General features: G+C 30.0%; 2 protein-coding genes across 2 annotated transcripts; one reads left to right on the top strand and one right to left on the bottom strand.

Moving 5' to 3' along the window:
- Positions 1-7,091: 7,091 nt before the first annotated feature.
- On the bottom strand, positions 7,092-16,553 carry LOC129964161 (uncharacterized). The gene is made up of 6 exons (XM_056078871.1): positions 16,415-16,553; positions 14,957-15,638; positions 13,139-13,275; positions 11,298-11,394; positions 9,441-9,503; positions 7,092-8,807 (listed from the first exon to the last, which is right to left on the bottom strand). Exons 2-6 carry the CDS (start codon positions 15,591-15,593, stop codon positions 8,572-8,574), a joined length of 1,170 nt encoding a protein of 389 aa, XP_055934846.1. The 5' UTR covers positions 15,594-15,638; positions 16,415-16,553; the 3' UTR covers positions 7,092-8,571.
- A 236-nt stretch (positions 16,554-16,789) lies between these two features.
- On the top strand, positions 16,790-31,389 carry LOC129964242 (uncharacterized). The gene is made up of 2 exons (XM_056078975.1): positions 16,790-17,605; positions 28,091-31,389. The coding sequence occupies exons 1-2, from the start codon at positions 16,851-16,853 to the stop codon at positions 28,554-28,556; spliced, it is 1,221 nt and encodes a 406-aa protein (XP_055934950.1). The 5' UTR covers positions 16,790-16,850; the 3' UTR covers positions 28,557-31,389.
- The last annotated feature ends 21,235 nt before the right edge of the window (positions 31,390-52,624 follow it).

Here is a 52,624-nt window from a genome sequence, read left to right as displayed (position 1 = left end):
ATTGAAGTCACTCGCAAGGTCCTCCATATCAAGTTATGATATTTCAAAATACATAAATCAGAAAAGTACATAGTTTTGAAATATCTACTTTAATAAGTGTATGTTGATTAATTAGCAATTAGATAATTATTAATTAATAAGTCAGATAGTTAAATAATTGAAAACCCATCATGCTGAAACCATATTTTTGACAAATCCCATTGTGAAATAGACTCCTCCAATAATTAAATAATAATTCAGATAAAATAATCTATACTTATTAGACATTAAAACATTACTGAAAAAATAATGACCAATTAAAGTATTCTGCAGTAATATATTCTCTTCTATATTCTGCAGTAAATATCAGTAATAGCAAAAAAGGGAGATCTAAAAATGAATGAAAGAAAAACATGTAAAAAGTATGAAATAAATAGTTTATGTACAGAAAAGTTAATTTTAGTATGTACAGAAATGTTAGTTATCAAAGCAACAGTTCAGTTAGATTTTTATTCATTTCAAAATATTTAAAAAATAAATCAACAGTATATGATTTTCTCAAAGGCACTTTAAGAAATGTATTGTCCAGAACAAATTTAAATGTATATAGGACAGCAAATTTAAGTAGAAAGTCAGTACTTTATTGTAAATATACCTAAATAATATACTTCAGTAAATATTTCTTCAATACTGGAATACCTTTGCAGAATATCTCAAATACATTAATGGCTCTTTTGGTTGTTGTTTTTTAATGACTTTTTATTGATATGACTCAACTAACGTTTCTTAGTTTGCTTTTGAGCATCAGTCACATTGGTACAACACGCAACTGCATTATGCATATAAGATTCAGATATGGAAGAAATTTTTGTGACCCGAGACCTCAATTTTTTGATAAATATTTCTCTACAATTTGACAGCTTCGCCAGATAGGGTGTGGATGGACATTCAGCAAGTAGGAAAGAACGTCTGCTTTCTCTCCGCGATAGAAAATGCCTTCTATGTGATAAATTGCAGGAAGAAAATTTTAAAAGCAGAAAAGGATAAGAAATCCCCCTCCCAAAAAAAGCAGAAAATCACATCCCTGAAATATTTACAGATCACCCCTCTTAGTACCTATTTGGTCGCACATTACGATTTACTAGTAAACAAATATATGCAATTGCTGTTTATCTTGAAATTTCAATTCATGAAGATAATTTTGGTTTAAAAAAAAAAGAGTTAATGTTATTTTCTTATATCTAAAATAATCTCGCACTGATTCTCAGAATTTCAAATGAAATATATTTAGATTCAATTTTAACTTCTGGTATTCATGCAATAGATTTTTGCTTTCAAATTAGAAATCTTTCTATTAATAATCTCACTCGGATTTTGACACCATTTTCTCTAAGTACAGGTACAGGTGATTATAATTAACCCTATTGCTCTCGAATCCGTTCTGCATTTCGGATTTTGATGAAACTTAGTATATATGTTATGCGGACCATGGGAAAAAGATTTCTGTAATAAAAAATAGTTCAAATTTTGACCAGAGGGAATTTTGGCGCCTAAAGAAGGGCAAAAAAAATGTCAGAATCATTAAAATTTATTCAGTTACAGAATGTGCTCCATTGACATTAATTATGCGTTGAAAGCGCATTATAGCTTGTTCAACGGTAGGGCGAAGAAACTGTCGAGGAATTTCATCAACATGGCATGTAATGCTGGCTTTCAACTCATGTAAAGTCCTAATTTATCCTCCATAAACACAGTCTTTTAGGGATCCTCATAACCAGAAATCACTGGTATTTAAGTCGGATGAACGAGGACGGCAGGCATCCGGTAAAGCTCTGAATATTACACGATTCTCGTCAATGGTTTGGCGTACAATGTGGGGTGTTGCTCCATCTTGCATGAAGACAGTGGTCTGCAAACATTGCCGTTCTTGTAAAGAAAGAATGACCTGCTGTCGAAGAAGTTCACGGTACGGTGCAATCGTGACACCGAGGATAAAATCAGCAGTAAATCTATACCATGCAGTCACATAATCAGAATACAGTGGTTGTTGCTGCAGGACATAAGGAGGTGAAGCCCCCATAAGCGGCAATTTTAATTATTAAAGAAAAGTGCGCCTCATCTGACCATAGAATATGCCAAGGCCACATGTCATCAACTTGCCGTTTTTTGGCGTCACTTTCATTCTCGCCAACCAAGCTCTTTCAACCACAACAGTAGCGACTTCGACAATTTCATTTGCAACCGGTTTCCGTCCTCTTCCTGGCAGCACCCAAGTTTCCAGTCTCTTCAAATTTCATAACCATCTTCTTCAAACCATTTTTCGGCATGAACCCTTTTCACAATTCCCGACGTTATTCACGCAGTGTAACTAAGCTATCGCTGCCATTTTGATAAAACAGTTTTACCAGTAAAGCTCATCTTTCTTCTGTAAAGGCATGATTAACAATGACAAAGGCTCGCAGAATGATTTTTTGGGCTCTGATTACAAGTCTCTTAATAGGTCAATAGTCAATTTGCGTAAGGAATTTTTAAAATATGACATCTTGTGTCAAAATTTGAACTATTTTTTTCATTGCAGACATTTTTTCCCCGTGGTCTATATAATATATATACCAAGTTTCATCAAAATCCGATACACAGAACGGGTTCTAGAGAAGTCTGAATAGGGTCACTTTAATTGTAATCACTTATACTGATGAAGTGCAGTTAATTTTCTAGTTTGCTCTCAAATAACTGAATGGATGCGATGCTATAAATTTAATTAACTTAGATTACAACAATTTTTTTGTGTGTGATATAATGATATGATATAAACTTTTATGTGGCCATCTTTTTATAGGTCAAACTGCATTCAAAATTTAATTTATGTTAGTTTTCCTGTTTTGTACTAAATGCCAGTAAATTGTTATAATTTGCCTAAAATTAAATGTTAATGCTTATTAATGAACATTTAAAGATATTCCCACTTTTACTATGCAGTAGTAAGTATATATATTGTTTCTAATTCTGCTCGAATTTTAACTGATAAATATATTTACTGCTCCTAATTTCATAAATCAACTATCAAAACGCTCATATCTTTTTTATTTTACAGAATCAATATAAAATGTAATTATTTACTTCAAGTAAAACATTTGTCAATGGAATTGTATGCTTTTGAGCAACAACAATTAAACTGATGTTTATATTGTTACGAAATTTCCGGGGTTCGTTTGGATAGGGGAAATTATATGGTGTGAAGAACGCTCAATCACCAGGCGGCAGTAGAAAATAAAACAACGACGTTTATTTACACGTAGACACACAGGACAGTACAAAGACGACAACTATATACAGCACAGAAGACGATTATCTTCAGCCGAGACGTGCAGCATACAACAGACTCTACTGCAGACAGTAGAACACAGTTTAGTTCAGCACTAGCTTCACTCCGTCGCTGCTCCGCTTATCTCTGGAAGGCCATCCTTTCCGACTACTCTTCGACTCCACTGGTTCGCAACCCAATTCACCACTGCCTGGCAGCTGCGGGTGCTTCCTTTTATAGGTCTCAGGAGGCGGGGCTGGAAGCCTCTCAACCAATCAGAAACGTTCGAGGTGTAACTCCGTTCCTACTGGACGAATCGGGAAAATTCGCGATGTTTCGGGTATAATCTATTTTGGCGCCAAAGTCACCAAATTCGTCGCCAAGTCGCCAAGCTCTGGGACCTCCTATGGAACCCCCTATGCTGGGAAGCAGCATCGCAGGTTCGTAACTATATATATATATATATATATATATATATATATATATATATATATATATATATATATATATATATATATATATATAATCCACAAATTTGTTTCCCAACACTGTCACTTGAAATGGGTTGATAGTGTAATCTCATATTAATTTTAAAATGGCAAAATGAATAAACAGAAGAAAAAAAAGACATATTCGTTCATCTTCAATCCTTTCCAATAATTTTCCCAATATTCATCCATAAAATTTATTCAAGCTCCTGTGTATAATGTACAGATTTTCATCTACACTTCAATTAAATGTTGCCAATAGATATTTAAAAAATTAATCTATAATCTATACTCTTCACTTAGTCATTAATTTAAATGAAACAGATAAATAACAAGATTGAATTTAAAGATTTTGTTGAATTTCCCCTACAACATGTCCTTATTTATATTTTATACATAAATGTCATTATATTTATTTACCACTAGTCGCCTTTGGCGATCAGCCGGTTCGCAGTATTAATGATCGATAAAATTTTCAATTAATGTAACTTGTTCACTTAGTAGCTTTTTCTGCAAAAGATTTTTGAACATATTTTGGTACTTATATGATTTAATCATACTTTTATGTAGGCCTTAAACAGTTCTGTTCATTATATTACTTATCACTTTCTCTAATGTTCTGTCAGCATCCATAAAATTTCTACTTTAAATTAAAGTGGAAATGTTTAACTGCAATCAATATAAAAGCTTTTTATATATGGTGGGGAAGCTTTTTATACCATGTCTTTTTTTTTTTTTTAATATGAAAATTGAAATCAGAGTCGTTCGGCAGTGAATTTATATGAGCACTGCAGAATAATTTATATAATATCTAAAAGAATTATTCAGGAATAATTTCTCTGATTCATCGTAAAATTAATTTTTTACTTTCAAAAGATTTAAATGATGCAAATTAAAATATTTTATTTTATTTCTGTCAATAAATGAACTTATGAAAAAATTACGAATTTTAAATTTTACACAGTCTTTTGGTCCCAAGGAGTCCTATTCTGCGAAATACTCTCGACACTTCAACTTTTAAATAAGTAAATAAACGTCCCTATCTTCTGCGATAAATCTGACCCATTTATAAAGTTTTTATGTATCAGTTTTAGAACATTCAACATTTTTATAATCACAGGCCAACCACTGTCGAGAAACCCTGGCAGATAAGCGTATCTTAATTGAGAGTGTCGGTGAAGTAGTCTAAAATCGTCAGTTTTTATAGAAGAACGATATTCAAATTTAATAAATTATTCAGTCTTAATGAATGATTTTGTTGATTGGAGTTCAACATTTTTTATTTAAAATATTGGTGTCTCAAGAATATTTTGTTAAATATGATTCAAAAGGCAGAGGACGTATGTAAAAATTTAAAATTCCTAATTCATTGGAGCATTTATTGACCAAAGTTACATTAAATATAATTATTCAGTTCCTTTAGACCATTTTGTTAACAAATATATGCCCCAAATTAGCTGATGGTCGCTGATTAGAATGATTATCCTAAGTATATTAAACCACGTTTGACTTAAATGAAATTGTTTTATTGAATTAGTAATATAAGTATTGTCAAAGCTCATAGAAAACTTTTCCTCCTTTTACTTTTCAGAAAATATCTTTATTTTTTTTTTATTATTATTATTATTTTCCATTTTATACAGACACCTGCCGAAAATTACAATTTTATTTATTAAATTTGCAATAATAGTTGATTTATCTTTTAATTTAAATTTCTATCAATGTGATAGCAACACGTTGATAAAAGCTTTTTTTTTTTTTTAATTTGACGTGCTCATGCAGATTAAACTTTATTTTTATTTTGAGTGAAATATATTTAAAAATATAGTTAAATATTTCTTTTAAAAATTCGTTAAAAATCTAAGCATAATTTATAAATTAAAACATTGTTATTAAAAAGAATTTTTTGAGCTTTAATTTGATACAAAAATCGATTTTGTGCTTTAATATGCTTTGAAGTTATAATGACAAAAAGCCGAAATTACACTTAATTTTTAATTATTTAAAATTCTAATTAAAAACTTAAGAAATAGCTTCAAGGTGCACGTTTCCGATCTCCAAGATATATATATATATATGCCAAATTTGATAATTGTATGTTAAACGGTTTGGACTGAAAAGCGCCAACACACACACCTTTATTTATAAGTACAGATTATCACATCGGACTTTGGCCAAGGATTCCCCACTTCGCGAAATGGCCAGCCAAAGTAGAATATACAATATTAATTGCAAGTACTTCGGACTTTGGCCGAACTTCAGGCTTTGGCCGTAACATATATATTAAGCAATGTTTGCCATAAATAAAACTAGAATTATTAATTAATAATATAGATGTTTTAAAAAGTCATAGAAAGCTTTCTCTTTCATTTATTTTATTTTTTTTTCGAATATATCAAATTTCATTTCATACAGACATGTACTGAAAACAACATTATTCTAGATTTAGTTTGCAGTAAAAGTTAGCTTGCTCTTTTAATTTCAGCTTTTGTCTACATAATGGCAACATGTTTTCAACATAAATTTTTTCCAACATACTCAAGTATTTAAATTTTTTTTTGAGTGAAATAAATTATTGGATATGTTTAAAATATATTTTTAAAATAGATTAAAAACTGAAACTTAATTTATATGTTAAAAAATTGGTATAATTCGAAAGAATTTTTTGAACTTTAAGATGATGTAAAAATTATTTTTACATTGTAATATTTTTGTAAGTTATTGTAAAAAAACACCATAAGTTAACTCCCAAATAAAAAAAAAAAAAAAAAAAATCTTTGCAAGGCAATTTTTTAGGTATTTATCTCTTTCTCTATTTCACGTGGGGGGGGGGGGGTATAGAAATGGACAATCATATAAAGAAGGGGGAGGGACACAAGATGGATAGAGATGCCTGGGATTATGAAGACAAAAAAATTAATCCATGTCTGTCATTTTTAAAACTGAAATTAATAAATCAAAATATGATGTCTTGAATACGATTTAAATAGAATAACCATTACTTATATTTTATATTAATCAATGGATAGATTTTTAAGTATTATCATCAAAAGCAGAATAAATATATTCATATAATTTACATTCAAAATATTAAAAAAAATATTTAAAGAATAAATTAGAAAAACATTTAAACTGTTTAATTCAGTTTTATAGTGTGTGTGTGCGTGTGCATGTGTGTGATTTCAAAGAAATGAAAAAATAATGGTAAATGGTCAAACTTTAATTCAAGAAATAAAGAGGAAACAAAAATCTTCACAAAAGATTTCTTTTTAGTCCGAACAAAGTTAAAATAGCTATTAAACAAAAAATAAACTGAAATGAACTCTTTTAAAATGATTTTATACTAAAAGGAATACAAACTTATACAGAAAAATAAAAGGAATAAACATTCCTAAATAAATGCATACAATGTGCATGCCCTATATTTAAATATGATTCAATAATAATTTGTAAACCACTATCTAGCTGCATTCTGCACAAGCTCTTACAATAGTAACTTATTAAGAGTAGTTCTTGTAACAGATGGTACAGGACATTTTATTTGCATAATCTAAGTAGAATTTAAATTTTACAAATACACATAAAAAAACTAGAAGTATTTATATATTTATTTACATTAACTTCACTGCAACTTTGTACTGAAAAGGGTTCTAACATGAACAACCATGTTCTATTTCTGAAATATTACTAAAGTGATCCATAGCAAAATCATATTCTTTGAAAAGCTAATTAAATTGCATGATTGCCCTAAGCTTTCCATTTAGAACGGATGGAGGATAAAAATGGGAAAAGTACGAATATAATGTCCATACAAGTCTTTATCTATAATTAGAAGCTTATGGCCAGCAACAGATAAAAATAAAAGTTATTTATATCTGGCTCGATTTCATTATAATCAAAACAACAATTATCAAATGATGTTTAGGAGCAAAAATCGCAGCTCTAATTGCAGTTCTTGATCCATTGCAGAAATTGATGCAATGAAATTATACTTTTAATTTCTGAAACATAACATTTAATTGATAATTTAGCTTTCATTCACAACAGCAAATATAAAAACATCATTATTTTCTTATTGCTTAACATTAATTTACAATCATTTTTATCCAAAAGTTTTTTAATTAAGATTATGTTATTTATAGAAGCAGTAATATAATTGAAAAATCAACAATCATTTCATAGAAATTTAAAGTTTAATATTGCAAACTGTTACTATAATTGCATAAATTGTCAAATTGAAATCATTCCAATCCATTGAACAACATACTATTTAAAATGCAATAAACACAGGTAACAGAATTATTTTTGCAATATTTTGTACAAACAAAGAATAACTTAAAACGAGTGTTCTGGATTTGCTTTCCAATTACATAAATGCATTCATATTTAGTTTATACTTGAATTTAACAATTATGTGCAAAGTATTGCAAGGTTACAAGAATATTTTTGCTCTAAGCTTAATAATTTATCAGAATTTTAATAATTATGTGAAATATTAATTACCATTTTAAAACTTTGAAGAATCCTTCCAAACAATGCACAAATCCAGCTGTATCATATCACATAACTTTTTACAAAAAATTACCAATCTGTTAATTTCATCACAACACTAGAAATCACTTTTTTTTTTTTAACCTGTCTACAGTATACTACTGTAGTAATAATAAATATCTACTTGAAAATATGGTACTTTACATGAACCACAAATAAGTTCTAAGATGGTGTTTTTACAGATCTAGAAGTTTGATGCACGTGGAGGGAATGTCTTAAGGTTAAGATATACCATAGAATGTAGAAGGATCATCTTGGTTCAGGTTTTTTGTCTGGGTGGCAGTAGCATGTCTCGGACTTTGACGACAGGAACAATGGGTTCTCTTTTTGTGGTCTTGGCAATTGACACATTTCGCAAAATCGAATGGCTGGGTGATTGGCAAAAGTACACTTGGGACATTCCCATTCATTGGATTCCTCTTGTTCATCAGTATCTACAGTTTGAGACTGAACTAAGCAATGGTCATGTATTTGACCTTGAGTTTCTGTAGGAAATTAATAATTATTTTTTTAAAATTAGAGCAAAAATTACCAATTACCAACAACTATATTAAAAAAACATAAATGATCTTCAAGTCATTCAAGCAGCTATATTACAATAAGGATTTGGATTATTTTGAATCATGTAATATGCATATCAAAAAGTTTTCTCAAAGATTTATACCATTCTTCAAGTCCTAATAAAAAAACTATTTGATGTTTCACAACTATAAGTATACTTAGTAAATTATATTAAGATAATTTAATAAATTCAACATTTGCATATAAGATTTGTTTTAATCCTCTTTATTACAATTCAGACTTATACTAAGCAATCAAAAAAATTTATAAAATAATAAGGTTAAAAAAATACAATTTGATAAAACAAAATATTTTCATTTTAAATATAAAAATAGTCTACTAAACATGAATGAGTAATTAAATTGGGACTGATATAATGTTAACTAATAATTCTATCAGAATTTTGTTAATAACTTAGGTATAACAAAAGTTTTCAACAACAGCATTTTATGGTCATATTTTAGCATATACTGCAACCATTAAAATCTGCAAAGATATAATTGATGTCATGATATTTTATTTCATTTTTAGAATAATTTCTTGGAATGCGTACATACCTTTTTGGCTAAATTGAGAAGAATTTTCCCCATAAAAGTTTTCATCTACTTCACCTAATGGAGCTGCAATTAAAAATAAAGTATCCAAATGTAACAACATATGTTTTTATACAGGACAGATATGCTTATAATATAACATGTAATCAAAATAACACTTGAAAAATTATAAAATATAGCTGAAATAAAAAGATATTCCCTAATTGAAAATAGCAATGCTAATTTAAAACAAAACTGGAATTTCGATTCATATTAGATGCAGTGGTATAGTATGGTCTTCAGTCACCTTGGGTATAAGTCAATTTTCCAAAAGTCCAAAAAAGTATTTAAATCCAAAAAGCTCCAAAATTTATAGAATTCTACAGAATTAATAAATTTCTCATTGTGTATTTGCATGATACAAATAAAGAAATTATGTACCTCTTTATGTATGTTTAATAATAGAATAAACACATTTATTATACATAAGTTCTTACATGTATGCCACTTAGTAATATATACACAATATTTATGATATATGTATTAAGACTATTTATTATCTAAAATTACACTAACTCATAACAGTGAATAGCATACAAAACTGAAATAAATTTCTAATTAAAACTAGAATTATATAGTTATAATATAAATTTTTAATGAAAAATTAATAGAATTAAAAATAAAATCTCTCTCTAACTAGAACTTTATTTATCTACTTTTTCTGAAAACAAAGTCTTTTATTGTATTATTTTGATCATAAAAAAGCATGAAATAACTATTTCCAAATTTTATTTCAGCAAATCAAATATTTCTTAAAGACGACTTGAGATTCTCTTATTTAACCACAGTAAAATTATCTGCAATTCATTTTTATAAAAAATTTAGGGTAATTAGCATTGTATTTAATATTTTTATAAATGAATTTAACAAAATAAGTATAGCACGAAAAAAAGATACGAGAGTTTAAAAAGGAGGAAATAATTTATGACAGTTAAAATAATTAACTACTGCATAATAATGCACAAGATGATAATTTTATTACTTTCAGAAAGTAATAAATAATATTTCACAATAAATATTTTAAAAAAATAACATCAAAATACAAATAATTATTAAAAATCAAGTCAATCTGATATCTAACTTAAATTATATTCAGTAAACAAAAATATTTACAGAATACCTTTTATATTTATTTCCATAGAAAGAGGTTACCCCTCCTGAACCATTCTTTTCTTTTAAAGTTTTTAAAGTTTTGTATACATGAAACTCAATAATATATATATATATATATATATATATATATATATATATATATATATATATATATTATTGCTATGCATTTTAATCTTTAAATGCAGCAATTTGCTGAAATACTAACGTAATAAACGGCAAAGATGAATAGTTTAACTCTCCTAGAATGAACTTTAATATTTTTTAATTTAAAATTTTTATACAAAATTCTAATTTTCTAACAGAAATTAATGCCAATTTTAAAAAACAATTCTCTATTGAAAATCACTTTACACATTTTTTTCCATCTAAATTCATTAGATACAAAAAAAAAAAAAAAAAAACTGTTACTTCCACAAAATTGGGAATAAATGCTAAAGTGCTGTTTAATACACAAACTAACAGTTAATACATAAACTCAATTTCATATTATTATTCCGAATATTTTGTTGAAATATTTGAAATTAAAATTCGTATCTTGCCTTAAATAATGAAAAAAGATGGTGCAATGACAGTTTTAACCATTCTAATATTTTTGCACTTGTCTTCATTTGGAATCATAATGCACAGTTTAAAAACTCTGCTCCATTACTATTCTTTTAATTTTACAAAAGAATAAAAACTAGTGTATTTTAAAAGCTAGTTAGTTACCTTGTCCTTTTAAATAATAATCAACTTCCATACATAAACACTGGCATTCTAAACGTAATCGAGCATTTTCTTCGCTCAGCCTTTTAATATCTTGACTCTATAAAGATAATTTAGTTATAAATATATAATATAAAAAAGAGAATATATTTATTATAATAGTTATTATTTAGAGTATATTTATGAATTAAATCATTATCAGTCACATAAGAAGCAACAATTAAATATAGATTGCATTAAATGATTTATATAATATAAGAATATCTAGCAAGAAGTAAAACAATAGAGTTACAATAGAAAAAATAGTAAATAAATCTTAAAATATTAATAATCAGCATAATGAATTCTCAATTAAAAGATTTTATTTTGATACATAAAAAAATATCGACTTGCTTAATTCATGATAAAAAGTTTCTCTTTAGAAATATTTGAGGGGAAAACATAGCTAAAAATTCTCATTAAAAAACTATTATGAAAAGAGTTAAATTTTTCAGCACTAGGAAAACTAAATTCTCTAAATTTCTAAATACGATTCACAATCAAATTAAGATTTTTTTAGATGTAAGTTTAACATCAAAAAAGCTTTTACACTTATTTACAAAGGAAAAAAAACTATTAATTTGGAAGCAGCAGTAGTGAAAAATTTTTTACTTTATAAAATTGTTAAAATTTCTAAACTATGATCATATTATTTCTCCATAATATACAAACCAAAACAATACAAATATTCAACTAAATTGCTTAAAAATTTGCAGCTTTCTTTTATTTAGTTTTCATCCATTCAATTCAACAGTAGTGCCTTTATTTTGATTATTTCAAGAATTCAAACAGAGGAGCTGCATTCCACAATTTTTTTTAAAAAATAAATACTATATCATTCAGTGGCACCATGTTGGTGTCATGCAAAAACTAACTCGACATTGTGGTGCTATAGGCAAATGCCAATAGCACCACAATGTCGAGCAAATTTTAAAAATTAATAATAATTAACTCATTTTTTTCAAAAAATGAAAATTAAGATCTTCTAAAAACTTCAAAAAACCATCAGCAATAGGAATTCTACCAGTACCAAGCAAAAGAATTCTGATCAAACATATATACAGCATTGTATTAATACTAGGGAAATAACTTTGGAACGCATCACATGTTTTTGTTGTAAAAAAGGAACAGTAATACATATTTTACCTTTAATCATCCAGATGACAATGCTTAATTTTTATTAAAAACCATTGAGTCGTGAAAACATTTCTTACACTAGTATGTGTGTTTCTAGTTATGAACAAATTGTAAGGTTTGCACTTTTTACAATAATTTTAATCAAATATTGGAAATACCTAAATAAAATTGCATTGAAATAAATAATAATCATGTTTTTCACATAAAAAAGTAAAGGGGAGAGCTAATATGATCCATTATTTAATTTAAAAACCTTCAGAGAAAAAAATAGAAATAATAAATTTATTTAAAAATTCTCTTCATTCATATAGAAAATGTGAAGTAAATTTTAAAAATTCATTATTAATGGGTCAATTCTACAACTCAGTTAATGTTTCAAAAGAGAGAGAGCTTATAAAAAGGTTTGCAAAACTAACTAAAAGCAACCATGTCAAAAAAAGTTAGTGTCACTGTTTTAAAATGCCATCTCAGTAATTTCCACAATCAAAACAAAGTAATAAATAGACGCTTTTAAGATAGCAAATTATAAGAATTAAAAAAAAAAATAATCTTGAAATAAAATTATTAGTATAAAAATCAGCAAATGCTTCTTAAAAACTCTTATTAAAATCTGATCTCAATATATCTAAGTGACTGCATTTTTTTTTATTAACATTTCTGAAACTTACATTCTGAAACATCTTTCTTTCTTCTAACTTATATGCCAAGTTATCTATTGCTTCTTTGAGTTCTGTTTTATTTCTCCTGGCATTCATGACTTCATATTTCACAGTATTTAACAAAGCTTTTTGAGAGCTCATATGACCTACATTAAGAGAAAGAAATGTATTAATAGTAATGTTTTATATGCTACGAGAGAATTTTTCATGAATTTTAAACTAGTATGTCTTCGCATTTTACATTTTCATAATGTCTTGAAATATATACAACTGTCTACATGCTATTTAAAATTAATATACAGTCACACACATATAATAATGCTTAAATGAATTAGTTCGGGGCAATTTTTTTGCCAAATGTAATCGTAACAATTTGCTATATAAAATGTAAAAGTTATTTATTACCACTTCTGGTATCCATCCAAGATGGCAGGTTTTTAGCAAGTTTTTGGACAATTATTATGATTTTGATGTGACCAGTGAGAAATCAAACACTAAAGTCTCAAAAAATTTTTAAGACTAAATAAATACAGTATTAATGACAGTTTTCATTTTTTAATAATTTGCATTTATTATGAAAGAAGAAAAACAATTGATATTACTTTTGTATATTTTAAACAGAAATTTTTTTTAATTTACTTTCTTTAAATGTTAACTAACTGTTCATATACAGGTATTATATGGTGAAATATTTAATGATATTTTACAAAAGAAGTTGTCTGTAGATACTAAATATCACAGTTCATTTCTCAAGTTACTGTAACTTTTTTTTGTTGTTGTTGTTAAATTATGTATTCTTTTTTATACATATATACCCACCTTTTCATGTAATTAATTAAACATATCCTAAAAATATGTTAAAAAGCATGGAACCTAAGATTTATCTTTAGCATTTCAAGCTGAAACTGACTAAATAAAAAAAAATAAAAAAATCCCAATAATTTCCCATTTACTATCAACCTGTAAAGAAATGACCAAATACACTACTGAAGAGCCTCTAGCAGAACTAATAGTAAATATAATGCTGCTGAACTTACAAAATACAAGATAAATTTTATGTATCTTAAATTTAAAATGGCTGAAAATTATTAACAATAAATAAATAGTCTTTTTTAATTTTAAAGGACTCCACAAAATGCCAATAATATATTCCTAGTATATATTGGATATAACCAAATTAAATTTTTACTATTACATTTTCATTGCATTTATTTTTACATTTAAAAGGACACAATTGATGATACTTTAAAATTCTAATTTTCCTACCCTTTTAGCCATACCTGTTCGTAAGTTTGAATTTCAAACAATAAATTTTAAGAGATATCCATGTCCCTAGAAGATAATTGTACTCAGATTGATATTGCAAACAAATGCACAGGCATTGAGCATACATGTTTCAAATCATCAAAGGGTTATGCTCATGAAATTAAGTAACAGATTAAAAGATGCTGAAACTAAATTACTTTTAAATACATAATGTTGAATTGGGTTTGTCTGTAAATCATTCAACATGAAAAAAATATTAAAATAGATTAAAAAAATGCAAGATAAATAGATTATAAATGATAACACTCAATTCAATTAAATTTTCACTTTTCTAAAAAGTAACATTAACTCTATGAGCCCTGACTGCCCGATATCACCTTGTTCGACAGGGACAGGCGCTTTTTAGGCATTTAAATGAATTTAAATTAAAATGAGCACTCATTAAGGAATACCTTTCACTCCTTAAAATCCTTTAACCACCTCAAAACGAACTAGTCAGGCCCCTGCTGAATGGGGCAATATAGGCGGTCAGGACTCATAGGGTTAAATTATTAATCTTACCTTGAATATCTATTTGAAAATTCTTTGGAAAGCCTGGATTGACTGATATTTGAATCTTATCCATATCATCAGATAGTTCATTTTGTACTGGTTTATTCCAAAGAGGAAGTTGAGGAATATTCAGATCTTGATTTTTTGAAGATGTCAAAAGGTTTGCAGTTGGGCTGATGTCGAACAATGGTTGAGGTAAAAAGATATCAGCACTCAAAGAATTTGTCATGTTTGGTCTCCAGCTATGCAAACTTCCTTCATCTACATCAACATTTATTGTTAGTTCTTCAGGAATAACACTATGCATCAGTTCTTGTCTAACAACACTCGGTGGATTATTTTTGTTCATTGCCAGAAAATCTGATAAAGACTGGACAGATTTAGTCTCCTTGGATGAGGAATCCGAGTCCTTAATATTCCCATTATCACTAGTTGAAGCTATAGGATAGTTCAGGGATTCATTATCCAGGACTTGAATTGTTAATGGTCTATCTGCATAAACATTATTGTCCATTGTACTAGATGTTCTTTCAGAATAACCTAAAAATTCAGATTGTAATTCAACATGAAGGAAATTCAAATTAAATGGTCGTGAAAATTCTAAGTTTCTTTTTGGAAAAGAATAATCCACATTTCCAGTAGCCATTCTACTGTTTTAACACATCTCAACAAGTTCTCTATTCTTGACAGACTGCAAGATAAAATTAGTAATTTCAGTATATGATAAAAAAAAAAAAACTAAAGTACTTTATATAGCTAACAATGTTTAAATTTGTATGATACCCTAATAGCAAATAAATGAATGATTTTTAATATTTTATAATGATAGCAACTGCAGACATTTTTAATTAAACTCATTTTTAATGCAAGATTTAAGATTATAGCCAGCTCAAAATTTGAAGTTATCCAAAATCACTTTAGATTATACATTGGTATAAATAATTCAAACCAAATGAAATGTAAACAACTTTCTTGAAATTTTCAAAGTAATTACGATTCATGTTCTGAAATTTTACTTTTTGTTTCATACAGCAAACCAATTTTGTAAAACACAGACAAACTATTAAAAAAAAAAGTGACAATTATACAAATTCTTAAGAAAGGCATTTCAGGCATCATTTGACCACTTACAAATATATCTTGAGCTAGACATTTAATGCAAATTAAAGCATGAGAAAAGCCACATTTTCAGTCGCGTATGCAAAACTGACTAAATGATTTCTAAAATTGGTCAGTTGTTAAATTAATAACATGTGTTTCTTTTGATAAATTTTACAAAAAAATGCGATTTTCATTATATATAAAACAATAATAGCATCACAAGAATGCCAAATATGAATACAAGACAGTGAACAAAATAGACGAAATATCCGAGCTACATGCATTTTCAAAACTTAAAAAACTTTTAATAAACAATCCTCATTTTTCAGAGGTTGATAAAAAAATTATTCAAGAATTTTTTAATACCTTTAATTTCATAGAACTCTTAATATTGTTTCCCGACTCTTAAATGTTAATTTAAATAACTAAGTTGAAATTATCACTCTGTCCCTCAGCAGAACGTCAAATTACGTGTTTACAAATTACGTCATTCCTTTGAAGTTAAAAACTATTGGCAACGGAACTTTTTATTGTAATTAATTATCTGGTTTGGAATTAAAATCCAAATATTTTCCTATGAGTGAAATTAAAATTCTTAGAAAAAATTACAGCATTTAATTTCTGGAATGAATATACTTTACATTAATTTATTTTTTCTTTCTGTTTACCTTAGCTGCGCGTGCAAAAACAAGTCGAAACATGCGCAATAGTCATGCGCGACTTTCAGTTCTCCACTATATTTTGACAGTTAATCCAGGTTTTGATTTCTACCAATATCATGTAGAAGAAAGCTAGTGTCAAAATGTTTCATTATGATTATTATTCAACTACGAAGCCATATGAAATAAAACATCATCAGAGTGTTCTTTCGTTAAATAGACTAATTACTGAAACTGAAAAATTATCAGTTTCTGAAGAATTGTTAATTTGGTCTGAAAAAAATACATTGGCATATCTTAATCTTATTGACTACAGAGAAAAAATCAAGTCATCAGAAATAGTTCCGTGGAATGAGCTTCCCTGTAAAGAAGAGCAAATATTGATGTATACCCAAACAATTGTTTTCTCATATTATAAAATAACAATGTTGCAAAAAATATTATTAGAAAATAATACCATCTTGCTTTCCCAATTGATTCAAAAGTTGCTTACCGTTTGTAATCTTTACAGTAATATTCTTACTTCGGATAAAAAGATTAGTCTTTACCTCGATGTGATCAGAAATTTAAATCGTAAGCGTTTTTATCATCCTACTTCTGTTTTGAATATGTGGAATGTATTGTGTGGAAATTCTGATGAAGCAAAATTTTATGTTATTGGCTATTTTCTCAATAAAAGTGATGACACAGATATGTTGTTTTATATTTTGGAAATTGCTCAAGCTGTAAAATTTAATTTTTGGGGAATGTGGTTCAAAAAGAATGAAGAAGACTATTTGTGCTTTTGTCCTGTTACTGCTGCTTTATTGCAAGGAAATGCAAACCAACTTGCTGTGCTTTTGCTGTATGGATTTGAACAAAATCATGGCAGAGTGGCAATTTATGACGAATATTATAAGTATGTATGAGTATTTTGTATTAGAATAAATATTGTATAGATAAATTTAGCAAAATTACTGAGTGTAAATAGATTTTAGAATAATAATTACTTTTTATGTAATTATATTATGCAATTAAAATTGTATATTATGCTATAATTCAAAAAATGGAATTACAAGAAAGGAATTACTAAATTCCTTTACAAATGGATATAAATATAATTTTTAAAAAAATTTTTAGCATTTAATATTGGTCTTTTTCCCAGCTTTTAAATTTTTCCTGCTGAATACATCTCGGTAGTCTTTATCAACTTGCAACCTTTATAAAATACTCTTTTTTTTTTTCTTCATAAATATAGCTGATATATAATTTTTTAATAATAGTGAATATATGTAATTATTTAATAATAGAGATTTTATAAAATAATGGAGGAAATTCTAAAAAAAATTAATTTTAAATTGAAATTTTTTATTACATTTTTAACATTAACATTTGTTTTGTGTTTTCTGCTGCATGATTTCTATTTTATGAGAGCTATTGTAATTGCATTTCTGTAAGAAGTCTATTTAAAATCTTAAATTAATAAAAAGAAATGAAAAAAGAAACAGTCAAGTTTTATTCTTTGTTAGAAAAAAATATGTTTTAATTTGTTAATAATTTTATATAACATTATCCCAATATAAATTGGTAAATCTTTGTGTTCATTTAGTGTAAAATATTTTTAAAAAAATTGTAATTACTTGATTAAGCAAAAACATTCATTTTTAACGATTAACTGGTGATCTTTTGAAAATATTAACAATTTCACTGTCTTAAAATATAAATTCAAATTAATATTATATAAATACTGAAACTATTTTTATTTTATTATGCATTAGATCTTCGCACCATCCTATATTGCTCTGTGAAAAAATAAATGTCTTATACATATTTTAGACTTCCAACCTAAATTAAAGTTTTAATATTAACATCATTCAGTGAAACATTTAATTGTACAGGAATCAATTTATGAACTGGACAGGAAGTGCTGTGTCCTCTTTAATAAGAATATCTATTTGCTTTATCTGAAGAAATTTATTGTAATTGCCAAGGGTAGATTAAGCATGTTTGCCCCCCCCTAGTAAAATCACACATATGAACTTTCTTAAACATAATATTTTAAATTCATATATTTTAATTTGTAATAACTATTTTTATGAAAAATAATTTTGTTATTTAATTATTCTGTTTTATTTTAATTATCTAATTTATTTCTTAAATTAATCTTTGTTAATATACTTTGAAATCAATAAATGAAATTTATATCAATAATTCACAAATATAAACATTTATGTTATAGCTGAAAAACTTATTATTCATTGTATAAAAAAAATCCCTTTCCTAGCAAAATTACTTTGATTGTAATTGTTGAACAAATAAATATTATATATAGCTAATTATTAAGAAAGAAAAGATAATTAATTTGATTCTAAGTACTGAAATATGATAATAAGTATGAGTGTTAAGTAATAAGTAAGTTAATCTATACTTATATATAAAGCTCAATGTGTGTTGTGTGTGTGTGTGTGTGTGTGTGTGTTGGCGCTCTACAGAAAAGACCATTTGACCTACAGCTACCAAATTTGGTACGTGTATACCTTGGAGGTCGGGAATGTGCACCTGGGGTCCCTTTTTTTGAAATTTTAATTATTAATTGAAAACTAACTTTCCCGCCAAAAAAATGCTTTCATTTTCCCCACCGCCAAATGAGTAAGGCTTCAGTTTTTTTTTCCCAACAGCAATGAGGCTAGGGCCAACATTTTTCGGCCAATTATTTCAAACGATTCTGTTTATTTTCTTAATGTTCTATGCGTTTATAATTAAACATTGTTAATTAATCGATATTCAGATTCATTATGAAGTACTTTTGAATTAAAATAAAACAGATTAAAGGAAATTAAAAATTTCTAATCTACATAGCGTTACCGCAACTGGAGTAGAAAAATTCACGCATTTGCGTTACCGTAACTGGCGTTGAAAATTCACGCATGCGCATTGTATTCTGATTGTTTACATTTCAACGGAAGCGGACTCGATTTAAATTATTTTTAGGTTAGTTATGTTTTTGTAATTAAATTGTATTTATGTTAGTTTAAGTTCATCGTTTTTTAAGTAATTTTTTAACCTGTTTTTGACCGATTATTTTAAACGATTCTGTTTATTTTCTTAGTGTTTGATGCATTTAAAATTAAACATTGTTAATTAATATACCTGCTCAAGATGAATCTGAAAAAATTTTGTTGACAAATTCTTGAGATATTACATAAATTAAGAAAGATATTCTTTATTGCCCATAAGGTTTAAATGCTCAGTGACTGTTTTCAGTAATCAAATTACAAAAAAAAAAAAAAAAAAAAAGCTTTGTTTTAGTAAAAAATATTATTATATTAATTGCAGATTAATCATTTCCACTTTAATTTAAAGCATAAATTCTACGGAAGCTAACAGAAAATTGGAGTTAATTATGACTGAATGCCTTTATAATATTCTGAGTGAATTGAAATTTGAAGTTTTAAAATATTTTAATGAAGAAGCTATTAAAGTAGGAATTACATAAAATAGTTAATTATTAAAATTTTAACGAGCATTAAGATTGGCGAACCGGCTTGTCGCCAAAGGTGGCTAGTAATATAAATAAAAATCATAAAAGAAAGAATTGCAAGATTTAAATCGGCATTTCAGTGTGACTGATGAATTTTTTCCTTTTTCTTGTTGTTCTTCTTAAAAGGTCAGTATTATAAATTATTTTATTTTTCTCTTTTTTTTTTTTTTTTTTTTTTTTTGTTGTTTAGTCATTTAGAAACTCTAGTCACAAAAAGAATGCATTCCAAAAAAATAATCCATAAAGTATTTAAATGGGAGATTATTATGGATATTTATTATTTTAATTGGATTATTCTGAAATTTATTCAGATTATTATCAGAAAAAAAGGAGTTAAATTACTTTATTAAACTAATCATGATAAATTAATGCATTTTCGGATGCCTAAAATGAGGCCTTTTAAAATGTCTAAGAGCTATTTAAATAGAACTTGACAAATGAAATTGATAATGATAATTGGAAATTATAGGTGACATATTTCTATGTATGATCATTATGATTTCTTTATACATTATTAAATACAAGGGGTGTTCAAATGAAAAGGTACGAAACTACACTGTGTGTATAAATGAAGACCAAAGGCCTGAGCACAACGATCCCATTGATTAACGAGCCGAAAGATTCCTTGTTCCCAGAATTACTGTGGCCATGACGAGACCTTGTCCTTCACGGCGTCCTTGAGTTAGCCGTCCGAGTTGAAGCGATTCCTTTTCAGATGTTTTTACAGAGGACCAAACACATGAAAATCGCAGGGCGACATGTCCGGGCAGATGTTCGAGCTGCTGCCACTTGAACTTGGCCAGTTCCGCGTTTGTGACCCTGGAGACGTATGGACGTGCGTTATCATGGAGACAAACCACACCAACCGTGAATAGCCCCAGTCTTTTAGTCCTGATGGACTTGCGTAGTCTTCGGAGTGTCTCACAGTACACATCAGAGTTAATGGTTCTTCTGTGTACGAAGAATTCAACAAGTAGCGCAATTGGACTGCTCTCTTTATAAGAGCCTATGCTCTCTCCTGGGCATGCGGGTGCCCGCGCAGGCTCCGATCTACGCCGAAGACTCCTATTGCATTTCCTAGATGTCTCTCTACGTTCTCCCATAGTGGCATAGGCAAATATGTTAACGGTTACGCTGTTACGACGTTTTGTGCCTTTTCATTTGAACACCCCTTGTATACTATCATGTAAGAAGTACATTATTAAAATTCATCTTATAAAGTATATGTCAACTAATAAAATTGTGTGCTTCATTTCCATAAAAAAATTTGCACTTTGCTCTGATTTTCTATTTTTTAATAATTTACAATAAATACTACATAATTCAATTCCCAAGCAGTGACTTCTTTTATAAATTAATATCTTATCTTTATAAATTAATTCTTAAATAATATTCTAATATCATGTCATGTTTTGCGAGAATTTTTTAAATATAAAAGTTTTAATTTAATGTTATGAGCTGAAATTTAAATAAATATTTATCATAAACAAAAAGTTAGATATCTGTTTAACAGATCAGAGATAATTTTTGATTTTATTCATATGCAGAATTAAAGTACAGAAATCCAATTAAAATTATTTTTATCAAATTATAATTATTCATTTATATATTGTATTTAAATTGACATTTGATTTTAAATTATTTTTTTATTCAAAACTATGCTGAACATTATATTAAAGATTCTTTTCAAATTCACTGTTTATATAAAGAAACATATTCCTTGGATTCAGTATTTTATTTTCATTAGAATTATTCCCTTTAAATTAATAAAATCTTTCAGGAATCTGACATCGTAATCATTGACAAGGGAGGATGAAAATCAAATATTATGATTAAAATATTTTCTTTTTATCCACAATAATAAAGAAATTTTTTAATTAAAAATTTTATCTTCAATTAAAATGAAGGTACCAAAATTATTATGTTGCAGTTTATGTAATTTGTGAATGTGGTACTAAATGTGTATAAATGAATATATTTTGAATATTCTGGAAATTTGGATTTATCTCTTTTTTTGGAGCTCAATGAGCATCGCGAAAATATAGAAAACTAATTCTATGAAATATTATTCAAATGTACAATATATTAGATAAAACTTCCCTTTGCGTCATTATTTTAGTGGAAAAAGAATTTGTTTTCAAACGAATGTGTAAAATATACAACTCGAATAAATGAGACCTAGTAAGGGAATCTCAAAATCTCTTTATATGACTCTTATGATGATTGCAAATTTTTTGCATTGCAATCTTATTCTCAGAAAAAAAAAATCTTTCCTTATTTTTTTTTTTTTTCTTTTCTTTAATAAAATGAAAGAAAAACAGCTAAAGCGATTTTTCTTTTTCGCTGAAATCAGCTTTGTTGTTATTGGTGGAATTAGCTGTAGATTTAGAGAGTAATTTAACGCGATTTTTTTTTTTTTTCAAGGTTTTGTTTCGGGGGCCCTAGGCGCGAATCTAGCCTTCTCGCGGCTGGTAGTTGTGTAATGTAACGCTGGTGAATGTTAAAAACTGTTATTTCTGGACCTCAAATTATGTAATTTTTTTTCCACATATTTTTCCATGACTAGATGAAGACTAAACCTTCAAATATGTATCCTAATCCAAGAAGAATTCAATTTCTTCTAAATAAATTACGCATTCATTAGTTATACATATTTATAGTTTACGAATAAAAATAAATCTCTTAGCATATCTAATTAATGAGCAGATGACACCTAAGTATTCGAGTATTTATTTTGACTTAAGCAGAATTCATTTTTCTCTTCGTAAATTGTAGATTCTTTATTTTACTGTCTTATATGTTTTATGGCTGAAAATGAGCCTATGAACATATCTGATAAAATTCTGTTGATCTTTAAATTAAGATTACTGAGTAGTCAAAAATTTTTAAATGATTTTCTCTTTGAAGACAATTTTTTACTTCTCTGCAGTCAAACAATAATAAGTATTAGTAAATAATATTAGATAATCAAATATTAAATCTTCAATTTTTAGTAGGAGATCTGTTGCCTTATTAAAATTTTTTTGGGGAAAATAGAATACTTTGCAGATTTTGCCTTTTATCAAATTTCTGTTTTATACGAAATACGGATTTGCTTTATGGTTAATTACTTTTATATATCATTGAAATAGTTTGCCTCTTCCAATAATTTTAATTATTTAATATTTTTTATTATTATTAAATAATTATTTAATAATAATAAATTATTTTATTATTAAATAATTATTTAATTTTAATTTCAACAATATTTTTTAAAATTTCACTTCAATTCACGCCGTCCTGTTCGTTTTATTATGAATTTTATTTATTTTCAATCAGTTCGTTTAAAATTCGTAAAAGATAGTTAAATTATGTTATTTCTAGCATTTGAGCAAACGATTAACTTGAAAATATAATTTTTTTTTCTATATCAATTGTATTTCAAATATAAATTTAAATCTTTTACAAATTCTTCCCAGAATTGAGCAAATAAATTGCTTACTTTTCTGAAATCTACTTTTCCAATACTGATTTGTGTTAAGGATAGAAATTTAATTTTAACATTTTGTACGTTTCATCGTCGTTTATATTAATATCGACAATAATACAGATGGTTTGAACAAAAACAAATATCTCCTTTATAGGCTTTTATAAATAACTTTGATGTTGTTCTAGAATTCTTACCATTTTGTATTGTTCTTTGTGATAAACTTGCTATTGGCTCAGAATTATATTATTGTTGGAAAATATTTTTAAAAAAATTAATTAGGTAAATATAGAAGAAAAAAAAGAAATTATACGGCAGAAAAGTTTAAGTCATTAAAAATAAATCGAAGTGATAAAATTTATCCATTAAAAATTTTCTTTATCTTAAATAAAAAAATATTGTAATAAAAAATATATTATGAAATTGGAAAAGAGCATTTTTTCGAAGATATAAAACAAGAAAAATTATACACTTTTAGAAATATAAAAGCGCATACTGCAGAAAAGCACGCGGGTTAAAAAGAAAAGAAAAACAACGCTTATTTTCTACCGATATGCAAAACAATGCCTTGAAAGCCAAAAAAAAAAAAAAAAAAATATTCGTAAAACATTGCCACTACTGATTCTCTTTAGTCATGAAAATTCGATTAGTATTGAAAAGTCAGTATTTATCAAAAATCGTCATGCATCGAAAATTTGTCAAGTATCGAAAATCCTGTATATATCAAAAATTCGATAAGTATCGGCAGTTCGATGTGTATTGAAAATTCGATAAGTATTGGCAATTCGATATGTACTGAAAATTTAATAAATATCAGCAGACTCGATATGTATCAAAAATTCGATAAGTATCGGAAGTTCGATCAAAACCGATCGAACACTCAAACTAGTTTTGAAAAGAATTTTAATTTCTAAGAGTTGTAATGGTCATCGTTTTAGGAGGTGTTGATTTCTTTTCAATTATCTATTCTTGTGCCTTTTAAGACGGAGGGGAAGGGATTCCTATTCACAAAAGGGCATTTACACAAAATTTTATTTCACAAGTTGTTACCATTTATACAAAAATCCCACATTAAGAGAAGTGCATAATATATGCTATATGTGTAGAAAGTATTTTATGACAAATGATTAAGCTTTCTCATTGTAACTTAATCTTTCAATAATCACTTTTTAAATGTATTATTGCCGGGAGTCTTATTGTCTTTTTTTATTATTTATCTGGGGGCACGGCAGTGCCGCCTCCAAGTCGAGCAAAAACAAGCGGCACGGCCGTACCATCCTTTTCTCGAAACAGTTCAGGCCATTTTCGACCTCCTATAACTTTGTTGTGGATTAAACTAGAAGCCTGAATTTTCAGTAACCAAGCAGGCGTTATATAAACACGGTATAATTCAAATTTAATTAAATTTGAACCAGTAGTTTAAGAATTATAACTAGTCAAAGTTTGTGAATTTTGTCACTGACTGACTGACTGACCGATCATCAAAACTCTAAGGCACTTCTAGCAGACATAGAAGCTTCAAATTTAGAATACAATTAGTGTTTAGTGTATAAATCAAGGAAAAACTAAAATATGCGTGTAATAATGGACGGGTCGATAAATTTTTTGAAGTTTCGAGCATTATCCATTTTGTCGGCAAATTCGTCGCCAAATGGTCGCCACCAGCTCTGGGAACACTGGCTCGGCATCCGACAGCATCCAATACAGATTACAGTAAAACGGTCTTTCTTATGATGACACTTTTCGCGTTGGGAAGCAAAATGACAGGTTTGTAACAATATCTAATTGAAAATAATTCAATTGGAAGCTGCAAACGCAATGGGTGACTTTCAGAGAATCAATCTGGCAGAGGAATATAAATATAACTTGTAATATAAATATATATATTACAAAATATGTAATATAAATATATATACAAGTTAAAATATATATGGTAGAAGAATATAAAGTCTGGACGGCTTACATCAAATAAATGTCGACTTTGGAAGAATTAAAGCGCACGAATCCTCAATTTGTGAATACAACAGACTAAGAAGCATTTACCTTCCAGACTTGTCAAAAATTGTAACATCAAAGCTTACGAGAAAAACCCATAGAGACAGGGAGTGGGCTTTGAGAAAAACTGTAGCTGAAGCTCAAGAAGTAGTACCGGAAAAGAAAAAGAGGAAGACTACATACAAAAATAAGAAAAGGACTATCTACAAAAAGAAGATGGCCAAGTCAATCTATTTATTTAAACCATAAAAGATTTTTAATATTGATATGGTCACTATAAGATGTCGTTAAGTTAGCTAATTACGTAATAACTTAAGACAGAAGGACCCTTAAGTAGGGACTGAATGAATTGACCGACTTGGTATTACATGGATCTCACAACTTTTTACGATAGAAGAATTGAGTTGCGAGACTTGGTTTTTTTTTACAAGTTATGTTTTTGATGGCATTTATTTTTACTCCTGATTATTTGAGATCACATATAATTTCATATTTTTACTGAATTTTTAACTTCAATGCCCAACTGAAAATTTCAATATTGGGCTGTTGCTTTTATATTTGTTTATATCTGGAACATGGAATTATCTGCTTTGCTAATTCTGAGAAGCTTTTCCTTTTCTCGTGGAACAATTAATTACTCTATTTATCTGGGCTATATTTAGTTAATAGTATATTATCTTATCGTAAGATGTAATATTTGTATTCTTTACCAAAGGAATTCTTTCTTTACCAAAATTCAATTATTTGTATGTTTAATTCAATTCATAAAGGTATTAAAAATTATTATAGAACTGCTAATTGTAAAATGTTGATTTTATTTAATTACATTAACGTCTCGTTTTAAAGCAACACTAGGACTATATGGGGAAGGCCTTCGTAATTTTCAGAAGCTGTCAGATGACGAGGACGACACCTGAGTCAGCACTTCCCTCTCCAAGCTTCCACACCACACCAGCGAGGGAACATTTGACCCCGAAGAATTTAGCATGCACACGCCCGCTTACACGACGGTTATTCGGTGGAATTGTGTCCCGAACCTGAAGCCCTCCGGTTCCGGAGCCGAGATTTTACCACTAGGCCACCGTGGCCCTTTTGTAAAATGTAGAAGTTGGAGTACTGTGGTTTCACAATGCTTATATTCGACAGCCCCGTCTCAGAACATAATAAACTTCCATAAGAATAAAAAATATTGCTCTAATTATCTTTCCAAAATTTGATAAAAAGTAGATTGCTTCCATCGCTAAGCAAAATTTATGAATGAATTATTTATAATGCAATTAAACCTCACTCAAACATCTTCCCACAAAGAAAAGTCTGTCAATTTCTTTTGGAATGTATTAACTAAGGCCTATATAGTAAAGCGAAAAAAAAAAAAAAAAAAGCATTTATTTTGTTTATGTTAGATGCGGCGGAAGCGGGTTTTTTTATTATTATTATTTTTTTTTTTTTATTCATATGGCATTGGAATTTGATCCAATGCTAATTAAATTTTAAAAATTCAATTTGAATCAATACTTTAGCGTCAAATCAAAAAAAATTTTTTTTTAATTGTACTATATTCTCTTTGTAAAAATATGCAAGTTTCAGGAACTCAAAAACTAATTGAAAATTTACTCAAACTGAAATAAATTAAATAACTGATATCAAAGATACTAATTTTATTTTATAAAATTTTTTCTCTTATTTTAACAATTTTTTAGAAATATTTTATAAAACTTTTTATTGAATAAAATACATCTTTTGTGTTCACATTATAACTGCTGAATAATAAAGACCATTTACTTTAAAGATAAACGAATCAAGTCTAAAACATTATAGCAATATGATCTTTTAGGCTCATATGAAGTATGTGAACTCCGACGTATAATTTAATAGAATTATATTATAATATCCCCAATTGGGAAGAATTATATTATAATATCCCCAATTGGGAAGAATTATATTATAATATCCCCAATTGGGAAGAATTATATTATAATATCCCCAATTGGGATATTATTACAATATGATGTTTTAGGTTCATATAAAATACGCAAATTTCGACGTATAATTTTAATTTGGGAGTCAGCTGTGTATTTTACGTAAGAAATAAGAAAGTGAATTTGGAACATCGCGTATGTAGCGTTCTTTTAAATATTCAGAGGTGAGGAAAGTTATATTTTTCATTCAATTGGGATATTTTGTGACAAGATTCCTTAGGTAAGTTCATAAAAACAAATAACTGGAAAAATGTAAGACTACTAGAATAACGCGTCTTAAATGTCAATTAGTCTACTCAGGTAGCCATGGATACCAGTTTGTGCATAAGAAATGTCATTAAATTAAATAAATCAAGATTTCTTGCGAACAAACTGTCGCCGAAAGCGGATGGATGTTTATATAACTTTTTTTCTTTCTTTCAGAGGCGAGATTTATTCTAAGTTTAAAGCACCATTAGAAGAAAGAAATCCCAGCAGAAGAGCAATTTTAACTGAAATTTTGTTGTTTCTGCTGTTGATTCAGAAAGAACAAAGTGGACCTAAGTTCAGATCTCTTATAGAATGCTTCCGCCGTGTATGGAACATAAATGCAGTTCCGTTTGTCACCGAATCGGAGTTGATGGATGAAATTCACCGTCGGTTCCCATACCCCATTAGACAACAAAGTTCCCGCTTGTTTCCTCACACTGCCCCACAGTTTATAGATCTTGTCGAAAACTATTACAAGTTTATAAAGCCTGAAGATGTCCCAGAAGTCGTCCATCCTAGAAGTCTCCAACAACTTTGCAAGTGTTCCATCAGAAAGATACTTACAAGATCATATAAAATGCCAGAAGGAATTGCAAGGCTAGCTATACCGGAAAAATTGCGAAAATTTTTAAAGATGTAATAGTGTGACGGCGTTATCATTTATTTACTTAATTTATTTTTTATTAATGTGCCACGGATGACGATTTAAGCAATGCATTTTTTATTATTTATAAGTACAAATGTTCACGGGTATATTTACAGACAAATAATTGGCATGACAACAATTGAATTTGTGATGTAGAAGTTGCTTATATTTTAGTTTTATATACATTTTTTTATGCTTATTTAGTTAATATATACATTTTGTGATTGTAAATGTGAGTTGTCTTATTCTTTGGAAAGCAGTCAAATGGATTTTCAAATGATATTTCTTTGTATTCATTCCATTTACAGGTTCTTTTACTTTCAGTATTTGTGTAAATACCAGCAAGGCATGGCAGCAGCATTCCAGATTCTTGAAGCATTCTGATTTTGCCTGCACAGATGGGAAAATTCTTAGTGAAATATGAACAAGTTAAAAATATGTTTAAAACAGAGTCAACATTTTAAATATAATTCGAATATAATGGATTTCAATCGTAATTTCTTTTCCGGATATTTTCAACTTCCACATTTTTTTTTTCTCGACACCGAATTAAATAAAAAGTTAGTATAATAATCTTAAAAAATTTAAACTCTAAATTTTGATGGCTCTCGACGTTTAGGTCTTTCTGAATCTGAAAATACATTTTTGAAACTGTAACTGTCAGCCTGTGATTAGTGTAGCTCAAAAGCACTTTGAGCTACACTAAATTTATAGATTTCTATCAAATTTTTGAACGAAATTCATTCAGAGAAATCCGGCTATTAGAGTATACAAGTATACGCGGTAACTACAAAAAGAAAGGGAGCTAAATTTATGAAATTTAGAGCATAGATTAAGTGTAGATGTATCTAAATGTGTAGATGTATATTGTAGTGTAGATGTGTGTAAAAAGTGTAGATGTATATTGTAGTGTAGATGTGTGTAAAAAGTGTAGATCTTATTGAAAGTGTAAGTATCTAAAGTGTAGATGTATATTGAATTTGGAACCAAATCCATCAAGGAATTGATCATCTGTTTGACTTTTTCGTTTAGTGCATGTTAATACGGTAATTCAAAAATACAACAGCTTAGGTATGTGAAAATGGATATGTAATTTTGTGGTAAAAATTATCTCTGTCAAGTTTCGGTGTCAGTTGATTGAAAAGATGTCCAAAATACATGCTCGATTTTCTATGAAATGCAAAACTCTCATCTTTTGGTAAACATCGCAAAGAAGGGTGTTCTCTACCTGTGTTGTTATTCTTCCGCTTTGCTCCGGTTTCTTTGAGCCTGAGCCAAGATCCTCGATTTTCATTCGGAAGATAATTCATACTTGAAGGTATTATCTTCCGACTGAATATCTAAAGGTATTATCCTCTTATTATTTATTATGGATTTTGCGAAAATATTTTCGGAAGGCCTCTCCTTCTAGTTATTTATGTTTCCAAATAGCTATGTACTTCAGCTACTTGAAAATCACTTGCACGAGGCGCGTAGCGTCATGAAAAGTGCTTAAATTTGAATATCATTATTAAACACTTTAAAAGGTACTTAATTTTCTCGAAAAATGCGAAGGAAGATTTTTGTTTTTGTTTCCCCACACGTAGAAAAGCATTCGAAAGTATAGTCACTTATTTAATTGATGCATCAAGAAAGTAAACCAACAAAAGGGAAAAATTCGGAGGAGGAATTCCAAGGTGATATAAGTGCAGGGGCTCCGACTCATGTTAAGACTTGATTTGTTTGGGGTTTTCTGGCGCAAGAGCCATGATGTTGATTAGTCATCGAAGGGAATACGAGGAAAGACTCTAAAATGTAATCAAGATTTAAATAAATGGATAAAACTTTATAGATTTTAAAAATAGTAAGAACTGGACATGAGATATTTTACCAAGCAAGAAAGATAATGAGGTCCAAGACTTTTGAAAAAACTGTTAATAGTCTCATTAAAATTTGGTCATTCTGAAAATATGTATGTTGGACAGACATTTGACAATGACATCGCGAACACAGTGGTGGTTGTTCACCTAGCAACAAATGAAGATGGGTGAATCTAGTATGTCTAACGCAAACGAGTTAAAATAGTGATTTCTGTTCGCTAATGAGGGAGGGCCAAGGTTGCACATGGGATTTGATAACATAAAGTTTGCTGCTTTTCTCTAGGCCCCACTGCCTCTACCATTTAGAATAAGAAGCATTTTAATATGTTTCTTTATGTCGCTCACAGGAATAGTAGTAGGGATTGAAGTAGTCGCCAATTTGGCAGCCTTACTCATATTAAGATAGCACTGCATGAGTCTTACCATCCCCACCCCCTTGCTCCCTCTTTTTGTGCATTACCGTTTGTTGAAATACTGGAATAGTTATCCGGAAGCGGCAGAACGAAATGCATATTGAGTTATACTTGTTGCAATTCGAAAAACGTCGAATTTCAGTTTTTAGTGTTTTGGATGTTGAAGAATTTATTTAAGTTGTACCTGATGTTTAAAAGTATATGTGTTATAAAGTATATGTATATGTGTTATAAGTATATGTGATGTTTAAAAGTATATTATATGTGTTAAAGAAGAACACGCAGATTGGTCCGATCAACGGAAAATAAGAATACAGCATCATGAATTTGGTTCGCGTAGCTGTGCGTCGAGTCCTGGTGTTTATTGTAGAAGAGCATTAAGCCATGTAAGGAGTAACGAATCATGTAGTAGTGAGTCGGCAGCTGAATGCTGTCTGGCCGCTTTGTGTGCTGTGGTTGTTATTACCATTGATTACTACTTGTGGTCTGTTGTGTGCTGCCTATATTCGTCTCGGCTGTATATTTGTTGTCTGCCTATTCTTGTCTTCGTGTTTAATAAAGTCATTGTTCGTTATTGAGGCGTGCTGATTGTGTTCACACCATACACCCTACTGCAAGGGAACTAGGTGACTTTACGGACTTAGTGGAATTGAAGTTCTGTAACAATACACATCTTGGCGCAGTTTTAAAAATTTTAATAGGAATTTTAATTATTTTAGAATTAAATGATATTTTGACGGATTTTTTCCCCCTCGGTTTTCGAAAAGTTTTGCACAAAAATATTTTTATACCATATTAAAATTTAAAAAATTGCCATTTTAATAATGCAGTATAATTGTTGTGTATGTGTGTGTTTTTGTCTAATTTTTAACAATTTGAAAATGACACAAAAATTTTAATTTCTTCGTTGAAATGGAAATTCAAATTTATTAATCTATTAAATTATGGATGAAAGCTATGGGAAAAATACTTCTTTTTATTATCTGCTCAATTTTTATGCAGAATCAGAAAATAATGCCCCAGTATTGAGGAAGACAATATTAGAAAATAGATAATCCCTGCAGTTACACTTTGAATGACATAATGCGATGCTTATAATTACTTTGTTGAAGGAGTCACGAACATCAAGTTAAAATTAAACATATCCAATATTCCAGACAAACCAGCCATCCGCCAATAAGCTGATGTACAATAATTACACATTACGCAAATTAATTTTTAAACCCATTTTGGTGAAAATAATGGTGAAAAATATAAATCAATCCTATTTACGACTTGTCAGCTAAAATGGAGCTCGGTTGTAAATTGCTGAGACTCCATATGTGGAAACAATATTGATGGGCGTATTTTAATCGGGGTGATTATGATACTACATGACTACGGCAAAAAAAAAAAAAAAATTAAATACTGCACTGCATAATTAAAAAGGCAATGTTCCGGTATTTGAATAGCAAATTCCGTTCATTTTAAAATATTCTTTATTTTTAATGTCATGAGTCATTTAGTATATATTAAAAAAATATTTTAAATTACTGAATAAAATTTTGTAATAGTGGAAAGATAATCCATCATTTGTTCCAATGTTTTTTTCCCTCTTTTTTTAATAAAAATTCTTTATCAAGTTAATTTTAGAATGTCCATAAATTAATACTTGTATCACAAAAAAAATGAAGGAGCAAACAATAGAACAATATTTATACAAATTTCATTCAGATATTAATTTTTTCTTAACCTTCTTATCTTCAGTAAAGTGCTCTTAAAATAAGTAATAAAATTAAAAGGATGAAATTAAGAAGATAGATAGATTGTTAATATTAGGATTACGAAGAGTCTTTATAATATCTGGTTGGGAAGACATGAATGAAAAATATTGTAAACAATAATCGGAACCATAAGTTTCTTGTCAAGTTTTACCATTTTTATAAAAAAAAAAAAAAATGTTATAAGAATTGATAAAAGAGGGAAAGATATATAAGAATTGATAAAAGAAGGAAACATATAAAAATTGATAAGAGAGGGAATGATAAAGCAGTTAAAAAGTGATTAAATCACAGAGAGTTTGAAACTTAACCATTTTTTTTTTCGCAGTAAATGAAAGGATCTTCCTAAGATTAGTCTTAATAATAAAATTAAAATGTTAAATTGAAAAATGGTTCAGTGAATTTCAACAAGAAGATAATTAGTCTCTTGGGAAATATCGCAATTAACAATTATATTGAAAGAATGATCTAAATTATGCATTATCGTAAATAATTATAAAGAAGAAAAGAATTTTTTTAATAATTATACTAAAAGAATTATCGTAAGTAATGCATAAAGAAATGAGTTACGATCAGGCCTGTCCAACATTTATATAATGCTTCCAATAAACGCCAGTGTAAATGTTCCTGTCAAAGAATTCTTTATAAATGCTGAATGGTATATTTTACTGGGGAGTGGTTATGAGAAATTCTTTACTTACATTGGCCGCATTCTGTCACATTCGTCACCACGTGATATTGTTTCCTGAAAAGAATGATAGATATTATAGCCAACGTTATTTTTAAAAAAAATGTTATTAAAATTCTTATGTATGCATGCCGACTATGAATTTTTACATTAGTTATTGGTATGTTAAATTACCTTTGAAACTTCTTTTAAAGAAGGGTCGAATCGAATGCAATACTGGCCATCTGAAAAACATTGCGTATTATTAAAAACTTGCAAGCTGAATTATTACAATGCGACCATATCTCTGGAAAATTTAGTTAATAGCTTACCAACGAAGATTTAATTTATCTTTAATAAATCAAATATTTCAGCAAGTAAAAAGTCTCGTGCTAAATACATTGTATTATTTCTGGGTTTTATTCATAATTGAGGTGCTGGTTAATTTGTTGAAAGAGAAATAATTATGTAAAGATAATAAACGTATATTTAACATTATAATAAAATATATAAAATCTTATTTTACAGTAAAATTAATACATTATCTACGATATATCTTAGGTTTTCTTGGATGATGTGTTCGCAGTATTTCCATTTTCGCTAAAACATGATTGTTGGACAGAAAATTTTAAATTTTGCATTAAATCTGTCAAATGAAGGCTATCTATCTGTTTTGAGTGTTTCTTAACATGATAACTCATATGAATATAATTCAGAAAGAGCTTAACAAGTGAAATTTGGTATGTTGTCTTAGCACAAAACTTATATTCATATTTCAAAATTTCAACCAAATTGATCTAAGAGACGAAATATATTATATTCACTGTAAGACTAAGCTAAACACAAAATGTGCCCTATTGCGAAAGGCCGCGGTGGCCTGAGGGTAAGGTCTCGGCTTCAGTATCGAAGGGCTTCAGGTTCGAGACCCGATTCCGCCGAAGAACAGCCATATAAGATGGTATGGTGCACGTTAAATCCGTCGGGGCTAAACAATCTCCCGCCGGTGTCGTATGGAAGTTTGGATAGGGGAGTGCCAGGTCAGGTGTCGTTCCTCGTCATCTGATCGCGATTCAAAATTACGAGGTAGTCCCAAAATAGCCTTAATGTTGCTTTAAAACGGGACTTTAATATAACTAAACTAAGCTAAATCCTGTTGCGAAATATATGGGTTAGTTAAGGGAGAATGCTGCCGTTTCTATTAAATAGATACCATCAGACTTCATTTTATTCCCATCTGTATCTGGGAATACTTGTATTTGAAAGGCTTGATAGCAAAATTTAATAATTAAAGTATATATAGCATATTTTTTATCTGCAATATATATATAGAGAGAGAAAAAGCTAAAGGAAAGATGCAAAAATAAATTAATTTGTGGAATGTGTTTCTCCTTTATTTTATTGCAAAGATAGCAAATAGGTTTTCGGAATTAACAATGAATTTATTCCATTAAATACAACTTGTAGAGAATAGTTTCGACTTTTAAAAAATCGAAAGATTTTATAACATATTATATAGAAGAAGTATCAAATGAATCAAGATGAACTGAAGGCATTAATGATGAACATTATTTCCAAACACTAATGGAAATGTATTTGAATTAAGCGTTGGATTCGAAACGTCCAGAGTCTGCCGGAAGGCCTAGCGAAGCTATTTCCCAGCATGGTAGTGTTCATTCATATGTTGCAAGAACAGTCAAAGAAATTCTAAAAACACTTGTCTGTGTTAGGTTTTCACCAGATGTTCACCAGATGTTACTTCATCAGATTATTGTTTGTTCCAATACACGCTGACTGACCTCTCCAAAGAATGCAATAACATAATTATGAATTGGTAATATTGTCAAGATGCCAAATAGCCATGGTATCAAGGGCACCTGATCTTGTGTTATATGGTATAAAAATACAGTACTCTTCCGAGTATTCGGTTCGCGACTATCTGGCCTAGTTTTTCAGAAATTAAGTTTTGATTCTTATCTTAGGGTTACCTTTTCATATCTGGTATCATTTACCAGTGAAAAATAAAATCGGTTTGAATCAATTGTCTTAAGAATCAGGTCTATGATTTACGTTAATGTTTTGTATATGTTCCATGCATTTAAGTTCGGCATTACAGAATTAATGTTAAAATGCGAACAGTTTATATCCTTTAATTTACTTTTTATCTTAAAAATTCTTGAACTGTACAGTGCAATATATAAACATATATAAACTATCAGTACAGAGGCTTCTATTTTAACTCGGCACGTTACCGGCAACGGTTTTCTATGATTCATCGGGCCGTGCCCTCGTTCACATTCTACGTGGCTTGAGATAAAATGAGGGTTTAGCATTCAATAAGAAGTGAGAAAATGAGAATTATAACAGTGAGTTTTGGTATAAAAGCTTTGTCTTCTGACATTGGTGTACAACGAAATGCACTCATAGAACTCTGTCATATCCGGCGTTTTTGTTATCCGTCCTACACTTCTTCCTCATAAGACTAAATACACGGGTGAATACTGTATATACGATTCTGCTGTCCTTGATTGAAAAGTAAATTTACATAATAATAAAGTTTATGTCATATCCAATAGCTCAAAATTAAATTATATTATATAAAATATTGGCAAGCCTACAGTCTGTGTTCAGCAAAAAACGAACGATATACACAATGAAAATTTAGCGTGAAGCTAACCGAATCTAGCAGATTTAAATAAATGATGAGATGTATTTTTACTCTTCCTAAGTAATAAGATTCTGGAAAACAACTTTATTATAAAGAGTAATTAAGCATCTAAACCTCTTAAGTAATCTGATGATTAGTGATTGTAATGTTTAAATTTTTTTTTAAGCGCTTCATAATATACGTTTGACAAGGCCTTGTACGTCTAATTACTGCGCCGGAAGAGCGATTCAATTCTTGCGACGCTGAATAGGAATTGCCTTGATGATATTATTGCCATGAAAAACCATTAAAGCTTTTCCTGACTTATTTGATAGACGGACGAATGTCCCTTTAATATTCTGAACAATTTGTTTTATTATTACTGTTGTTGTTCTTTCATTTACAAAAGGAAAAAAAAAGAAGTTTTTATTTACTTGAAGGTTTATTTAGTTTAGTTTAATTATATTAACATTACTTTCTTTAAACAACACTAGGGGTTATTTTCGGACGGACCTCGTAATTTTAAACCGAGGTCAGATGACGAGGTCGACACCTGAGCTGGCACCACCTCACCAAACTTCCACACCACACCAGCTGGAGGATGTTTGGCCCCTACGAATTAACGTGCACCAGACCCACTTACAAGGCGGTTCTTCGGCGGAATCGGGTCTCGAATCAAAAACTATCTGGTTCCGAAGCCAAAATCTTACCACCAGGCCACCACGGCCCTTACTTGGAGGTGGAATCTCACTTGTAAATCCCATAATTAATTTTTATGGTATATAAATTGTTATACTTACAGCCTTCTTTGGATAAAGCGGCTTCCATGAATTTCCTTTCTGGTGGACAGATTTTCAAGATATCAAAAGCTGGATTGCGAAGTTTGCTGCGAAATCGAATCATGGAAGTTAGATACATATTATGATATTTCTTTTGCCTGGCATTACCTAGTATCAAAAAATAGTTTTGATTAACCCCTTCAGGTAAAAAGGCAGTGTATAGCTCGTCACTGAGTTTTCATGCCATATAACATAATGACGAGCCATACTCGTCACGCGACTAAAGTTACTGCTGAATATAATAATAAATTTGATTTAAAATTTCTAGTGTACTGAATCCGGCAGCACTTGTATTACTTATGTTAGTATAATAGATCATTATCCCATATTGTTTACCGTTAGATTGTCTTGGTACAAGTTACAGCCAAATTGTTGTTAGTCATTTTTATAAACATTTAGTGTGAACATCGGTCTTACTAAAGGAAAAACGTGCTGTGAAATAAACACCAGAATGAATAAAAATATAGTGTAAAATATGAAGATCAAGGCGATTCGAGGAATTCAGAAAAATCAGAAGAATTAAGCATACATTTACCTGATTCCGATAATGAAACTAATGATAGTAAAATATTACTAAGAAGGCGAAAATGCGCTTGGCGACTAATAAGTGATTTTTGTGAATGCTCTGGAGTCATAGACACATCATAAGAAGAATAAATTTGGAAAGAAAGAGATAATGTCTCTGAACAAAAAAAAAAAAAAAAAAAAAAAAAATTATTGGAGTGCCCAGCGTAAATGCGAAAATTACGTGTTAATCCGCAGTCATTAAAGGTAAGAATTTACGAATTACAATTATATTCATATCAATGATATAATTTAATTAACAATATGTAAAAATTATAAAATTATAGTTCAACGATAATGATATGATAATAAGTTTTCTTAGATAAAAATTAAATGGTTGTTTCATGCACAATTTTTCGTTATTAAATACTACAAGAAAGGGTTAACTAAAGAAACTGAGCCTAAGAGAAGGAAATGAAATTATTTTCTACTGATTCTTTGTTTAAATATATTAGTTACTGTACTCGCCGCTACAGTAATCTTCCAGCTCCTCCTCCTACTACTACGTTCTTTTTGTTGCTTTACAAGAATAAAACCTTGATATTCGAATTTTTTTGTAATATTTCGTCAAATATTCAAAATCTATTATTAGACTTTGAATTTATAAACAAACTTATCAAGTGAAATAAAATCTTATTCAATAAACTCAAGCTTAAAAAAAAAGGCATATAATATGCTGATTGGATGCATTAAAACTACCAAAATATGAGATAAAAAATGTCAAATGGTTAAAGAAATTGCAATAATTTTAAAAGGCAAAAGTTTAGAATATATGTCAAAAAAATGCTAACGAATTCAAGCCGGACTTAACTATGTAACAAAAGTAAAAATGTCTGAAAAAATAACTTCAAAAGCGTACGAGTGATATATGTGATAATAAAAATTATGTTTAAATTAAATTTGAAAAATTGATTAAAACTCAGAGAAAATTACTACGGAAATAAAATTGATGTCACTATAAAGCTAATTTTTTTTAAATTCTAAATTAGTATAAATGATTTCCGTTATGACAGGCTATCATTTTTTTTTCGTATTGAATCTGGGTCTAGTGTCGGCTTCTATATTTGATAATTTTCATTGCTTACAGAGACAAAGCTTGGCATGCCTATTTAAGCATTTTATATTGTTATAAATAAAAATACATACTTTATATCAAATGAATATTTCTCCAAAAGCTTATCTATACAATAGTCCTGTAAGAATTAGAAAAAAAAGTGATGTCAGTATGGAAATTTTCCCCTTTCATTTTAGAATTATACAGAGCTGTTAAAATTAAGCTGACGGTACTCAGAAATACTTCATAGTACCATTTCTACAGAACGGATGCGAATGAAATTTCATATATCTGTTACTTAGAATAGATTCCCTCGGGAAAAAAAAGTTTGAAATTTTGCCAACAAGTGGTTCTGTAGCGAAATAAAAAGAGAGATAACAGTGAAAAAAATAACATACTATTTTATTTATTTATACATCTGTGAACTCTTTTGTGCATATCTTGTTGGTCAAAAATATGCTAAAAGCATACCACTGCGTTTTCAATGGCCACATGTAACATTTCAGTAGGAATGAAAAGGCCATTTCGAAAGATGTTGGCTTACAAGTCCCCTTTATCAATTACACATCCTTGATAAATGCGATCTTTGAGAGAAACCCACTACCAGAAATCGAAAACGGTACAAGTCTGACGACTGGCTGGCCAGGCAAGTAAGAAAGTATGCGAGTTCATCAAGGAAGCGAGTTTGAATTAGGTTCTTTACACACCTTGCCATATGAGTAGTTGCACCATCATGCATCAACATTGTAGTGGCCAAACAGTTTCTTTGCTTTCTTACAGCATGATCTTCCAAAAGTCTGCTGTTTCGGTGACTGGTAACTGTACACCTAATGTACCCATTCACTGTGACTTCACAGAACAACGGGCCACAACGGAATTCGCCGTTAATCCATACCATGCCGTGATGAAATTGAACGGTTGTTGTTTCGTAACATAAGGATTGATGGAACTCCATATGCGGCAATTTTGTTCACAGCACATCTAAGTGAAAATGCTTCTTCTGTCCTTAAGGTATGCGATCTGCTTGCATTCTCGCCAGACAAAATCAAAACGTGTAAAATAATCTTGCGGTTTCAATTTTTGCACGAAACGTATCTTGTAAGGCTACAACTTTAGACTTTTGTGTAAAAGCATGTGCATGTTGCCTTCGAAATGTCTAATGCTCGTGTTATTGAGCGGCAACTTAAAGTAGCACGAAGAAGAAGTAAATTTGAAGAACTTGCGGATGCTTCAGGTGTTGTATTTGCAATTTCTTCAACAACCGCCTCCTCTGTTGCGCTCTATCCTCTTCCTGGTGCAACATTCAGAGAACTGGTTTCTTCAAACTTATGCATCATGTCTTTAACTGCATTACAGATTCAGTCCTTTCCTTAAGTTTTTCATCCGCCAGTAAGCACGGAGTGTTGCTGAAGCATTCTGATAAAAGAGTTTTACCATCAGTGCACTGTTTCTTTTTCAGCATCATTATGCCGAATAGTTTATTTTAACCATACATATTGCTTTGCTAGCGAAATTAAATGAATTACTCATTAACATATGAGTTTAAGTATTATAGCGCTATCAAAGGGCAAAATTTTAAAGTATTTTTTAATGGAAACTTTGACCCTATGGTATAAGTAACAAATATACGAAGTTCCATTCAGATCAGTTCTGTATAAACGGATCTACGATTCATGAGTTCCGACGATTTAATTTTAACCACCCTCTATAACACTCTTTCTGTACAAAATTTTATATTAAAATTATTAATATGTGGAACTATTTTAATTAATTTAATATTATCACGTACTTTCTTTTGATTTATTGTTCTGTTTTAGAATGAATCTAAAATCACCTGTAATAAGTATAGTCTGTTTTTCTTGTTCTTCTACACTATTTTTCTCTCACCCAATTCAATCGAATCCTTTTCTGATTTAATAAAAATAAGACAAATTCTGAGATTTAAAAAAAATCACACACGATTTTTTTTCCCCTCGCGAACTTATAGCATGAAGACGCCTTCGATTTGTGAAAGCCAAATCGTCACTCATCAAATTTTCCCAAACTCTTTTATTGATTCAAAATAGCTATATAAATAACCTACATTTGCTCTCAAATTATTATATATCGTCGTAAAATGTCATACTTTACTAACAGTTCCAGCTATTATATGAAAATGTCATGCTTTGTTATGTATGGGTACCCAAGTTCTATCTTTTGGTATAACAACGACGAAATTCTTTTACTACATAATAATCTGCTGTAATTTAAAGTATAGCAGAAGTTCTGTTACTTCCCACAGAAGTAAACAGTTAACAATTTCGACTTGAAGCAAAATTTTCAGATTTATTCCAGAATTATTGGGTCGTACTTCGAAAGACACGAAGCTGTCTAATAGTTTTTGATTTCGACAAAATCTATTTCGAATCATCAGATATTGCCCGAAATCTTAAGGATTTCAACTTAAATTTTCGACCGTGCTTCTAATAAAGAAAATTACATACGATTAAATTACTTTTTGAAAAACTGTAAATTCTAAATTCCGATTTCTCAATGAAAATTTTTCTTTTCATATCAAAGAGAAGCTTTTCAAAAAGTGAAGTGAAAAAGGAACTCAATTATCAGCTATCAAATATTCTTCACCCTTGATAAAGAAAAGCTTCATGCCCATAAGTGACTACTAAATGATTCCTCCGCTTCAAATTACCCTAATTAAAGAAGACCATCGTGACCCACTAATAAGCTTTCTGCTTCGGAACTTATTATTCCAGCTTCGGAGAAACAACTTGTAAACAGGTTTAGTGCACATTAAATTCGCCAGGGCGTAAAGCCCATCCGCATGTGTGGTGCGGAAATTTGGAATTCCAGTTCAGATGTTGTTCTCGTCTTCTGACCGGAGTTCAAAATCGCCTGGGTCATTCAAAAATAGTTGTTGTTTTTTTAGAACAGAATGTTAATATAACGAAAACATTAATTTAAATATATTCTAAATTGAAATCTTTATTATCTTTTACTGCAATCTCAACATTTTCAAACTGTAATAGGTACAAACAAGATTTACTGAATGCAGATTGGCCTCATACCTGCTCCTTGATAAACGCCTACGAATAAATATTTTTAAAACAAAATATTAAAAAAACTATTTGTTTAAATGTTAAATTTGTAGCCTTTGACTGAAATTAGTGAAGGAGTCAGTATTCAATTCAAATATCTGTATTTTGCACAATTCACAAAACAATGTTTATCTCCATCTCCTCATGCTGTGAGTTTAATGTGAAAGATGTAATCTATATCTATACTTATAACAAAGCTCAATGTGTGTGTGTGTTGGCGTTCTACAGGCCAGACCATTCAATCTATATCTACCAAATTTGGCAAGCGAATACCTTGGAAGCCAGGAATGTGCACCTCGGAGCTATTTTTTCGAATTTTTAATTAGAATTTTAATTAATTAAAAGTTAAGCGAAATTTTGGTGTTTTTCTGCTACAACTTCCGAAAATATTATCGCACGAAAAAGAGTTTTACATCAAGTTAAAGATCAAAATATTATCTTTTTAATGATATCAATATCTTAGCCTTAAAATTAATTTTCTATTTTTAATGAATTTTTGAATAAATATTTTAGTCATATTATGCACTTACTGATCGTACTTCTCTGTGTGATGTATCGTGTGGAATATTGGAAGTTTTATCGAAACATTCTAAAAAAAGATAAAAAATTCAAAACATAATTAAGTTAATTTAGTAAAAAGTAGTAAATTTCGTCATCGTGAACTTGTTGATTGTTAAGAACAGTTAGGTACGATTTTCTAATGAGAACAAATTCAACCTACAGATACTCAAATGCATCTGATAATGTTTTTTTTTTTTCATTTCGTGGTTGCTTGACGAGTTCAATCGTTCAAGATCCTGATTTTCCTAAACTGTACCAAGCAAATAATATTATATATATATATATATATATATATATATATATATTAATTCTTTCGTAAATGAATGATACACAGAGTAGTATAATTATTTTAAAAGAAGATGACCTTGAATTTTTCACGAATACTGATATCTCAGGCACCTTTCTTTTTCTTAACAAAGTATGGGGGGGATTCCTTTTTGGTTAAATTTTTGTCCTGAGTTGATTGAAATTACAAATTTAGTAAAAAGGCCATAGATCAACTTTCATTCTTGTACTTCGCTGTGTTTTTGATTTATATTGTTTCCAACTCGACCGACAGATAGACATAATTCCAAATATGTATTGTTTTTAATTCAGGGAGATCTGAAATTTGAAGATTTATTAAAATCTCGAGGTCTAACTTTCTTATCATTAAAATATTTCATCTTTGTTTTACTTCGTATACCAAAAATTAAAAAGACAGAAAAATTAAAAAAATTAAACTTCAATTAACTCTTTGAGACACACGATGTAAAAAAAAGACCCTCTAGTTGCACGGAATTTTTCTTATTATAAAAAAGGGGGGGGGGAATCGGGCTGATACTCGGTTTTGCTATATCAGATATAGATTGAAACTGATACTCGATTATATCCGATATCCTATTCTTTTCTCACCGGAATGAAACTGCTTACTTGATGGGTATTTTTTCTCACAGTTGCACCAAGACTAGTAGCTAATGCGAATATGTTTGAATATACAAATTGAGATTTCGTTTCTTTGGAAGAAATATTGATGATGATATGCATTGGACTTGGTTCTGACAGTAATTGCGGGTAGAAGAAAAAATGAAAAGAATGGGAAAGCTTTGTTGCTATAGTTAATATAGGAGAAGATGGGATTCTTTGGGCAGTATGTGCATCGTTACATGGGATAAAAGTCGGTAATGGTTCAGGATGGGATATATGTATTAAAAAAAACACCATTCAGGCTAATAGAGTCGTTAAGACGGCTTACATACGTTATATCGCCTAAATACTTGGTATCGGATTGATATAATGCCATCATATCGAACTTTGTAATCCGCCTTCATTCTAATTTACTTTGTCATTTATTAAGTTAGGATTTTCTCTTGTGCGGGGGTAAATTCTTAGAGAGATTATGGCGATATAGATCTTTAGCGGATTGGGATGCGCGAGGATAGAACCTGGGACCTTATGGTTCGCAGTTCAGTAGCATGACCAGGATACAAAAGCATATGCTCGTTTAGCGTAGTTGTTAACTGGCTTATATGCTAGTCACCACAGACTCTCCCTCCAGTGAGTCGAACGATATGGCTGTTGAGTGGTGATGTATTTAGCTGTGGATTCTAATGCGCCTGTACCCATTTGAGTAGCGCCAAGCCTTATGGGCGAGCGTGTTTGGGTTGCTGCGTCAAGTGAGTCTGACGACTTTTGGTTGAGGGTAGATGGCGCCATAACAGCTGTTACGAAGGTTGAAGGTTCATCGTCCGAGGTCACCAATTTGGATGATTGCGATGAGCGAGGATAGAACCTGGGATCTTGTGGTTCGCAGTCCAGTAACATAACCAGGATACAAAAGCATATGCTCGTGTAGCGTAGTTGTTAACTGGCTTATATGCTATTCACCACAGATCTTCCCATATTGCGTGCTTATGCTAAACGGTAGATTTTCACATTTTCAGATTTTTCCACACGAATGAAATTGAGGAAATTATACCAAAAACTGATACCGAGTAACTTATACCCTTAATTTATATCAAATTCGTGTATCTAATACTTTTGCATACTTGATACAAATTATTACGATGCGTCCTCCAAACATGTTCGCAGGAAAACACAACTACTTATCCTTCCGAAGGTCTTATATTTATTCTGTAACCCACAAAATTACTATGATCTGTTTATAATGCGTCACCAAATGTCGCCAAGTGTAACTTACTTTATTACTCGCCTTCATATAAGATAATAAATTATAGCATTCCTAATTAAAATTATATATATACTGGATATATTTCATAATCATTTTTGTATCATATAGAAATATTGGTTTATAGATTCAGCAAAAAATGCAAATAAAATTTCAATTGAAAATTGTTGGTGATATCTTTAAGAATCAAATTATAGTAATAAACAGCAGTACTAACAAAAGGAAATACTATAAAATTTATCTCGTCTTTTCTTACCTGTTTCAGCTCTGACAAATATACGTAGGAAATAAAAGCCATTTTGATGCCTAATTTTTAACAAAGGTAGGAAATCACGCGATTAAATATCTGTGCACACATTGATGACAATTTAATTTCTTCCTGTCAGTGATAAGTACCTTTGAAAATTGTATTTAAAATAATTAATTAAAATCAAGAAAAGAAAAAGTTACACAAAAACTAAATTTGTGTCATTAAAGGGATATTTTTTTGAAATTTAGGTTATTTTTAGCATCGTTTTGTGCAATAATATTTTATATCCAAAAACGCAAACTATTCGTAATATAGGTTAAAATTTGTTATTGCTCTCTCTGATGCAGAAAATGTCAAAAAGACCATTTTTCGATTTTAGTAATGAAGGTCACCTTTTCATGTTGTATTGTGTTGTGACTTATGTCACTTTACAAGCCCGCTGACAGTACCTTTTCATTTACTGATGATATACAGCCAACGATTTTCTCTTTCATTCAGGCGTTTTTATTTTTTGCAATTTCCATCCAGAAAAAATGTGGAAAATGAAAAGGCGGCTTTCAGTGAGTAGTTATTCGCACGCAAATAGGATATCTTATGGATCGATATCGCTTCTGTAATGTCTTATGGCTTCAAATAGTTTATCTTAATCATTTCTTTTTACTTTCTCATATATGAAGTATATTAAGAATAAGTATTATCAACATCAAAAAAGTTCTAATTTGATATTTTGATAAATCTTTGCATTTTAAAACTCTCTCTCAAAATATTCATATTTTTGGAATTGTTTCTCTCTGTCTATGAACAAGATATCTCAAAACTCTGAGCTAGAAGGAATGAAAGTTGGAATACTGTCTTTACATCAAACTTGACATCTATTCACAAAAAATTTGTCTATCTCTTTTCAAACGCAAATGAGCATAACTACAAAACGTAAAGAGCTCAAAAAGTAAATGCAAGCATCTGCATTTTGGCAGTATAGTGTTCTACATATTTGCGTGCAAGCAAACACTGCAGCTCAAAGGAACGGCGTTTTAAATAAATGAAATTTTGTGCGTGACCTTATTACTGAAATTCGTTTGGGTCTTTTGTAATAGTTTTTTTTATGAGGAGGGGAAAACTTTAAGACTACCTTGCATATCTTACAAAGATATCTTTGAAAATATGAATATTTATTTATGATTTTAAGAGAATGGTAGTGGTCTCATCAAAACTTTCTCACATATTCCTTAATCAGAGTGCTAATCCGTCCCCCCATATAAAAAGGGCAGATCTTGGACGAAACCGTGAACGCCATGAGTACTCAGATTTTTATTTTCACAGTTCCTCACATGAGCGTTTTGACCATCGTAGTATAATAAACAGAAGCTGAGTATGTATTTTGAACATTTTTTTTTTAATTTTTTCGTATGCGAAGTAAACAAGCAGAAAGTATTGCAATCGTCAAAAAGTTTAAACTCGAGATTTTGACGAATCTCCATATTTCAGACCACCATGAATTAAAAAAATAAATTTTTTGAAATTATGTCTGTCTGTCTGGGAACACGATAACTCAAAATCTTTTTAGGCTGGTTTCATGAAATCCGGTATGTGATCGTTATACCAAATTTTGAACAAAATCCATTCCGAGGAAGTCTGTCTACTGGCTATCCGAATATAAGTAAGAATTATAACTACAAAATGAAGAGATACGATATGACATGAAGGCATATTGGTACAACCGGAGTTTAACCCCCTGCTTGGCGCAATTTTCAAAAATCGCCAACAATTCTTGCGAAATGTTCAAAAGCAAAGGAACAGATGTCCAATCATAGTGCATAATAAAGATTGCCAGCTTTGGCGCGTTATCGCAACTTGACGAAGAACGGGGTTAAACGTTGGTTCACCCGGCATATTTCATTCATAGATCTGTTGAACCGCCTATATGCAGCAGATTTTTTTTATGTCATTTATTTGTTTTAGTTCGTGAAATCTAAGAATTTCTGAAAATTTAAGTTCGAAAATGTATTTATAGCCATTAAAATTAATTAAGAAAATACGGAATCTGATTAATTTTTGTAACTTTTCGGTTCCCAGCAACAAAAAGGATACCACAAAATACTGAATGTTATCACTCAGTCTTTTGTACTATTTATGTGCTTAGAACTTTACTCGTAAATTATTTTAATTTTATCAGATTTTTTTTGTTTGTTTATTTGTTTCTTTTGAATTTAAAATTTTAGTACATCAATTTCTGAGCAAAATAAAGGAACAGTTCTAGGAACGGGTACCATTTGGCGATTTTCCGCCAAATTTTTCTCGCCAAGCCCCGTGGACGCTGTAATTTCAGAATTTTATTTCTTAATATTATGACCAGATTGGGGGTGTAAAGGCCATATTGGCGACTTTATCTTTAAAATTTGGCGCCAAATTTGGCGGTACTCGTCCCTAGGATTTAGCCAATATAAAAATGAATGATTTACCCGCAGAACACAATGTGGTAGTTCGGCAGTGTTGATCTGGCAGCTTGTGCATAGCATCATCCATATCTATCTGTCGCAAGGTAGGAATGGCTGGATGATACGTCGACCTTTTAACATCGCACAGGTGGGTCCTTTCGAGTGATGGATACTTCTTAGCATATTCCGGAAATCTGCTCATATCCTTCGGTTTATGGAATTGGTGTTCTGTCGCAGTTCGATGTCCACGTCGCATTGTTATATTTACTAATTTCTTTTTATTTGGATAAAAACAATTTGAAATTTAAACCGTGTAATAAAGTGGTGAAAATCAACTTGTCCAATGATGAAGAATTAATAAATGTATTATATACTTCAGATTATCTTTACATTGAATATGTGTTTTGCACAAAACTGTGAAAGACAAAATTCTCTCATAAAACCGAAATGTGATATTAGAGTTGTATGCTGCTACTTGCTTGCAGAAATTTTATGTTAGTAGATTTGCTTTTATCAGCGTTAAATCGAGGTTTTTAGAGCTTCAATTTTGCTTTCCCAAGAGAAAGTTTTTAAGAACTCTCCTTTTATTGGTGAAAAATATTTTTCAACGAAAATAGGTTTTGAAATTCCAAACATTCCATGGAATAAAATATATTTAGCTTGATTTCTCATATTTTCTTGCTGCAAAGATTTGAATTTTCACAATAAAAGCGATTCAACCAGAGACTGTTTGATCAGGCAATTTATTTTAACAGCCATCAGCCTTTTATTGTATTACTCATTTCATTAAAACATATTTTTTTCGAGTTTTTACTTTCTTGTCTACAAAGTAGAGAGAAAGTATATTAATCGCCAAAAAATTCGATCTCGAGGTTTTGACGAATCTCCAAGTTTTGGACCTTTCTGATTTCGAACAACACATTTTTAGAAAATATCAGTCAATCTGCATGTGACAAAGATGACTCAAAAACGCTTTGAGCTAGATGGTTGAAATTTGGTATACGGTATATAGATAAGCTTTGGTACACAGATTTAACATCTATAGTGTGGACACCTGTCAGATTTTGATCCAAATCCATGTCTGTACTTTCAGAAACACGTAAACGCGATAGCTCAAAAATGCAGTGACATAAATATATCAAATTTGGAATGTGATTTTGTGACTTTAAGTGTAGTTTTGTGTTAAATTTTTATTTCAATCATTTGGAAAACGCGTCTGAAACTCAAATTCGACTTTCGGATACTTTAGGCGGCATGCCAAGGATTAATCTCCAATGATCATACGATAGATTCAGTAAAAATGCTAAAATCACGCCAAAAGTTTAATATTTCGTCCCTATTGCATGCCAATGCAATGCAAGATGTTTATTGAGATAACATCTTTATTAGAGAGTGTGCGAGAAAGTTTTGGAGAGACCACTCTCGCTAGTTTTAATACAAGTAGTATTGTCTCAAAGAATTATTTAAGCAATCCTTTGATTACAAAAGCAATTCATTTCAAAATATTATCGTTGATTTGGTTTCTTTAACCTAAACATCGCATGTGCATGTTGAAAATATTTTCACGTTTAATATGATCTCATCAATAAAAGTATTGCCATTCACCATTAAGTTTTGTATTTCCTGTTTCTTTAATTCTACTCTTAGCTTATTCCAACTTGGAATCTGGAACTTCTTTTTAGTTTAGGTTACGGAAAAAATTGGAATAAGAATTGTTCTTTTGATATGATTACGTTAACTTACGCTTTTTATAGTATTTATTTAAGTTTTCATCAATATTATGTACGTATTCTATGCAGAATAATTTTCTCTACTGTAAATAGCCTCATTATCTCTGTGTCGGGTTGTGAAAATAAATATATTTAAAACGAAAGGAGAGTTTGCATTGAGTCATAACAAAAAACTCAAAAGCCGGAAAGTGCGAATCTGTATCTCACAAACTATTACAATGAGAATTATTTATCCGAACAATGGATATGAAATGAAAACATCTATACCTCATACAAAGCAAACCCATTTTTGTTACTACCCGTCACCTATTTGTGACGGAAGCTTTATCAGTTAAGTGTAAAACATAATGCTCACTTATATGCATCAATATTGTGAATAACCTCTATCTTTAATTGAAATTGCAAACGGATGTTGATAGCATGGCAGCAGGCCAAATGGTAGTAATGAATCCTGTGACTCGAAAATATGATTATGCTCAATCTTTCTCTTTCCCATCCATTACAACCTATTTGCTCCCACATGAGATGCGTTTATGTTAGATGTTCTTGTAAATATCTATCCATATGTCTATATTTAGTGTAGGTGGCCCAGAAATCGCTCTTATTACATTGCGTCGAATGGCAACAGGGGACTATAAACAAACCATCATATGAATTTCTGATTGCTCCATAAAAGGATTTTACAGCTACATTGAATTCCGTCCTGATAGTAGCTAATTAATGGCTACATAAAAATTATTAAAAACGTTCTGTGAAGCCGGGATAGCCTAGTTGGTAGAGCATTGGATTCGCATCCCTTGGGTTGTGAGTTCGAACGCTGCCGGCCGAAGAGCGCTGTCTCCGTGAGTGGTGGTGGCTGATGCACGTATAAATCTGTCGTGGTCACACCATGTCAAAAGTAATACCGTTAGGGCTACTGGTTCAGAGATGATCGTTCTTTGGTTCAAATCTAAATTACGATCTGTGAATGAAATGCACGAATGAAGTCCGCTCCGTAAAAAGGTTGTGACGTGTGAGTAGCTAAGACGTACTCTTGATCCTAAATGGCATGACTGGAAAACAACAAACGCGCTCTCGGCTTAAAATCGCTGACTTGGTCAGCGCGCTTGTCTATGACAAATGTCATTAAAAACAACAAATAGAAGTGTTCTGTACATAGCTCACGACTGTGTTACCAAAGGTACATTTAGCCAGATGTTGGAAAATATAAAATCAATCAAGAAATATGCTTCAAATCGAAAGTTTAATCGAGTATAAAAATAGATTTAAACTTTGTCAGTTAGATAATCATCATGACTTGTTTATGGAAATTAATTTTCATATCTTCCATAAAATTATTTTACAAAAAAAAAAGTCTTTGTATTACTTTAAGACTCAAAGAATTAGCTTTTTAATTATATCAATTTCATTTTTATGTAATTTTTCCCTTAATTTAATATTTCTAATTCAATTTTATATGCTATTTGCGACAATGTCTGTAAATGTTATGATGGAATTCATACTCGGCTAATAAAACCTTCAATCGTTTGTTTTCCCCCATCATTAACTCCATAGCAGGATTTTCACTTCCATTTTTATTTCGTAATACTATATAAGCTTTTTGATTTTCAATAAACTGATTCAATTGAATTCATATTTTTCAGTCGTATTAAACAAAAGGTTACATGTTTTTTAAAAAATGTATTCCATATTAATCACCCTCTGAAATTATTTTGAAGTCTTGTTTCTTGTTTTCCAACAAATTTGATTGTTTTTTGGGGGGGGGGATTGAAAATTGAATGAACAACGAAAATGGAAGTAAAAAATATATTAAAAAAAAAGAAAGAAAAAAGTAAAATGAGCCAATTAAAAGGTAATACACAAAACTGAGGCTGCTTGAAAACTAGCCCCCAAAAGCATCAACATTCTTTCACTACGCAATAGCGAAGGTCTGAAGATTGAAATTTCTGCCATTGAATTTAGAGGCATCTGGGTTACTTTGAGGGTTGATTTGAAGGATGTGTAAATGAGTTCTTGAACTTAAGGTTCTAAATCTCCGGACTGGACGGGTATTAACGTGGCATTCAGATTACTTAGCAAGTGGTGCATTATGAAGATGTGATGATTACTTAGCAAGTGGTGCATTGCGCATTATGAAGATGAAAATTTTTCTTGGAGCAGTAACGGATTATAACTAAAAAAAAGAGGAAGAGAAAAAAAAAAGTCATAACCTAAGCAGTTGGTGTTTTTAGATGGATACTTCCCCATCCTTGCTATTTTAGTGTATATGCCATGCACTTCAGGGTATATTAAGATAATCTGTATTTGATGCTTGAATTTAAATGAAAATTGGTTAAATTGGCTGCCAAGTCAATAAAAGGGCCTCGGTGTTATTAGCAGGTTTAAATTTTTAAATATCGGCATTTAACTTCTTATAACTGCAAGAAATTGTTAAAACTCGTTGGTACAGAATAAGATATGTTTTGTAGTATATAGATAGTTAAAATTGGAAATGTGCTTTATGATTAGAAATTTAATGTGCAATTTAATCATTGAACGTTTCCTTAAATGTACAGATTCCGATAATATTAAGGTAGCATCCTAGAACAGATCGTCTAACAAAACTTTAACGCATACACTCTAATAAATCAACCATCTAACTCTCCGACCCACCGCGAAGGCACACGGATTTAAACCATAAAACTGAATGACGGGAAAGCCACAACAGCAACATTGGCGGGAACTGTGATTGAGTCCTAAGGGCCGTCACCGGCCACGGTACAACCCTCCTCGAAGGAAGTACGTCCCGTCATCGATGGGAGGAGTCAGATCCCCCACCTATTAGTGTACCCTCCAGGGTGGCGAGATCCAACCACCATGCCGGAAGCATCTCATCCTCATTTCGAGGTGCCTCCCGGTGGTTCATACACTCTAATAAAGATATTATTCTGCTTTCCCATCATAAAATTGTAGGCCTTGGGTAAGGCCGCAAATGCCTTACATAACATCGGTGAACGTTAGTCACAAAATTTTTCTTTGGCTTAAATTTTAAGTTTTTAATTTATCTATCGTGTGATCATCGGCATTTTTTTTTTGTGAGTAATCCCTGGCATTTAGCAATGGGTATCTGAAAAGAGATTTTCTTTTGTTTGTTTTTAGATGCATTGATGCCAACAGATCCAAATTTTGACACAAAATTTGATTTAAACAAAAATTTGACACAAAACTTGATTTGAGACCAACATTTGACACGAAACTATAATTATAATCATAGAATCGTATACTAAACTACATATATTTATTTAAATCATTGCGTTTTTTAGTTATCGCATTTACTATTTTTAGTTATCGCTTAGTTTGCGTTTTAGTTTTGCGTTTTTTAGTTATCGCTTGTGAAAGGGTAGGCGGTGAGCCACTCGACGGATTTTATTTCGAAAATTTGATAGATATTTACACATTAAATTTTAAAATTATGTACTAAATTTTACTCATCTATCTCTCTTCTTTTTGCAGTTATGATGTTAACTTATATTCAGACACAGACAGACATCTGCTGAATAAACTTCACTAAAAATCTACAAATTTGGTGTTGAAATCATATATTAAATTTCATTTTTCCTGCTCCAAATGTTTTCGAATCAGCTTTGTCACAATTAGATAGGCATAAATAATACTTGATATATATTTTCCGAAGTCAAGGTGGCCTAAAATGTGAAGATTTGTCAAAATGTCGAGTTCGAGTTTTTTGAGGGTTCAAATACTTTCTCTATACTTAGTACATAAGACGAGAAAGTAAAAAAAAAAAAAAAAAAAAAAAAAAAGCATCCTAATTAAAAAAAAAAAAAAAAAAGGACATAACTCGCTAGAAATACTGAACATAATTTCAAAGAAACTAATTCATCATCGTTTAGAAGGTTTATTGCAATGCAATTGCCACCGGCCGGGGCCTTCATAGGAAAGAATTTTCGTAATTTCACGTAACATATCAATCTAATCGAAAAAAAAATTCCTTTTAAGCTCATATTGATCATTTGGATTACCCCTCCGT

Source organism: Argiope bruennichi, chromosome 3, assembly GCF_947563725.1.
Source record: "Argiope bruennichi chromosome 3, qqArgBrue1.1, whole genome shotgun sequence".
Taxonomy (NCBI): domain Eukaryota; kingdom Metazoa; phylum Arthropoda; class Arachnida; order Araneae; family Araneidae; genus Argiope; species Argiope bruennichi.
Note: the sequence above shows the minus strand (reverse complement) of the source record. Positions and strands in the feature narration are given on the sequence as shown.

Excerpts from the sequence above, each read along its gene's own strand:
- LOC129964242 (XM_056078975.1), top strand. The coding sequence starts at position 16,851 with ATGTTTCATTATGATTATTATTCAACTACGAAGCCATATGAAATAAAA. Across the intron at positions 17,606-28,090 it reads ATTTATGACGAATATTATAA|AGGCGAGATTTATTCTAAGT; the intron begins GTATGTATGAGT and ends TCTTTCTTTCAG.
- LOC129964161 (XM_056078871.1), bottom strand. The coding sequence starts at position 15,593 with ATGGCTACTGGAAATGTGGATTATTCTTTTCCAAAAAGAAACTTAGAA. Across the intron at positions 13,276-14,956 it reads TTTTCAAATAGATATTCAAG|GTCATATGAGCTCTCAAAAA; the intron begins GTAAGATTAATA and ends CTCTTAATGTAG. Across the intron at positions 9,504-11,297 it reads TTATTATTTAAAAGGACAAG|CTCCATTAGGTGAAGTAGAT; the intron begins GTAACTAACTAG and ends TTTTAATTGCAG.